This window comes from Medicago sativa, chromosome 2 (assembly GCF_051527215.1).
Source record: "Medicago sativa cultivar Bolivia chromosome 2, Bolivia_mono, whole genome shotgun sequence".
Classification (NCBI taxonomy): Eukaryota; Viridiplantae; Streptophyta; class Magnoliopsida; order Fabales; family Fabaceae; genus Medicago; species Medicago sativa.
In genome coordinates, this window is record NC_140750.1 from 6,526,812 (window position 1) to 6,597,488 (window position 70,677).

The following is a 70,677-nucleotide window of genomic DNA, read 5'->3' on the forward strand; positions in this document are numbered from 1 at the left end:
CACGAAAGTGATAAACTTTACCAACAGGGTGAATCTTTGTCATCATGACATGCAACAACCGACCCGATTGAGTAACATATGATATCCATTGCTTCTGTGGGTACACTCATTTCTTCATATGCTACCAATTCTAAACCCCATTACCACACACACATTTTATCAAACACTTGGTAGGCATTGCTATGCTAACAAGATTGAAATTCATATTGAAACTGAAAACAAAATTAAAAACCCCAACATTAGGATTAACAGAAAAAAGATTAGTAAACTTACTGCTAGCAATGTAGGGATTCGGAGCAAAGAGATTGAATTCAAATATTGTGCTTCAATCCTCTTTGAAATCACCATGTTGGTGCAATTGACTATATAAGCTTCATTGTACTCTTTAATGTAATTTAATTTCTCAAGTCACATAGCAAGTTAGTTACATTAGTTAGAAGTTAGTTGTTCTTTTTTTGGTTACATAGAAGTTAGTTGTTCTAATTGACTATATAAACTTTGTTGTACTTATTACACACTAAACACATAGATGAGAATAATAATACTTAGAACAATAACTTGCTATGCAAGTAACCTCACATACACTATTGGATTGTACTTTCTGTTAGTGTGTAGTACAACTAGATTAGTGTAGTACAATTAGTTTGCCTATATATACTGATTGTATCACTCTCTTTACACAATAATGAAGAATTATTTTGCTTTTCTATTGTTTGATAATATGGTATCAGAGCACTCTCATTGAGGGTAGTTCTGATCCTAACCGTTTTCTTTCTGATCCTAACCGTTTTTTTTTTCCTCTTTCTCTTTCCGCTGCAATTCATCATCTTCTTCCTTTTTCTGGTTGAATTTCTTGCAATTTCTGCACATTCACCATTGATTACTCTATTTTCTCCTTGGTTACATCGTTATTTCGAGTTTTTCATCTTCAACAATGGTGCGTCATCAAAATACTCAGCAAAACACTGATTCAGTGTTCTACTTTCATCCTAGCGAAGGTCCAAACTCTGTTGTTGTTACTCCACTTCTTACTGGTTCCAATTACTTAGCTTGGAGCAGATCCATGCAACGTGCACTTGGCGCGAAGAATAAGCTTGTGTTTATCAATGGATCTGTGCCCATACCTGATCTTGAAGACTTGAACCGTGATGCATGGGAACGATGCAATCATCTTATTCACTCGTGGTTGATCAATTCTGTTTCTCCACAAATTGCTCAAACTTTGGTTTTTCATGAGCACGCCATTGATGTTTGGGACGAACTCAAAGAACGCTTTGCAAAGGTTGATAGGATTCGCATAACTTCTTTACGTTCTTCTATCAACAATTTGAAGCAAGGATCCAAAACTGTTTTGGAATATTTCACTGAGATAAAAATTCTATGGGAAGAGCTTAATTCTCATCGCCCTATGCCTAATTGTACTTGTCCTTTTCCATGCCGGTGTGAAACTATGAGTTCTGCAAGAGCACATCGTATAGAGGATCAAGTAATTCAATTTTTGACTGGATTGAATGATAATTTCAATGTGATTAAATCTCAAGTTCTTCTTATGGATCCCTTGCCTTCTATCAACAAAGTGTATTCATTGGTTATACAAGAAGAGAGTCATAATGGTACAATTTCTTTTCCATCTGTTTTAGAAGATTCTAGCATTCTTGTTAATGCTTCTGATTCTAAGAAGCAATATGGACATGGTAAATCTTTTGCTGGTTCAAAGAATAACTCTAGGTTTTGTACATTCTGCAAACGTACAAACCATACTGTGGAGTTTTGCTATCAAAAGCATGGATACCCCAATTCATACAAATCCAATTCTACAACAAATGCCATAAATGCTTCTTCTTCTAGTACTGCAGATATTCAGCCTGTGAATTCTGCAATTGACAATCCTCCTTCTACTGGTTTGACTCAAGAGCATTACAATCATCTTGTATCACTTCTTCAACAATCACAGTTACTTGCTTCAGGCTCCACTCCTTATCCTCCAACTTCAAACCATATTGCTTCTGCTACAAGTTTCCCATCTTCATCTGTTCCTCCTCCATCAGGTATATCAACAATATTCTCTTGTGCTTTAACTGATTCCTCTCATGATTGGTTACTTGATTCTGGTGCTAATGAGCACATTTGTTCATCATTACAATACTTTACTTCTTATCACTCTATCAAACCTGTTCATGTTCACTTACCTAATAAAACCATTGTAACTATACATCATGCTGGCACTGTTGTCTTTTCTCCACATTTTCATATCACAAATGTTTTGTATTCTCCACATTTCAATGTTAATCTGATTTCAATTGCCAAAATTATCAGTAGTTTGAATTGTTATGTCAAGTTTTTGCCTGATAAATGCATTATACAGGATCTGATTACCCACAAGATGATTGGTTTGGCTGATCCTCATGGTGGTTTATACAAATTGTGGATTTCTCCTTCAGCTTTTGCTTTTAATTCTTCTGTTTCTACTGTTCCTCATTGTAATATTTCCATTAATAAAGATTCTCAGTCTATTGTTCCTAGTTCCTTTACTCATATTCCTGATTCAGCACTTTGGCACTTTAGGTTGGGGCATCTGTCCAATCAAAGATTGTCAAATATGCATTCTTTGTATCCTTCAATTTGTATTGATAATAAAGCCATTTGTGATGTCTGTCAATTTACTAAACATAAGAAATTGCCATTTTCCACTAGTTCATCTCATGCTAGTTCCAAATTTGAATTACTTTATTGTGATATATGGGGTCCTTTAAGTGTGCCTTCTATTCATGGTCACAAGTATTTATCACTATTGTTGATGATTATAGTAGGTTTGTTTGGATCATTTTGATCAAATCTAAAGCTGAGGTTTCCCTTCATATTCAGCAGTTCATTACTCTCATTGAGAATCAGTTTCATATCACTCCTAAAATTCTTAGAAGTGACAATGGTCCTGAATATGATTTACCTTCATTTTATAACTCTAAGGGTATTTTGCACCATAGGTCTTGTGTTGAAACTCCCCAGCAAAATGCTAGAGTAGAAAGAAAGCATCAGCATATACTCAATGTAGGGAGAGCCCTTTTGTTTCAATCAAAATTGCCAAATTGTTATTGGTCATATGCTGTGCTTCATGCTGTTTTCCTAATCAATAGAGTCACCACTCCTATTCTTCATCACAAATCTCCCTACCATGTTCTATATGATAAAGTTCCTGATTCTGCCCTTTTCAAAGTTTTTGGATGCTTGTGCTTTGCTTCTACCATTCAATCTCACAGCACTAAACTTCAATCTAGAGCAAGAAAATCTATATTTTTAGGTTATAAACCTGGTTACAAAGGTTATGTTCTTTTGGATATGCATTCTAGAACCATTTTTGTTTCTAGAAATGTTACATTTCATGAAACTGTTTTACCTTATCAAGTCTATTCTTCTTCATCTGTAACTGACAATTGGCACTATATCACTCCTTCACCCCCACCTTTCATTGATGTCCCTGATTCTTTACCTGTTCCTACTTCCCATATACCTATAACAGAGTCACCTGTTCCAACTGTTTCACCTGTCATTCTTGACCCTCCTGTCAGAGTCTCTACTAGAACTAAATCCACTCCTGCTTATTTAAAAGATTATGTTTGCCCTGTTACTAATTCCATACATACATCATCTACTCCTTATCATATTTCCAATTATTTGTCATATGCTAATATTTCTTATCCTCATTCCTGTTTTGCTATGTCTCTTCACACTCACACTGAGCCCAAAACCTTCACTGAAGCAAACAAACATGATTGTTGGAGGAAAGCTATGCAAGATGAGATTAATGCCTTGATTAAAACTGGTACTTGGAAGATTGTTGATCTTCCACCCAATGTCAAACCCATAGGCTGCAGGTGGATTTACAAAGTGAAACATCATCCTGATGGTTCCATAGAGAAATATAAGGCCAGATTGGTTGCCAAGGGATATAACCAAATTGAAGGTTTGGACTATTTTGAAACATATTCTCCTGTTGCCAAACTCATTACAGTCAGAATTGTTCTTGCTTTGACATCTATGCATAATTGGCATCTTCATCAACTTGATGTCAACAATGCATTTCTGCATGGAGAATTACAGGAAGATGTTTACATGATTATCCCTCCTGGTGTTTCACATTCAAATCCTAATCAAGTGTGTAAACTGAACAAATCACTTTATGGGTTGAAACAGGCAAGCATGAAATGGTATGAAATATTAACTTCATTGTTACTCCTCAATGGTTACAAACAGGCTTCCTCAGATCATTCACTCTTTCTTAAAACCACTTCATCTTCATTCACTATTCTGTTGGTTTATGTTGATGATGTGATTTTAGCTGGGAACTCTTTAGAGGAATTCACTTCCATCAAGCAGATTCTCCACAACACTTTCCAAATTAAAGATTTGGGCATTCTCAAATACTTTCTTGGTATTGAAGTTGCTCATTCTTCATCTGGAATTTCACTTTGTCAGAGAAAATATTGCTTAGATCTCCTTGAAGATTCATGATTTCTCAACTCTAAGCCTGTTAGTACACCTTCTGACCCTAGTGTCAAACTTCACAATGATGGTTCAGAACCTTATCCTGACATCCCTGCTTATATGAGATTGATTGGCAGACTCTTGTACCTCAATACCACTAGGCCAGACATCACATTTATCACTCAGCAGTTGAGTCAATTTCTCAGCAATCCTACTCAAACTCATTTCACTGCTGCTACAAGAGTATTAAGATACTTGAAAGGATCTCCTGGACGTGGCATCTTCTTCCCTAGAGATGCTCATCTTCAATTACAAGGCTTTTCAGATGCAGACTAGGCAGGCTGCAAAGATACAAGAAGATCCATTTCTGGTCAATGTTTCTTCTTAGGCAAATCACTCATTTCATGGAGAACAAAGAAATAATTGACTGTCAGCAAGTCTTCCTCTGAGGCTGAATATAGAGCACTGGCAGCTGCAATGGATTCTCTATGTCCTTCATGATTTGCAGATTAAATGCACCAAAACTCCAGTCATATACTGTGATAATCAAAGTGCGCTTCATATTGCTGCTAATCTTGTGTTTCATGAACGCACAAAGCATTTAGAGATTGATTGCCATATTGTGCGTGAAAAGCTTCAAGCCAACATTCTCAAATTACTGCCAATTCCCTCCAAAGAACAAATTGTTGACTTCTTCACTAAAGCTCTCCTTCCTCAACCTTTCAACAATCTATTGTCCAAGTTGGAGATGATAGACATATATCACCCTCCAACTTGTGGGGGGCTATTACACACTAAACACATAGATGAGAATAATAATACTTAGAACAATAACTTGCTATGCAAGTAACCTCACATACACTATTGGATTGTACTTTCTGTTAGTGTGTAGTACAACTAGATTAGTGTAGTACAATTAGTTTGCCTATATATACTGATTGTATCACTCTCTTTACACAATAATGAAAAATTATTTTGCTTTTCTATTGTTTGGTAATAGTACTCTTTAACATAATTATATATATATTTTTGTTAAGTAAGCCAGTGACTTGAATAAGTGGATATTGCAACGTCTCTGGCAACTGAACTATGTTCACAGGGAAAGATATTTGACCTTTAGATAAGTTCTTGTTTTTTTGTTCTTGTCTTGTACAAACTTGGTATATCCACTTAACTAGGTGTTCAATTGTCCAATTCTTCATTTTTTGTTTTGTCATGTGTTTGGTACAAAGAGTACAAGAAAATTTTATAATCAATGCATGACACTATGCTTTCTCTTTGATTATTTGATCATCCTCCTTGGTATACACATCTTTAAATAGTTTTAATTTTTGATTCAATTCAATATCAGAAAAAGTCTATTGAGTAATGGAACAACATAATAAAGTGTTTACTCTTCTGCTGCTACTTGTTTTCCAAGTTCTGCTTGTTGCATCACAGACAGACAGTGGAGATTGTAAGTTACTACGTTCGGTTCAACTTTTGTCATACTATTGTTCATCACAATATTATTATTATTTTTTTATAATCTATCATATCTTTTTTTTTTGAACAAGTATAATCTATCATGTCTTATAAAAAAAAAAAAAAACAAGGAAATATTGTGCTTTTCGACCCCTTCCCTTCTTAGTATAGTTAATAGGCCAACGTTTAGGTGGAGAAGTGTCTCATATAATCTACGGTGAACCAATGATTAAAAATGGTTTAAAACTTCAACAACAACATATACTTTTCGTAAGTAGAAATTCCTAGTATTATTCGTCTTCACGACTAAGAAGGTGATCCGATGTCTCAATCGGTGTCAATTCTCCAAAAATATAAGAAAAACAAATATTAGTGCTTCAAATTTCAACTTTTGTTCATTTTCTCTTGTTTTTGTCGAATCGACAACATTAAAGTGATCATCTCATCCCTAAGGATGTGGAGGACTCTAAAATTCTACCAAGAAGAAAAACTAATCTAACAACTAATTACTAACATTGACTATTTCAAATAAAAAAAGTGGCAAGAATGATCGTCGTAGCATGAAAGTGAAAATCTATGCGTGTGCATATTGTTTGTTTGAAAAGCTAACTACTCTATTATGAGAGATGATGATAATAGAAGGAGAATGAAAGTATAAGAATCAATAAAATTGTGTAAATTGTATTGAATTGAGAAGATGATGTGAAACACACAATGCATTAACCGGGTTATGCTAACTAACTATGGTTACTTGGCTAACAAGTAAACCCTATGATCAAAGTAATATGTAACTAACTCAATCTTATCCAACTAATTTCTAACTCAAGTAACTAATCTTAAACAAATTTGTGCTAATCATCATAACAACTATGCACTAGACTAGTGAACCAACATATCCTTGTGGCCCACCCTTTCTGGTGTATATCCTCTGGGTGATTCTCCGAGGTGACCCTCTGAATCTATAGTTTGAATTATTCAACCATTAGATATAAATTTGAAAATTGTTTGTGGATTAAAGATATATTCTACCATTAAAATTCAAAAAATAGAATTTTGTTTGCTAATAAAAATTTGACAGTTGACCTATTTATGTCATTGACTAATGGGCAATCCAGCAGTTTTTATACTAGAATCTCCTATACTGATAATAATGTTCATTATATATAATGTTCATTATATGAATTTGAATACTGAGAAGTTATGAGTAATATTGTTATGAGTAGATTATCATTATTTGAATGCTGAGTAGTTATGAGTTAAGTTTCCTAATAGATACTGTACTTGCTGCAGTTACTGCTCTATCATCTCTCATACAATCCTGGAAAAACAAACCATTAAATTGGGTGGGTTCTGATCCTTGTGGAAGTGATTGGGATGGAATTCGTTGCTCCAATACAAGAATTACCGAATTGTTAGATCTTTATTTCTTTGTTCCATTCAAGTTCATTGCGCCAATCCAAGAATTACCGAATTGAATCTGAAAATGATGCTATTTTTTTTTCTTTTTCAGGAGGCTACCTGGCTTGAAATTGGAGGGCCAGCTCTCTTCATCAATCCAGTCCTTATCTGAGCTTGAAACACTGTACATTTTCTACTTTCTCATTTGAATTAATGTGTCCATTATTAGGTTGAAGTTCTTCTTCTAACCCTAATATGATGCGTAAATGTTTCTCAACTTCTAAAGCGACCTTCACTCTAAAAATGATTAAGAGTTTATACAAGGTTTTAAAAAAATGTCTACGACAAACAATGTTCTTTTTTTTTGAACAAGCCTACTGGACTGCGATATCAAAGTTTTTGATGTCTCTGAGACCACGATTGAGGCTCAGTCAGCTTTCTAGGACTCTTCGCAATGTTAAGGATCAAAACGTGGCCGCTACTATTATTTAAAACTTTGGCTGCATGTGCATGTAATTTAATCTGAATTGGACTAAAATTTTAATCCAATTGATGATTTAGTACATACCTTCTTATTGACAAGTGAAAGTTGCTAAATCATTTCCTTTGAATGAATTCATCCTTAGGTAGGACATTTTATTTTCACTACTAGGTTATTTGTGATTGCAGTATTTCGTTGTAGCTAAACTAATAACATGTTGTTTTTGTTCATATAGGGATCTTTCATACAATGCGGGCATGACAGGACCAATTCCACAAGAAATCGGAAACCTCAATTCCCTGTAAGTAAGGAAATTTAGTTCCTAATAAATAAATTTTAATACAAACTGAATTTCTTTATTGAATTACTGCTATCTAAAATTTAGCATGCTTTTTGATATGTTTCCTTGTAACTGTTTTCCAGGGCATTGAGTGGTTGTGGATTCTCTGGCCCTATTCCAGATTCAATAGGCTCATTAAAGAATCTGACCTTTCTGTAAGGATTCCAACTTAATAATTCTGCTACTACATTGCACACACAAAAACTATTAACAGTCCAAGTTATTTCAATGTGACAAAGTGTGAAATTATCTTACTTAATCTTGAAGCTCAATGCTTTATCTTTGGACTAATATATGATATATTATATTATGCCACTTGTCATATTAAGAAGATAACACGTGTTTAAGCAAGCGTTTTCTAAAGTTCATTTAGATAACACGTGGATGAATTATGAATGAGAAATGATGTTTGTACAACCATTTTGTGACAATCTCATCATGTTTTACGCATCACCTTATTGCTTTTAACGCAGAGCACTGAATTCGAATAAGCTCACTGGAAATATTCCACGCTCTCTTGGAAATCTAGCCAACCTTGATTGGTTAGATCTTGATAAAAACCAGCTGGCAGGGCCTATTCCTGTCTCTAATGATCAAGGACAACCAGGTCTTGACATGCTCCTGAATGCCCAGCACTTGTATGTCTACTCTCATTTTCAATTTCTACTTGATATTTCTAAACTAACATCTCATTTCATTTCATTTCATTTCATTGAATGATCTAATATTATATCTACTTCTCGCAGTCATTTGGGGAACAATAAACTCTCAGGTCAAATACCAACAAAACTTTTTAACTCTAGCATGCATCTAAAACATGTGTAAGTTTCATAACATTATATTTGACCTTTTTGTTAAACACCTATAAACCTATAAGGACTGTTAACAACCATTAACTTATCTAATGAACTGCCCTTTAATTTGCCCGTATATTATTTTTGGCAGGCTTTTCGACCACAATCAATTAACAGGCAGTATTCCTAGCACCCTTATCCTTGTGAGCACCGTGGAAGTGGTGTAAGTATATTGTGGCCAGCGGAAAAGTGACTTCACTTACACTCACCATTTATCTCATCTTTGAATTTCAATGGCTGAATTGAATATGTTCTCTTGTATACAGGCGCTTTGACAAGAACCAATTAAGCGGGAGAGTGCCTTCCAACTTGAACAACCTCGAAAAACTTTGAGAGATGTAATAAAATCAAAGAAACGTGACTTGTTAAGCTTCATATTTATCACTAAATGTTTTCATAAAGAATCAATTTTGCTGAATGAAGGCATTGAATATGTTTTTACAGCTTCTTATCACACAATGAACTGAATGGCTCTCTGCCGGATTTTACTGGAATGAATAGTCTCATCTCTGTGTAAGTAAAATGATAGGGACATTCTGTTATACTTTATTTATTGCATTGAGATTTTAGTAGATCAAATATTCAATTACTGTCATATAATCTAGTTACAATGATTTTAATTTGCATATTTTTATGACATAACTATCTGCAGGGATCTGAGCGAGAATAACTTCGATTCTTCTCTTGTTCCTTCATGGGTTTTTAATTCTAGTCTGCCAAATCTGAACACAGTGTATGTTGCTCCATCCTTCTCACATTAGACCTGTTTCTAGTAATGTACTATGAACACTCTTTTTTAAGACACCTTCATTTTTATTAAGTAAAGTCCATGCAAATCCTATTAAGAGAGTATTTGGAAAACTTAATTAGAGCTTATTTGAATTTATCTTAGCATATAAGCAGTTAAGTAGTTTCATATTTTGAACTTATTTTCATAAACATCAGCTTATGCATAAAGATAAGCTCTCATTATATACCTCCTCATTAAATAATCTTAAACAAGAAGAAATACCGGATAAGTTTTATAAGACATGAATAAATGATGGTTATGAATATGATGTGAATTTACTGAAATGTGCCAACAGAATACTGAAGGACAACAAGCTCAGTGGCACATTAGATCTCAGCAGTGGCTACAGAAGTAGTCTGCAACTCATTGATTTGCAGAATAATGGTATTACCGACCTCGTGTTAGGAAACCAAAAATTGAATTTTGACTTGAGGTAAGCTTCATTATATATGATATCATTTATTTATTTATTTCTACAGATATTTGCATGGACTCAAACTACTGGACACTAGATTTTCTTATGAGAAAGTTATCTAATGATTTTGCAGACTGGCTCAAAACAGAATTTGTCTTGAAAATGGAGTTTCTGACGAGAGTTACTGCAAAGTGCCCCAAAGCATTCCCTCATATTCTACACCACCAAATGGTTGCTCACCTCCTTCATGCAGACGCAGTAACGATCAGATTGCAAGCCCAAACTGTAAATGTGCATTTCCCTATAGTGGAAATCTATCATCCAGAGCTTTTTTTAGTTTCTCAAACTACAGTAACACAAGTTACTACAAGGAAATTGAGCAGACTCTGATGGATGCTTTTCGGAAACAAAACATTCCGGTGGATTCAGTCTCTCTTAGTAACCCTATCAACGTTTCATCTACCGATAATTTCCAGTTGACTCTTAATGTCTTCCCATCTCAAACCGATCGTTTCAATACAACTGGGATTTCAACTGCTGCTTTTGTGCTGAGTAACCAACTTTACAAGCCTCCAAAAAATTTCTCCCCTTACGTCTTCATTGGTTTTATGGTTATTATTGAGGTGATTTTCAGTGTTTAATTGTGAACTACAAATGCTGAATATTTGTTCGTCAAGAAACACCTGAATTGTTAACTCGGTGTTTTGTAACCTCAAGATACATAGTTTAAATTCACAATAATAAAATGATACTCTCGCCTTAATTAAAAAAAATTAATATACATTCCACCTTTGCAATTTTTTCTTCTAAAAAAAATGGTAAAAACCCTTTGATCACCTCACATCTCCAACTACTTTATTCTCATTTAGATACTTTAGAATTAGAACGCAAACTACAAGTATAACTAATTAACACCAAAAGAATGTGTATGCACTTACTGATCTGATTTAATGGCGATACATTCTGTGCTTTTGGATTTTATTATTATGTTACTTTTCTTTGATAAAAAATTATGTTCCATAACGAAATGAGTATATACACAAGACAGTTGCAAGGCAGGTAGACCACCTATCCACCATACAAGTTACAAGAGAGCCTGTACTCCATTTGAATTCCTTATGCTGATATTTGTATACCGGATAACTTATTTTTTTGTTATCCTTTTGTTATTACAGTGAAATCTTAGCTGCCAATTTTCTAAAGTTGAGTTTTGATATGAGAAAGATTATGACGAAACCACTTCTTGAAGTGTGGAGGGAAAAATGCACGGGATATAGACCCCATAAATTTCATGGATTTATTGGGTTCAAGCAATTCATACCATTTGAGCTTTTAACTTTGCAAGTGTATCACATTCTTGTGGTCTCAGACTGTTTGCATAGCCTTGATTCATTTTTATCAACCATGGTTGCCAATATCTTTCATGATGCAATGTATCCATGGTTTACATTAGGACATCTTACCTCATACCTTCATATATCCCACAAACTTGTTGAGCATGGCCACAAGATTTCATTTCTTATGCCCAGAAATACTATATCCAAATTGGAGCATTTCAATCTCCACACAGATCTCATCTCATTCATTCCAATCAACATACCACACATCGATGGCCTCCCCCTTGGCTCTGAAACAACTGCAGACCTTCCTTTCTCACAGCATTCCCTTCTCATGACTGCAATGGACCTCACTGAGCCTATCATTGAAGATACTCTAAGAGAACTTAGACCCCATATGGTCTTCTTTGATTTCACATATTGGTTACCTGCATTAGCATGCCAGTTGGGCATTAAGGCTTTACATTACTGCCAATTAGACCTACCCCTGTGGGGTATCTGATAAGCCCCGAAAGAAAACTCAATGATAAGTCATTGACAGAAGATGATCAGATTGACCCTCCACCAAGTTTTCCACCATCAGCCATCAGGCTACAACCTCATGAAGCAAGAGGGTTAGCCCCTGCACTTTGAAGGGTTATGGCAAAGTCATTTCATTTATGGAGTGTAAATTGATATCTTTCACCAGCTGTGATGCTATTGTTTTCTAAACATGCCGAGAAATGGAAGGCTCTTACTGTGATTATCTAGAAAGGCATATGAGAAATCAGGTGTTTTTGGCAGGACCAGTTTTGCCAGATCCACCAAACTCTATTTAGAAGAAAAATGGGTGACTTGGCTAAGAGGTTTTAAACCCAAAACAGTGATTTTCTGTGCCTTTGGAAGTGAATGCATTTTGAAGAGTAATCAATTTAAGGAACTGTTATTGGGTTTTAAACTTACAGGAATGCCTTTCCTAGCTGCCTTGAAACCACCTATAGGAGCTGAAACAAAGAAATTAGCTCTGCCAGAAGAAGAATTTATTGAGAGAACAAAGGGAAGAGGGATAGTTGAAGGTGATTGGATCAAGCAGCAATTGATCCTGAGCCACCCATCTGTGGGTTGCTTTGTGACTCATTGTGGTTCTGGATCATTGACATTGGCCATGGTAAATGATTTCCAATTGGTACTGCTGCCACATGCAGGAGATCAATTTATTAATGCAAGAATAATGAGCGGATATTTGAAAGAGTAGGAGTAGAGGTCGAGGAAAGTGAAGAAGATATACTATTTACCAAGGAAGGTGTGTACAAGGCAGTGAGAACCGTAATGGACAATGAGAGTAAATTGGGTCAAATGGTGAGAACCAATCATGCTAAATGGAGAAAGTTCTTGCTCAGTCATGGGCTAGAAAACTCATATGTGGATGATTTAGTAAAGAAGCTGGACAGTCTACTAAAGTCTTGATTCAGAAAGTATTACGTAAGATGAGAGAACACATATTGATGTAATCACATGAATGAATGTGACATTTTACTTTTTTGGTTTGGTGTATAAGCTGAATGTTTCTGGGTAGTATAGAAAAATTAGATATTATGATGTTGGATATTCTATCATGAACTATAATTGACATGTAAAATTTCATTTCATATCTATATTGTAGGACATATAGTCACTATATTATAGTGTTTCCACATAAAATAAACGAATACAAAGGCTGAAAGAAGAGTTGTAGCACAATCACAATCTTAAACTTCTTAAAAACACATCAAGAGACCAAATAATGTATACAACAGATAACTAAATAATCACACCGTTTGTGGTCATTGAATTGAAAGCGTTAATTTGCTCCATCAACAAAAATATCAGTGTATCCTGGTTCATAACACCAAATATTATTTATCTGTAATTTCAGAAAGTGTTGACAAGAATCCCAACATCAAACAGTACTAAGAATACTAACAAAAATTAAACTGCTAAGCATATCCGTTAGTATGAATCAAAACAGAAAACATATCTGCAGTTTAACTAGACATACCAAATACAAGAAATGAACAGAAACCACTTCAGAGCATGACCATTTTCGTTGAATATTTCCAAAAACTTGCATGAAATTAAAAACCAAACTTCCATTTGAGGTAGGAAAAATCATTTTTTCTCAACTGGAACGGCATTGGCATTGACACTGGCACTGGCACTGGCCTCTGGATTTTCTAGCCCGAAACGACGTTTGAACTTGGCAATCTGTCCCAAACTCTCAGCCATTTGACGCTTAGCACGAAAGTGATAGACTTTACCAACAGGGTGAATCTTTGTCATCATGACATGCAATAACCGACCCGATTGAGTAACATATGATATCCATTGCTTCTGTGGGTGCACTCCTTTCTTCATTTCCTACCAATTTTAAACCCAATTACCACACAAACATTTCATCAAACACTTGGTAGGCAAAGCTAAAAATATTGAAATTCATATCGAAATTGAAAACCCAAAATTAAAAAACCCAAATTTATGATTAACAGAAGAAAAATTTGTAAACTTACTGGGAGCAATGTAGGGATTCAGAGCAAAGAGATTCAGTTCAATCACTGAGCTTCAAGGACTCACGCTGCTTCTGAGGCTTTTCGTTCAGATTAAACGGCACCGTTAAGTCGTTTGGGCTTTGTTGATTATTGACACTTATATTTTCGATTGCTATTTGCACACCACTTGTTCTATTATCTAATTATAAAACTTAATGTCTACCAAAAATACAATCTTACCCCTTCTTAATTTTTTGACACGTCATCAAAATTATATCCTTTTGTGTCTTTTGCTTCAACTTCCCCCTATTTTTTCTCTTTTAAAAACAAATTAAACAAACTCACTCGATAAGACACTAATTAAATCTTTTTTAAGGAAAAAACAAACTTAATCTTAATCCCAATCAAAACCAATTTTCGTATAATTCAACTTTTAAATATCTAAAGAGTCAAAAAAATTATCTAATTATAAAATTTAATGTCTACCAAAAATACAATCTTACCCCTTCTTAATTTTTTGACACGTCATCAAAATTATATCCTTTTGTGTCTTTTGCTTCAACTTCCTCCTATTTTTTCTCTTTTAAAAACAAATTAAACAAACTCACTCGATAAAACACTAATTAAATCTTTTTTAAGGAAAAAACAAACTTAATCTTAATCCCAATCAAAACCAATTTTCGTATAATTCAACTTTTAAATATCTAAAGAGTCAAAAAAATTACAATCTTCTATTGTTTATTCTCTAATCTCTCTAATCATGAAACTTAATGTCTACCAAAAATATAATCTTACCCCTTCTTAATCTTTTGACACATCATCAAAATTATAACCTTTTGTGTGTTTTGTTTCAACTTCCCCCTATTTTTTCTCTTTTAAAAACAAATTAAAACAAATTCATTCAATAAAACACACTAACTTAATCTACAAACAAACTTAACCTTAATCCCAATCAAAACAAATTTTCTTATAATTCAACTTTTAAATATCTAAAGAGTAAAAAAAAAAAACAAATACAATCTATTATCTTTCTTTAATTATGGAAGTTAATGATCAGTAAAAACACAACTTTGCCACATCTTAATATTTTGACACCTCAACTTAATTTATCTTTTTATGTCTTTGGTAACAAAAGAACCTATTTGGCTGAGAGAGAACATAAATTTCAAAAGATTGATGTGATTTTGCAACAAAAAGTTTCTTTTATAATGATGTATCTTTTTTTTTTTTTTGTAGTGGCCGAGGTTTGAACCCCAGAACTTGCATATATTATGCACTATCCCTACCAATTGAGTTAAAATGATTATTATTTTTTAAAATGATTTTACTACCATAAACAAACAAAATAGATTATGATATTTTTATAAAAATTTTAAAAAATCACTAAATTATTGAATGTCAATATTATTTTTATTTTAATTCGTAACAAATAAGCTCTACGAGGTTTGCTATAACTTAAAAAAAAAAAACTTTAAACAAGAAGATAATTTTGTAACACAAAATCTATTTTATATAGTTGTATTCAAACCATTTTTTTTTTCTTTTAAAGAAGTGATTGTTATTACAATAAACAAACACAAAACTAATTATGATTTTTCAAAAATAATCTCTAAATGATTGAATATCAAAATATATATATTAATTTTATTCAATATCAAAATATATTTTTATTTTATTAAAAGTGAACCATATATTCAATTTACATTTATTAAAAATAAGTTTTGTGCTTGTACTTTAAAAATTTTATGATGTTTTATCTGATACTAAGTCTATTTCATGCAACATAACTAACTTCCTATGATTTTTTAGTTTTTAGGATGCAATAGAACTACCTTTCTATGAGTTTTTCATTTGTTGGTAATCCAATAAAAAATGACAATTACTTACATATTCAGTCTAAGAAAAAAATTCATAAATATATATTTTAATAAAAAAACATTAATAAATACATTTCACTTATCAATAAAATAACAAAATATGATTAAGACAGTTATCTTCGATAATAACAAAACACTGAAAAATATTTTCATTAAGAAAATAAAAAAAAACATTCAATTATATCTGATTGATAATCACAAAATAACAAAACTTCATTCTAAAAAAAAAAGTAACATAACTTCAAGAAAGTTACAGAATATTTATTACAAGGCATATATCTATTTTTCAAAATATTAGACATTTTCAAGATTTTTTTTTTCTAAAAATAATTTGCCTTTGTTTTTTATTTATTTTTTTCTTAGTCAAATGAAAAATTATATTAAATAAAAAGAAATAGATAAAGAGTCTGAGGGAATTAGACCTGACTCAGGTACAACCCAAAATAGGGATACAACATAATAAATCAGACCAAGTGGATCGACTCAAATCTAACCTAACAAAAATACACTAATCACGTGCGCAACCTAGCAAACCCATATACGGGCGTGAAACCAAGTTACAAAAAAATAAATGAAAAGTGAACCTCTGCGAAAAACAATTAATGGATCAATTGCCAACACAGTAAATAATACATTTGTACAATTTATATACGGGACTCATAATGACATCTTTATCAATAACAAAATATTTAATATTTTAAATATTTTTACATATAATTAAACTAACCTCCCTTAAGATATTCTTAAATAACACAAACACCAGCTCTATTTTTTAACTAAATACTAATCTTCCTTTTTTTTTTATTAAACTGACAAGCACTTCTCTTATAATATAACATGGTTTAAACTTTGTTAATTCCATTTATTTTGAGCGATTAACTTCTTCATACAAGTATGAAAATCATTTAATTTTTGATCATTTTTCTTTCCATTTTTCATGTAGGTAATTTTTCCCAACTTAATGTCCCTGGGTCAAGGTGGTTTAATTTTTAAATTCTAATGTAATAAAATGGATATATCGAAGATTATTTCCTTTTCATTGATCAACCACAATGTCCATCCACCAAAAAAATTCTCGTTTCTATATTCTCTTTTGATCTCTTCTGTAATTGTCGAAGTTATATTCTATTTAGTGGTAAAAACAAATGTTATTGTTTCTCCATTGTGAGAAAAACACTTCATTTAACTTATTTGTGAAAAGAGAAAGCTGATACAAACAAACCAAAATGACAAATTAAATTGTATATTTACAAAGTTATTGAAATGGATAAAATGAAGGGAGATTCATGTGTTTGGAAAATAGAAGGGGTGTCTGTGTTATTTAAGAAAATCTCAAAGGAAGTCAAAATAATTTTCCCTTTTATCACTAACGTTGACTTTATCATTAGTGTTTTCATATCTTCTCAATTCATATAACATTGCAATGTGCTTCAATGCACAACCCCCGCTTCGAATTAGCCCGTGCGGAGCACGGGTCCGTGCTTAGCACGGGTTAGTTGCTAGTTTTTTTTTAGAAATATACTTTCAGACTTCAATATTTGGTCGGATTATGTATGTAGTATTTTAGAAATTAACTTTTAAAATGTAAAAATTACCTTTTTGGATTTCATTTTTATAATTTTTATTTATTTTTTACATCACACAACTTGTTTTAGTAGTCATGTTATTAGTATGAAGTATCCACTAACTCATCTGGATGCCTAATCTTTGTTTGAGAGTCTCCTTAACTACTTTTAGAAAGTGTCTACCATCCTAAGTCACAATCACTATTTTTCATCTACATCCCAAAACTTAATTTCTTTAGTCTTTAAGTTGAATGTAGAAAAAAAAGTTGAATGTAGAAAAAGATACGACACTTTGAAAGATGATTATGACATGATGAAGTAGAATCTTAAAATCAAATATTTTTTAAAAATCAAATATGAAAAATAATGATCAAACAATACTATACTTTTTTTTTGGTACACATCATAACACCTTAATATTCTCATTTAAGTCATAACCTTATGTTACCAAACTCAACTAATATATTTCTGTGTATATATCATTGTGTATTTTTTGGTGCTAAGTGTTAAGCCCACATTTTCACTTCTAATATATCAGAAGATCAAGTCATTCTTGTAGCATTTTGACTCACCTCTTGGTGAATCTTTATGTGATATATTTGTCAATTCATCTATTCGAGAAAAGAATAACATTAAAAAATTGTTTTTAGTGAATACTTGTATGACATTATAGATCGATAATTTTTTATTGAATGCGGTGGCGGAGCATGGTTTGGGCTAAGGTAGGCCATGACCCACCCCCAAAAAAAATTAGTTTGTTTTTCTCTACTAGGAAAGTTACAAAAATACTCAGAGTTTAAAGAATTTTCCCAAGCGGCCCACCCAACGATCCAACCCCTTCACCTGCCTGCCTCTGATACACAAACTCAATCCTCTTTTCACTCTTATTCTCTCAACCCACATACCACTCAACTCTCTGTTTTTGTTTAGATGCAGAAATAATTGATATAACATTGGACCCATGATGTATGCCTATTGATAAACAAATAGAAGGTTGAGAAACAAATAGAAGGTGGGTTTTTAAACGATAACATGATAGTTTATATCAAAAGGGAAATTAATGCAAATATTAGCTTTTTTTTATTTTTAGAAAAGTGCAAGTATTGGTTATAAGTAAGTTATTGATAATTTCAAGTTGGTTGGATTGTATCCTTTAAAAAAAATCGGTTAGATCACATAAAGAATTATTTTAATTTTTTAAGTTATGTAGTTTAATTTTTTTATAAATAATTTTGTGCTTAGTTTATTACAAGAGTTTGTTTTTATGGCCCACCCTGAATTTTTTTTCTCGCTCCGCCACTTATTGAATGGCTTTCAAATTACATATTTTTTTTTTGTCTTAGATGAAGTGGTGATCCATTGAAAATAAACTCACACACAAAGGTGAGGTCCCGAATTCGAATCCGGGTCACGACGTCCGACCTTGCAATTTCGGCATTTGCCAGTTGAGATAGAACTTTTAGACAAAATTACAAAATTTAATATATTACAAAACATTTATTTCTTTTTTTTGGATATTTAAATGAAATGAGATAGTTATTGAAAACTTACACACGCGTAATTGGATTAATATTAAATATTTGTTTATTGTGAATATATATTTGTATGAATATTGTAACCAAAAAGAATAATTGTATGAATATACTTGCATGGTTACTACGCTATTATCAACTTTTGTTGTTGTGAAAACGTAGACTTGAATAGAAGGAACCAAAATTTGATTCGAAGATCGTTCTTGTGTAATTGAATTGTTGATTGGAAATGGGAAGAGGAAAATTCAAGAGCAAGCCCACTGGTCGCCGCCAGTTTTCTACTCAGGAAGACATTCGTAAGCCCTTCTCCATTTTTTGCTTTCTGGGTTTTCATTCTTTCATGCTAAATCATTCACTTTTTGTTTCAAAATTTGATTTTTAGTTAAATGTCATGTTTTTCACTTATTTGTTGTAGTTGTAGTATAATAGAATATTGTGCCTTGTGGATGAAGGTTTTTCATGTGAAGATTAAACTCTGTTTTGATAAAAGAAAAACAAATATAATTTAATTTGCAGTTTGTATTATAAGTGCTTATATATAAGCTATTCATGATAACTTATGAAAATAACCAAAAAACAGTTTATGAACATGTCATAAGCCGTCTTATTAAGTTCTCCCAAATAGTCTCACAAGTGCTTATGTCAGTAGAGAAGCTCAAATAAGCCAATCCAAACAAACCCTAAACTTTGTTGGAATTTTATAGCTCTAGGAGACTGCCAGCTTGGAAACTTTCTGAATTGTTTTTGTTTGAATTTAGTTCAAATTACTGTTCATCTTATGTGGAGTTAATTTGTTGAGTTCTGTACCTTTTTCTCTGAAGCTACAAAAGTTAGACAAAAGTGAATAATCCTTAAACATCTTGTTTTTGTGATGAAACTTATTTAGAGCTGTTAATCATTTCAAAAATGAATTATATTGGGAAGAAGTGGCTTGGCTGGTCCAAGTGGCACTGAGAAATCAGACAGGGACTGAACATCAGTTATTTAACCAGTTCTAGGAAGTGATCGTTAGAGTTGTCAATCACATATTGCGAAGAACAGCGGTTTATTCAAATTCTACTACTCTACAATGGTATAGTGCCGCTATAGCCACTATTTGACAACACGTTATACTAATAATGTATCGCGGAACAATAGCGATTTGTTCCAATTCTGCTACGACATAGCGTTATACTACCACCACTATAGCCGCTATTTGACGACACTGGTGATAGTAGATCGATCCTCTACACATCTTAGTAAGTTTGGCAAAGGGAAATGTAGGGAAATTATCACAGCTTAGTATAATGCATGTATTTTTTCAACCCTGTGATTGATTTTATTAAGACTATTTCAGTTCAGTGCCTCAATGCTGAGGAAGTTACATATTGGCAATTCAATATTTGTTATTCTTATTAATGTAAGAGGATTAATTAAATTATAATCCAATTCTCTAATTTTGAACTTAGCGGACGTAATATTTCTTATTAATGCCACAACCCTTTTGGGCTCTTTTCTTCTCTAAATAAAACAAACAGAAAAGCGACATTTCTTAATCATAGAAAGAACCTCTGGAAACTTATTGTTTCTTTTTGACTACTGCAGTTGCTGGAACCACTAGCCGTCCTCGAACTTTTAGACAGGTTTCCTTCTGCATCCTTTCCTCTTCCCCCTTTTACTCCTCTCCTCAAACATGCATGTGATCACTTACACACATGATGCTTTTGTTTACATTATCATCTACAGTGACGATTAATTTTTATATGGATATGGTACATATTAAGTTGTTTTCCATTTTCTTTCCACGTTTAACTGTATTTTACATGGTCATTCTCTTCACAACCTTATTAGAAAGAAGCTGAGAATGAAGTGGAGCCCGAGGAAGTATCTGGGGATGAATCTGGAGAAGAATCTGATAAAGAAACTAAAGTTAGCATCTCACAATCTTTGCATTTTTTGAGGAAAAGAAAACTATTTATTTGTTTCTATGGTCTGCTTCTATCAATATGAAATTGACTGTCTTGCTGCTACTTAATTTATACAGAAGAAAAAAGGAACTCAAGGGATTATTGAGATTGAAAATCCTAACTTGGTAAAACCAAAGAACTTGAAAGCTAGAGATGTTAATGTGAGTTCAACTTACCATGTTTGGTCATTACATAGTCATTTTCAGAGGAGTTTGGAAGAATAATGTTATTTTCGTGTGGATGCAGGTTGAAAAGACAACCGAACTTTCAAGGCGTGAAAGGTTTGCTACTTTTAATTTGCTTCTTTAAAAGTGGTTTAACAAACACAATCATGCTCTAAAAGAGGACATTTTTTTATTTTTTCAAGTGGAAAAGAGCAGAAAGTTCTTTGTCATCTTAATTCCTTATGTTCTCATATTGGGCTATTATTGAAACTGGAACTTTTATATCAACATGTTTTCTGAATATCTTCAAATTCCTTCTTGTTTGCAGAGAGGAGATAGAGAAACAGAGAGCTCATGAAAGCTATATGAGGCTTCAAGAGCAAGGAAAAACAGATCAATCAAAGAAAGATTTAGGTACTAATTGTCTATTTAAATTTGCTTCTTCTACATCTTTTTATTTATTTTTTCCCGTACGTTTGACATTATCACATACGTAAACTATTGATTGAATGTCACAAAGCATAAGCTGCATGAGTTAAACCAAAATTAACATGCTTTGCTTGGAAAAGTTTTCCTTCAATTATTAATGTTTAATTTCTTTGTTGATGTTGTGCAGAACGATTGGCTCTTATACGTCAGCAAAGGGCAGAAGCTGCTAAAAAGCGAAATGAAGAGAAAGCTGGTAAGTCTAAAATACTGTCTGTTCTGCTTGTTCTATTCAGACATCCAAAAGCATGAAACTGATTGTTAAATAAATATATTTCAGCCAAAGAGCAGAAGAAGGCTGAAATGGCTGAAACACGCAAGTGAATGTTGTGTGGCCTAATCTTACTCCAATTAGTAGGATGAAAATATATACTTTCACTACTCTTAAATATTTTGTCCATTATCTTCATAATGGATCTTATGGTGTTACCATACCAAGTTGGTAATATGTAATGCAATTATTCCACCATAACGTGGCTTGAAATCTTGATTAAATAAACACTTTTCTTCACATCGATGCTGGGAACAGCTTATTGTTTTCTCCCCTGGATACCCTCTATCTAGCACTGCAATTCTTTTAGGAAAGTAGGGGTATTCTAATTTCTAAAATTGCATTTCCATATTCTTTTTTCAGCACTAATAATTTTGGCCCTATTGGGATTTGGGAGTAGTATATCCGCCTAACTTTTCCATGTGCTTGTTGCTATTTGTTATTTGCTGTCTTTACAAGTAGCTTCCCTATGGTCATTTTCTGCTTTTTCCCTTCTTGTGTAACCAGTGATGAACACATAATATTACAGGTCTTGCATTGCATTCGAAGTGTTTTTTTTAATGGTCAATGTTAGCAATTAATTGTTAGATTAGTTTTTTCTCCTTCAGCCTGGTTTAAACCTAGGACCTCTAACTCCTTATCCCTTATCTCAGACCAGTTGAACTACCCAACCCCCCACAAGTGTTTCTGATTTACCTTACAAAATGACAGCGAGATAGAGTTGTCAAATATAAGATGGAGGCAAAGTGCATGAAATGAATAAATGTTAGGGTGGGATGTGCTATAGAAAATTACATCTCAAGAGTAAATGAACAGCTATAAGATTTGTATTGTTGTATGGAATCAAAGATGGACGATAAGCTAACGACAAAGTAAATCTAGTGTTGCTGAGATTGTAATATTACATGGAATGAATGATTATACAAGATAAGATTAGAAATAGAATCATAAGAACATATTAAGATATTTTTTGTTGTAGCATGTGCAAAGAATATAGGTGTAGAAGCATTAGTAAGGAAAATCGATTACATGAGAATAGTTTAAAAGTTTGATTACATTGTCATCTGAACACTCTCATACCCTAAACGTTTGTTGGATATAGTATCCAACATCTAATCAATGTTTTTTTTTATAAGCAGTCATCAAATGATTGTAAATCAACTTAAGTGGCATCTATCTATATAGCCCCTAATCTAGTGCCTTGGTGGTTAAGGTATAGAGTGCATAAGCTGTGCTCAAGCTACAACTCACACTCTATGGATGCTAACCCTGCTCTTAAGTTTTCAGTGACAGTAATCATATGCTTCATGCCTGCACTGCACAAAGTGCATGGAGTTGGATCACTTCTTCATGTGTGAAACAGGTGCTAAATGAACAACTCATAATTTGTCCATGTTCCCCTCATAGTTAACCATGCCTCTAGCACCAATCAAATATATTTATCTCAAAAACAAGCTCAATGTGCTAAGATAGCTGATAGCTCTCTTCATTTCCTCACCCACCTTGAGCTTGTGGGGGTGTACAAACTACAAAAGTATGCTTCTTATGATTTAGTTATATGTTAGATGTTAGTTACTGCAAACTATTGTAGCAGTCTATGTAACTGCTTTGGTTATTTTGGTTTTTCTCTTCTATATATCTAGTGTCACATATATTCTGTTTACCGTGATTCATATTAGGATTAGAGAAAGCTGCTTCAGAAGTATTCCAATTATTTCCATTAACTGTATCCTCGATACTATTCCGTAAAAATCAAATATATGATTTTTTTTTTTTTTTTTTTAAATAGGAGGGGAAGCCTATTATTAATTAGTGACATTTTTCAAATGTCACTAAAAGGATTTGTACTTTGTCCCTCGAAGTTACAAAACATTTATGTTTTGACTCATTGAGGTTACAAAGCTAAAATCTTATTATTGTGCTGTCACCTAATGGACAATAAAACATTTAACATGATCAAAACCAAAAATCACTTATTTTTTATGGATCAAACACATATTTAATCCTTTTTATAAATATCAAGTATTAATAATCCTATTATATATCTTCATTTCTGCTCAAACAAGGTGCAAAGATCTTTTGCAACAAAAAAAAAAATACATTGTAACCAAAAAATGTTAAAATTAATTTTAAGAAATTTCATGAAATGGTTCTTTCACAATAAAAATATATTTATCACAAAAGTCTTTAGACTATTCTCAATCAACACGGAAAGTGTGTGATTGATATCTTTAATCGCAACTTACACACACTTGTAAAGGTTTGGGATTTTTAAGAAATACTAGTAGGTTTGAGTTTGACCCCATCGTTTTGCCGTCATTTTTTGAACAAGAATTGGTACCACCACATATAACAAAGTTTAAAAATGGCCACTTGGATTAGTGTTCACATAAGAACTAAAAATACATCCAACCTGCTCCATCTTAACGGCTTTCGTTTTCTTTTAGTATAGTACAATGTCTTTGTCCACATAGCCATCCAATATGGACATTACATAAAGTCAATGTAACCATTTTCTTTCGTTAAGTACCAACTCTGTTGTTATTGGCAGATTTTCATGTACTACTATAGTTTAATTAAATATGGCATACAAGACATTTTCTTGTTTGGACCACAAAATTTTATCCATTCAACAAAATAAAAATAGTAGAAGTATAGAGAAATGAACTCCTAAAACATATAAATTTTACACCACACCAATAATAAAAGGTAACATATTTCAACGTCAAAAGTGGACATCAAATACGTGTTTTTCTTTCTTCTTTTTCTATGTATTTCGAAATATGTGTACGGTGTATAAATAAAAAGGATAGAAAGATAGAGATAAAAGTATACGGTGTCATGCATCGTGTCCCAAGCATTATATTTAAATAACAATAGTATAATATTTGATATATAAGTCAAATATTTCTAGGAAAACACTAGTTCTGCTAACAAAAACGATGTGTCCTGCATAAATTAATCTTACTCGGCTATTTATGTAGGTAGTACGTGAATCTTCTCTTATTATGGGGTATGTGTTTACCCGGTACATTTGAGAAAGATTCTATTAACTTATATTCGGTTGCCTTTGAGTTCTCCTAATCTATCATCGACTTAGAAGAACATGTATAAGCCTAAATCACATGTTTGTCGATTTTGATTAGCATGTACTTTATTTTTAGGTGTAAGCATGTAATAAAATAGTGTGTGAAATTGCAAATTGCAAACCAAGTCTGTCCTCTATTGATATCCGACTAAAATGTATAAAATTAGTAATGTCAAAATGTATTTCAAGTTTCAACCCAAGTGATATTAGTGATGCATTTGATAACACATGATGTAGACATGAAGACGAATCTGATTAATGTTTTGCAATTTTAGTGATCAATAGAGAATTGTGATAATGTGGAGTTATGACCCTTCAATTTTAAGAACTAAATAGAACATTTACTCATAATACACTAAAGAATTTATAATCCTTAGCAACTTGAGTATTCCTAAGGATTACAATCTCTTCCCCCTCTACCTGGAGTACTCATCCCACATCTTTTCTTCGAAACATCCATACATTGGATCGATTGATAACGAATGGGGTGTAAGAGCTATTATTAGGGACTTATAAGGTTTTGTCTTAGAAGTTGCTACATGAAACTTTGATGCGCTTCGTGGTACTAATATTGTTGAAGCTCTTGAATTTCGGTTAGCAATTCAATTTGCTCACGATGAGTTTTCCCAATATTGTGGTAGAGGGTGATTCTCTTAACCTGGTCAAAGCTTTGTAGTTGTCTATTGATGATAATTCTTACTTCGACTTGGTGATTAATGATTGTGAAACCCTAGTGTTTTTTTTTAGACAAAAAGGAGCCCTAGTTGTTTATTTTCTTCAATTTTAGTGTCTCATGTGAGAAGAGCCGTAATATTGTTACTCATTCTCTAGCTATGTTTGCTTTAGTTTCATTTAATTACGTTTGAATCAAGAAAATCCATCTTTAGATCGTTCATGTTGTCGCAGCCGATTTGGTTCACATGTGATGTGAAAATAAATAAATAAATTGTGATCCTTTGCTCCTAGAAAAGGGAATTCGTTGTTTCTTTGTGTTTTGTCTTACAATTTATGTCTTGTTTCTTTGTGTTTTGTCTTGTACAAAACTTGATGTCTCATTGGCATCTACTTCGGTTGCCGCTCCAACTTGTTCTAAAGCAAAAGCCTGTCTAAACAACTATGCAATTGTTGAAGCTTTGAATTTCACAAATTTAATTCCAACAATTTTTTTATTAATTAGGTGCCTTCCTCGTTGACAGTTGTGCATAATACGAACATTTGATACCAACTAACTTATTCTTAATTTTTTACACCAACTTATTGTACGTATTAGGATATGTATGATGTTGATCATAGTGTCAATAATAAGAATTGCGCATACAAAAGTTTTACACATGCAATTAATCATGTGTTACCGAATCAATTAATAAGATATGACAAGTATTATGTGTTTTAACTCATTAAACGATGTGATAAGTATTTGTAAAACTTTTGTACATTGACAATGTATATAAATTAAACTTATAAGAATTATAATATAATCATTGGTTTAATTACTTTATTATCACCAGCATCATTTGGGACGGCAAAGCTATACGTAGTCAACTGTCCAATTCTACATTTTTTATTTTGTCGTGTGGTACAAAGAGGACAAGAAAATTTTATAATCAATGCATGACACTATTCATATCATATATTCCCCCCCTAGAAAATGAGAGTGAAATTAATGTCTCTTGTTAATTTCACCATGTGTGAAACTATCTCTTTGTAATACTGAAAAGGGTACTATATGCTGATGCAAACTAAAACAAATCATTGTTTAAGTAGTCGTTGATTGCTTCCAAGTTCCAACACTTAAAAAGTCTTTTATCTTATAGCTTTTTTCTTTTGAATGTTTTATAAAAAAAAATGTATGAGGGAAGAAATCAGAATTAAAAATGTTAAGAGGCATTTCTAGTTGGAATATATAAATTATCATTGAAATTGAATGATTATGTTAGTGGACATATAGTTGCAATATTTATTTATTTTTGGAGTTATAACCCATTCTAATTCTAATAGTTGAAAATTGATTGTAAAAGGCATTGACTTAGTAAAATGCATTAGTTATAGCATACCATATCTTAAACGCGTCTGCTCTAAAATTTTCATACCAAGGTTGCTTTGTTTCTTTCCTTGTTAAAAGATTATACACTATGGTTTCTCTTTAATTATTTCATGATCCTCCTTGTTATACGTGTAACAATTCAATTCAATTCAATATTAGAAAAGTCTTTTGATTCTTGTTTTAATTCAATATCAATATCAATTCAATACACTTTGAGTCTTGATTCAATTCAATATCAGAAAAAGTGTTTTGAGTAATGGAAGAACAACATAAAGTGTTTCCTCTTCTGCTGCTGCTTCTTTTCCAAGTTATGCATGTTGCATCACAGACAGACAATAGAGATTGTAAGCTACTATGTTCAATTCAACTTTTGTCATATTTTTCTGTGTTTGGAGAATTGATATATTCATAATGTTTATATGTTATCATATCTCAACAAAAAATAAAGGAAATATTGTGCTTTTCCACCCCCTGCCATTCTTAGTATAGTAGTGGGACGACATCAAGGATGGAGAAGTGTCTCATATGATCTACGGGGGACCAAAGCTTGAAAACCGTTTGAAACTTTAACAACAACTTATACCGCTCCTCGTAAGTAAAAAGTTGATAGTCTTATTCCTCCTCGTGACCGAGATGGTGATCCAATTAATGTTTTAATCGGCGCTGATTCACCAAAAAACAAGAAAAAGAAGTATTGCTGCATCAAAAGTCAACTGAAGTCGTCTGAATTTTAAGCGATTTTCTAGCATCAGTCCACCATAGATCACACGAGACACTCCTGCACCCTAAGTTTGGGAAGTGGTTGTGGATTGAAGATATATTCTTCCATTAAAATTCAAAAATAGAACTTTGTTTGCTAGCAAAGTTTTGGAAGTTAATTTATTTATATCATTGGCTCTGTACAAACCTTTAGTTTTTATACTAGAATCTTCTATGTTGCTAATAATGTTCATTAGGAAATGTTCAGGGGTGAGAGAAATGGATTGTTAGTTTGTTTATTGTGTTTCGTGTAGCAGTTCATTAGGAGGTTTGACATGGCTGAATTAATCATTCATATTCACCTTATCTCTAAAATTAAAATCAGGTTTTACAAAAAAAAAAAGCTGAACATCATATCTAGTAATAGGTTTTGTTTTTGTTACTTGTATATTTATTTTCTTGAAATATCATCATGAATTGGAGAGTTTAGTCTCTTACAACAAAAAAAGTTTTCTGATAGAAACTGTATTTCTGCAGATACTGCTCTTTCTTCTCTCGTACAATCCTGGAACAACAAACCATCAAATTGGGTGGGGTTTGATCCTTGTGGCAGTGAGTGGGCCGGAATTGGTTGCGACGATTCAAGAATTACCGATTTGTTAGATCTTCGTTTCATTGTTCCATTCAATTCGCTTCTTACTTTCCTTTTTTTTTTCTTTCAAAAAATGAATGAATATGAAAAGAGTGCTATTTTTTTCTTCAGGAAACTAGCTGGCTTGAGTTTGGAGGGTCAGCTATCTTCAGCAATCCAGTCCTTATCTGAACTTGAAACATTGTACATTTTCTACTTCTCATTTGAATTAATGTGTCCATTATTAGGCTGAAATTCTTCTAACCCTGACATGTTTAAATGTTTCTCAACTAAATATTTGTTAAAAAAATATTCTAAAATGAATAAATGTATGTACATGGTTTTTAAAAAATGTATGCGACAATGTTATTTTTTTTAACTGGATTCATCCTTAGGTAGGACATTTTATTTTCACTACTGGTCTAATAACATGTTGTTTTTGTTCATACAGGGATCTTTCATTCAACACGGGCATGACAGGAACAATTCCACGTGAAATTGGAAATTTGAAAAACCTCAATTCCCTGTAAGTAAGGAAATTTATTTCCTAATAAATAAATTTTAAAACAAACTGAATTTCTACTGCATTACTGATATCTAAATTTAGCATGCTTTTTGATATGTTTCCTTGTAACTCGTTTTCCAGGGCATTGGCTGGTTGTGGTTTCTCTGGCCCTATTCCAGATTCAATAGGATCATTAAAGAAGCTGACCTTTTTGTAAGGATTCCAACTTACTAATAATCTTGATGTTATCATACTTAATCTTGAAGCTCAATGTTTATTTTTATCTTTGGACTAATATATAATACATGATATATTAAGCAAGCATTTTCTAAAGTTCATTTAGATAACACATTGATGATTATGAATCACTTGTTAAATTATTGCTTTTAACGCAGAGCGCTGAATTCGAATAATCTCACTGGAAATATTCCGCACTCTCTTGGCAATCTATCCAACATTGATTGGTTAGATCTTGATCAAAACCAGCTGGAAGGGCCTATTCCTGTCTCTAATGATCAAGGACAACCAGGTCTTGACATGCTCCTTAAGGCCCAGCACTTGTATGTCTACTCCCATTTTCAATTTCTACACTAACATTTCATTTCGTTTCATTTCATTGAATGATCTAATATTATGTCTACTTGTTGCAGTCATTTGGGGAACAATAAACTCTCAGGTCCAATACCACAGAAACTTTTTAGCTCCAGCATGCATCTAAAACATGTGTAAGTTTCATATATCTTGGACTATTTCTTTTCTGAAGTTAAGAGACCTGTTCTCATCTGACCGAAGTCAAAAAGACTAAGTTTTTCTAAAAACATCTAAGCTTACTCCCTTATATTACTTTTGGCAGGCTTTTCGACCACAATCAACTAACAGGCAGTATTCCTAGCACCCTAAGTAGCCTTGTGAGCACAGTGGAAGTTATGTAAGTATATGGTGGCTAGTGGCAAAGTGACTTCACTTACACTCACAGTTTATGTTATCTATGAATTTCAATGGCTGAATTGAATATTTTCTCTTGTATACAGACGCTTTGACAAGAATCAATTAAGCGGGAGAGTGCCTTCCAGCTTGAACAATCTCAAAAAACTTACCGAGATGTAAGAGAATCAAAGAAATGTGACTTGTTAAGCTTCATATTTATCACTGTTTCCATAAAGAATAAGTTTTGCTTAAAGAAGTCATTGAATATGTTTTTGCAGCTCTTTATCTCACAATGAACTGAATGGCTCTCTGCCGGATTTTACCGGAATGAATAGTCTCATTTCTGTGTAAGTAGAATGATAGGCATATTCTGCTATACTTTATATATTGCATTGAGATTATAGGAGATCAAATACTCAGTTACAATCATATAATCTAGTTACAATGATTTTAATTTGTATATTTTTATGACATAACTATCTGCAGGGATCTGAGCGACAATAAATTTGATTCTTCTCTTGTTCCTTCATGGGTTTTTAATTCTAGTCTGCCAAATCTGAACACAGTGTATGTTGCTCCATCCTTCTCACATTAGACCTGTTTCTAGTTACTTTTTTGTTATCTTTAAATAATTTGTGTTTTTTCGTTTCAAGAAATCAAGTACTATATATATGTATAAGATTATAGTACACCACAAATGCAGAATAGCGATGCCCTATGAACACTCTTTTTAAGACACCTTCACTGTCAAGTAAAATCCATGAAAATCCTATTAAGAGCTCGTTTGAATTTATCTTATTGTATATGCAGTTAAGTAGTTTTATATTTTGAACTTATTTTGATGAAAATCTGCTTATGCAAAAAGATAACCTCTCGTTTTATACTTTTTTTTTAAAGACCTCTCAGTCTATACTACCTCTTTAAATAATCTTAAACAAGAAGAAATACCGGAAAAAATTTATGAGACATGGAATAAACGATGGTTATGATGTGATGTGAATTTACTGAAATGTGCTACAGAATTATGAAGGACAACAAGCTCAATGGCACATTAGATCTCAGCAGTGGCTATAGAACTAGTCTGCAACTCATTGATTTGCAGAATAATGGTATTACCGAACTTGTGATGGGAAACCAAAAGTTGAATTTTGACTTGAGGTAAGCTTCATTATATATGATATCATTTATTTATTTATTTATTTCTACAGATATTTGCATGGACTCAAACTACTGGAAACTAGATTTTCTTCTAAGAAAGTTATCTAATGGTTTTGCAGATTGGGTCAAAACAGAATTTGTCTTGAAAATGGAGCTTCTGAAAATAGTTACTGCAAAGTTCCACAAACCATTCCCTCATATTCAACACCATCAAATGGTTGCTCACCTCCTTCATGCAGTAACGATCAGATTGCCAGCCCAAACTGTGAATGTGCATTTCCCTATAGTGGAAATCTAACATCCAGAGCTTCTAGTTTCTCAAACTTTGGTAACACAAGTTACTACAAGGAAATTGAACAGACTATGATGGATTTTTTTCGGAAACAAAACATTCCAGTAGATTCAGTTTCTCTTAGTAATCCTTTCAAGGATTCATCTACCGATAATTTTCAGTTGACTCTTAATGTCTTCCCATCTCAAACTGATCGTTTCAATACAACCGGGGTTTCAACTGTTGCTTTTGCGCTTAGCAACCAACTTTACAAGCCTCCAGAATATTTCACCCCCTACGCCTTCATTGGTGCTAACTATAAAAATTTAGGAGGTGATTTACACCATTTCATTATGAACTACAAATGCTGAATTATTTGTTTGATATGCCTTCTTTCTCTTCTCTGACTCTGTCATTTTTATGTCACTTAGGAGAATCTAAAGGATCAAAGTCATCACATACTGGGGTTATAGTTGGTGCAGTAGTTGCTGTATTGGTCCTTCTTGTACTGGCAATCTTTATAGGGTTATACGCCATTCGCCAAAAAAGAGCAAGGTCTTCCGAGTCAAACCCTTTTGGTAAGAAATAATTACCCCAAGATTGGCCTAATTTGTACTATCAGCAAAGAACTTTTCTACTAGTTTTTTTTTATTGATTCAATTGTCATTTTAAATGCAGTAAACTGGGAACAGAACAATAATAGTGGAGCTGCTCCTCAGTTGAAAGGAGCGCGATGGTTTTCGTTTGATGAGATGAGGAAATACACCAACAATTTCGCAGAAGCCAACACTATTGGATCAGGCGGCTATGGACAGGTTTTTATTAATTTAATCATATGACTACCCTTCTCCTTTTTCTATTTCATAACACCGTATTTCCTTAACGTTCCTAAGGGCATGTTTGGACCGGTGGAATGAGATGAAAAGAGCTTATCTTTAAATTGGTGGCATCTTATCCGTCAAATTCCACCACTTACCTTCGCTTTTATCCATTCTTATGTCTTATCATATTTAAAGAATTTCATTGCTAGCATTTATGCTAGAATCATCCACCACACGTATTTTCCCCAAATTATTCTCTTTTTATTTAGTGCAAAATCTTATTCGCCCTCCTCATTTACAAGGTTTACCAAGGTGCTCTTCCCACTGGGGAAATGGTTGCAATCAAAAGGGCTGGAAAAGAATCTATGCAGGGTGCTGTTGAGTTTAAAACTGAGATTGAACTTCTATCAAGGGTCCATCATAAGAATCTCGTTAGTCTTGTTGGCTTTTGTTACGAGAAAGGTGAACAAATGCTGGTCTATGAGTACGTTCCAAATGGCACTTTATTGGATAGTCTTTCAGGTACTTCAATTCCTTCAACACTCTCTGCATGCACCATATCGTATCATAAGACTCAAACATATAGCCATTTTATTGAATATCACAGCACGATTGGTCTTAGTATTTAAAAATGCGTTGGACTTTGTCACCGCAGGAAAATCTGGCATATGGATGGATTGGATAAGGAGGCTCAAAGTTACATTGGGCGCCGCCAGGGGTCTGACCTATCTACATGAACTTGCTGACCCACCAATCATACACAGAGACATTAAATCAAGCAACATCCTACTTGATAATCACCTCATTGCAAAAGTTGCTGATTTTGGTCTCTCCAAACTTCTTGTTGATAGTGAAAGGGGCCATGTTACTACTCAAGTCAAAGGAACAATGGTTTGTATCATATGCTTTTCACTTCACCTTTAAAACTTTAAACACATGAAATCAGATTTTGCTGATGCAGCTATAAAAATTGTTTGGTGAACTACTTATAGATTATAAATACTCTTAAAATTGTTGAAGAAAGTTTCTCTTTTATGAATCTGAAATTGAATCATAAAATTTTGTTATTTTTGCTAGTGGTAGCTAATGAAAACATGTTTCCTTTTTAATCTATGAAGGGATACTTGGATCCAGAATATTACATGACCCAGCAATTGACTGAAAAGAGTGATGTATATAGCTTTGGAGTGCTAATGCTGGAACTAGCAACTTCAAGAAAACCAATAGATCAAGGAAAATATATTGTAAGAGAGGTAATGAGGGTAATGGATACATCTAAAGAGTTATACAACCTTCATTCCATTCTAGATCAAAGTCTACTCAAAGGGACAAGACCAAAAGGTTTAGAAAGGTATGTGGAGTTGGCATTGAGGTGCGTCAAAGAGTATGCAGCTGAGAGGCCTTCAATGGCCGAGGTTGCAAAAGAGATCGAGAGTATAATCGAGCTTGTTGGAGTAAATCCGAATTCTGAATCAGCTTCAACAACAGAAAATTACGAGGAAGCGGGTGCGGGGGATGGTAAACATCCTTATGCTAATGAAGAAGAATTTGAATATAGTGGAATCTTTCCAACAATAAGGGTAGAACCTCAATGAGTTTTGGCATTTTTCTTTTGTATTTCTTTTTTCTCTTCTGATGAATTCATTGAGGTCAAGGTGTGTCAATTTTGGATTCATTCAGTGTAAAAAATGATGAGGTTTCAACCAAAATATTGATTGGTTTTCATAGCATGGAAAGTGTATTGTTAACATTAGCAATAGCTTTGCCTGAAGGGAAAAGGGAAAATGGATTCCAGATTGTAATTTGTACTCTAGTCATGAACATATTCTTGTGAATTTTTTAATTGTTTGTAATATAGTTGAATTTGAAGATTGAATTTTCAAAAGACAGCATGTCTATTCCCTTTCTTTTCTTTTCTTTCTTTACAAGAAACTTTTGCTAGTTTATTCGAGTTAATTGAGTGAGTAACCTATTTAACGGTAAACCGAGTAATATCAATAGTTGAAAAACAAATCAATAAATAATTTGACATTCATAAAAAATCATGAGCATCATGATATATTATATATTATTAAATTTTTAACTTTACAAACTAGAGCCAAAACTATTTAAAAGAGGTTGCTTAAATATAAAAAAAATTAATTAATAGAAAACCAATAAATAAAGAATGCAGCAAAAAATCTTGTCATTGTTCAAGTAGCCGAAACCAAGGACATTGTACTACAAACATAAATCATAAAACATGATTGTTAGTAAAAAAAAATTATCTAATAAAATGATTGTTGCATTTTAAATGCAGGCGACAAGAATTCTGTTAAATGTTGTTGATGATATTTATGAACTTGCCTCAATCTCCATTTATTTTTATTAATCTAGAAGGACCAAATTTAAACTTCAGTCACGGTGTCCGGCCTATCAATTTCAGTAATTTTGTCAGTTCAACTAAGACATGTCTAGCCAAAATTTGGTTTCATTTTTTATAAGCTTGTGATCCTATTTTGAAAATGAACCCAATATAATTTGGTTTCATTTTTTTGGAACCAAGATTAATTCTAGATGAGCTGAATTGATTTTGAATATGTTTGGTGCTTCTAAAATTAGTTTTGCCTCAAAAATTGATTTTATTTGAAATTAGAATTTGCAGCTTATGAATCTCAAATTGACTTTTACATTTAAATTTATTGTTCAACTCATTTTTACGCGAGTGTATTCAAATATACTTGAACTTAATTTTAGTTAGAACTACTCTTACATGATCAATTCATTTAAAATCAATTTTTCTCATAACATAACCAAATATAAATCACTTTACCTTGTCCTCAAGTATAACCAAAATCAATTTTTCTCATCAACCGAAACAGTGAAAAAAATTGATTATATACTCCCTCCGTCTCAAAATAATTGTCACTTTAGCATTTTTTTATTTTTCTCAAAATAATTGTCACTTTAGAATATCAATGCAACATTTATTATCTTTTTCCATTATTATACATTTATTTATTAAATTTCATCCAACTTAATTGCTCACTAACCACAATTAATAAAGGTATTTTAGTAAACGACACTAATTTTACCGTTGAAATCAACACAATTAATGATTTCTTTAATAATCGTGTACATATCTTAAACGAGTTAAAATTGATAATTTTAACTTAGAGGCAAAATCAATTTTAATCAAATATTTTAAAATATTAATTGTACACTTTTTTAATAAATTTTGGCTGCTCGAAACGTGACACAATTATAAATCACTTTACCCAAAATGAATTATCTTCACTGTAAAATCAAACACAGGATCAGCTCATAGAGAAAGCAAAGAATTTGTCTGTGGGTAAGGTGCAGTGCAATCAATCAATTGCTTCCATCTCCCTATCCAACATCATGAGTAATAATGATGAGATTAACCCTAAAACTAAAACCCCTCCTCAACCTTCAAGTGCAGATCATGGTTCAACCAAATTTTCAGGTCACAAAGCTCATATCAACCCAGCAGAAACAACCATTCCTGATTCCGCAACTCTGAGAGATCAATGGAAATACGCTACCAGACAGTATGGTAAATGGTATTCTCACGCTTGGGGTACTGCCATTCTTGCTGGTGGTGCTTTCTTTGCTCTTGGTTGGTTCATCAAGGGTGAAAATCCAATTCCCTCTTTCAATTCCAAACCTAATTCCTCTCATGATGATGCTGATAACAAGGATAAACCTACTCAATCCAAATAAAGTTTCAACCTTTCTACTTTTCTCTTCCTGCTGCTTCATTCCCTTCTTTTGGGTCAGTTTCATTCTTCTTCTTTTTTACAATTTTTGTTGTTGCATATTTTGGGGCTTTTTTGTTTTAATTTTGAGAATTTTGTTTTTAGTTATCTGTAATTATATACATGACTTGAATTGGGTTGTTGGGTATTATAAAAACTGTTAAAGTTTGTATTTTGATATGTTTGGGTCATTCAATTTTATGTTTAGATAGATAGATCACTAGAGTAATAAAACAGCTTTTTGTATATGTTAGAGAAATTGAGATTGTGAAGTAGGTTGTTTGTTGGTACTATAGAATATGAACAAGCTGAAGATGATAAATGGTAGCAGAGAATAATGGTGCAGAAGAAGAGAACCATTATTCCCGTTTATGTACTATTGTTGTCTGCTTCTTCCATTGGTTTTATTATCTATTGTTGATAGGTTTTTTATGTCTGGAACTCCTCACATGGCTTGTGAGTTATGTACACTTATGTGGTTTCTGTTGTTGATTATCCAATTCAATTATATAAGTTGGCTTTTGTTAACGAATACTTTGTATGTAAAATAGGGCAACCTCCCGCCATAGACTTTGACACTATTTTCTGGTGATACTACTGAAGACACGGTGACCTATGGTTTATGGATTGATGCACCAGTCATCATAACTTCATTATATACAAATACCCTTGAAGAATTTCATGCTTAAGCATGCTTGGTTGGAAACTAAGTGGGCTGATAAAAACTTATTATGTTTTGGGACATATCATAATAAAGCTGAAACCATTCCATTCTATCCATTCCACTCCAGCCCAGCATAGCCATGATTGTTATTTTGCTAACTGTATCATCGTTATTCAATTTGGTGCCTTAACTAAATGTCTGTTGAGTATGCTATGTGTTTGCCCATTGCCTTTAAATTTTCTCAATTTCCTGTCTTGAGTTTTTTGCATACATGTAGTTTTGGTTCTTTCCTTTTCTTGTGGTATAAGAAGGTTAATCAATCTCCAAGTTTAGTCTTTCACACACAGTTATTTTGGTGTTTGATATTATGTGAGCTGATTGAATTTTGGAGTCACATTTTAAAAGGTGGAGTTTAAGTTACTAAATTAAATTTGTCTGCTGGGAGCCTAGGCTGCATATTGTTTGTTTTGTTGTATTTGTATGTTAGGTGGAATTGGAACATTTTTAGGCATAGCTCTTGTTTTGTTGGTTATTTTTTTAATCTCATATAACAAGAGGCATCAGTTTTGATCAATACATCATATGGGTATTTCAAGTCATTTAGCATATCTGCATGATTGACTCTTATGCCGTTGAAGTTGTAGGGTTTTAGATAAAGAGGGACGAGAAAATATATATACTTTGAATTGTGAATAGGATTTGATATGATTGATATTCTAATTTGAATACAGAAAGACTAAACACTAATACAATACTTCAAATTATAATAGAGATGCAAATCATGATGATAAAAACTGATTGTTGAATTCAGGCAAGAAGCCTGAACTATAGTGAATAAGCTTAGATTGATAAGACGGTGATACCTAAGAGGGGGAAATCACCTTAAGAATTGGTTTGTTTTCATATTATTATAACATTCATGTTTGTTTGGTTAACTTACATCCTTTATTTTTTATTCATGTGCTTAAACTGCAGGTGCCATTCCCAGGAATGAAGTCACATAAGAGCTGGTTTTGGTTTATGTTGACAGTGCCCTGAAGGCTCACCTTGATTGTGAAAGTTTAAGTTTTTCTTGCTCTGAGAAAACAGAATATGTTATTATGTTTTTCTTTTTCTTTTTTCACTTCTAATTACAAGATGTCACTTCTTTTGTTTATTTTTTTTTAAAGTCTTGTACATAAAACTGTAGTTACAATAAAACTGTAACAAAAAAAAAAACTGTAGTTACAATAAAAGTTTGTTTTTCAGTGTTATTTATGAAAAAACAATTGAAAACAGAAAATAAAGTGAAAAGTGTATTTTGTAAACAAAAGTCTCACTAATTATTTATGAAAAAACTGTAGTGAGACTTTTAATAATAATTGCTTCATTGATTGACAATCTAATCTCATGTGAAAAAATCCAACGTTCTGCTGCTATAGATTCAGAGATTAATCTTATAGTGGGTCTTTTCTCCCTTGCCCAAACCTCCTCTACTCCTTTGTTCAAACCTGTCATATTGAGCCACTTTTCGAACATACGACAATCACCGAAATACACATTATTTAAAACTTTCCTGAGTTTCTCTACATTCCTAACATTCATGAACCTAGCAAAACCAAACACTTGACTACTAACATTGCGAAATCTAGAAACAAAAACATCCGACAACATACCACGCACCTTCAGACCCTTTCTTAAATCAACATACTGAAGTTTCTCTAGAATATTTGAAAAATAAAATGAAACCCTAAAAGATGATGATTGCCGAAGTATTTCTTGGTAAATGAAGATGTGGAATGGGCTTGTAAGGGGGTCACAGCAAGAATACACACTGGTGTGTGTCGGTTTTTCAACGAATTGTTTTAGATTTTGTTCAAAAAAAACAAATTGTTTTAGATGATTTGTTCGATGATTTTATGGTTGTACCTATGGGTGGTGATAAATTATTTATGTATCATAAGGGTAAGGATGAGATTATGAGTTATGACGGTATTTTAAGAAGTGGCTGATTTTTTTTCCCGTAATTTTGTGTATGATTGATGTGCTTGATCGAATGATAGTGACATAGATTATGAAAGAGGAGCTTGGGTGTGTTGTTATGGTATACGTTGCATGCATGGAATGTTAATTATTTTTGCGAAACTAGCATCAGTAAAAGGAAGATTGTGTAAAGGTCGATGATTGTACTCTTAATAGAGTGCGGCTAGATTATGCTCATTTGATGATTACTGCAAAGATTTTGGGAGAAATTAATGAGGTAGAAGTGTTTCTGGTTGATTGGAAAAATTATCCTATTAGAATTGCGGAGGACTTGAAGTTTGGTTTAGCAGATGATGCGTGTTTAGTGGAGTATGAGGAAGATAAAGAATCTGTGTTCCAAACCAGCTTGTTTATCGGATGATGTTCCTCTTGTAGATTCTCTTGTGAATCATTTACAAGAGGAATGGTCACAAGAAGTGACAGTTAGAAGGATCCAGATTTTGGTAAAGGTTCGATCGGTTCAGTCACAGGGTATGACATCGAAAACTGACCAGTGTTTGCAGGATGAGGTTCTTCCAAGTTAATAGGTCAATCAGAGGATTTAATCAACAAAAAGAAGTTAGTATGGACTCGGTAGCTACTCGGACAAAGCAAGGTTTTAATCTAGAAGTTCAAATGGGTCAAGGACCAGGACCATGGGTGTATGAGAGGCTCGTGGTTGATAATGAGAATAATGATAAGTCTCTTTGTGAGGATGGAGGGGATATTTCAAACAATCAGGAAGGTCATAGGCAGGTTAAGAAACCAAGGTTTAAGAAGCATGTACCATCTTTGTTAGATCTAAAGCGTCTTGCAAGGTTATCTTCTAAGGATAGGTATGATTTGATCAAAACAAGAAAAGTTAAAATGGCCTTAAATTAAGGATGAGTCTTTTAATTTCAATGTAAGTCAAAATGGACTTTTGTACCTGAAACTCCTTTGATTCTCGAACCAAATACTTATCTCAGCAAAAAATTCTGATCTACCAAAAAGTACAGACTAATCCAAACAAGCAGCCGTAAATATTCAATAAAGCCTGAAATTAGATAAATGAATACCTTCAAAAGAAACACGAACCAAGCGAAATGAAAGTGCACGTTTCCTAAACATCTAACTAATATTGAACAGATTTTGCTACAGACCAATGCCGAAAGTTAGGAGTGATGCTCTCTAGAGTCTAGACAATCAATTTCATCAATTTCATGCAGAAAGAATGATCTCTCTATAAGAATATAGACATCGCATAGGTTTACTGTAAAAATACATAAACTTTTACTGTAAGCTCACGCAGAGCAACATCCTGATTTCTTCACAGCCGATACATCATCCCGAGATCCAACATCGATTGTCTGTCCTTTCGGTAGTGCCGTTGGATCATCACCAATCTCAAGGGCTTTCTTGCTCACAACACGGTAGATCTGTGTCAGCACTTCAGTGAAGGCATTCTCAACGTTCATGGACTCGAGGGCAGAGGTTTCCATGAAAAATGTGTTCTCTCTTTCTGCAAAAGCTGTCGAATCTTCAGTTGAAACCGCTCGCAAATGACGCAAGTCTGCTTTGTTCCCAACAAGCATCACCACAATGTTGGCATCTGTGTGGTCTCTCAGCTCCTTCAACCATCTCTCCACGTTTTCAAATGTAACATGGCGTGTAACATCATACACTAGCAAAGCACCAACAGCTCCTCTATAATATGCACTTGTAATTGCTCGGTACCTTTAGAAAGGGAAAAGTAGGCTAAGATATCTTACATGTCATGTCAATAAAATACAAAATTGAAAATAATTATTCATCCAGACGACAAAACTCGGCAATGTTACTCAACAAGAGTACTAAGTTCCATTGCAGGAGGATTTCGGTATTAGTGACATTCAATTATGGGCCTTGTTAAGAAACTAAATTATGCATGGAATGATTAATATAATTTGCAGAAAAAGGAGGATTAAAGATGTTTGGTTTACAAAACTCCACTTTAGCACATAAAGGAATGTAGCCACATTACCTTAAGTATAAGTATAAGACTCTTCGGCTAACAAGTTTTTACCAACATTACCATAATAATTTCTTTTTAAGCTACCATCACACAACAAAGTTAAGACATTAGTGGTAAGTAATCAATCATAATAACTCCCACCTAGCGAGGGAGGTTTTGTTATAGTAATCAGATCGATACTAGCTCCAACATGATTTAACCTTTTCTATTTCTTAGTATGTAGTGACTTATAATATGATCGAACAATTATAGAGGACACCTAAATTTCCATCATGCTGTTACAATGTGATAATTAAATGAAAGATCTTAATACATCAACCTTCAAACACGGGGGGGGAATCTTCACATTTTAGCAACACAAGAATTCAAATTATTAGTTATTACAACTATATCCTTCAAGGCAAGTCATTTTAGTAACAGCTAACAGGTCAAATTCCAGCTTGAGACAGATAACAGTATAGCATACAACCAAAATGATTTGAAGTTACTTAGCTTAGAGCATCTTAATTTTACATATTAAAAACTGAAGACATTGGTAATTGTTAAGAGTCTCACATTGGATGAGATATGGCATGACAGTGTGTTTATAAGTGGAGGCAGTCCTCACCTTTCAAGGCAGATTTGAAAGGTCAAGTTAAACCCAACCCAAATATTAAGATTTCTTTTTTGTTCTAAAGAGCCTAGCGGCAAACTCACACCAGGGGCAGATACGTTATATGGCTTGGTGTGGCTCAAAAAATTTCTAAAAACTATTTATATATGAAGGATGTCTATAAAAATGAAATGTTAGAAGAAGCTGGTGACTCATTTTGTTCCAATTAGCAATTGTTAAGGTCATAAATGGACTTGGATTAACAAAACTAGCACAGACAAAACTACTCTAATTGTTATTTTTGGAGAAATAGTACATAGTTTTTTATTTTATTGGGCAAATTTTTATGACACTATTATTTTATCCATACCAAAAGTTTAGTCCTGGATCCGCCTCTGACTCACAAACACACTAAGTGCTAAGAAGTGGGGAATTTCGGGTTCGAACGCACTCCCCGTGATACCATATGCCCCGTGTACAACTCAAATGGTAAAAGACAGTCCTTAAAACCAAAAAAATTGTGATGTTGAGAGTCCAACGTTGGATGAGATATGGTTTGATATCGTGTTTATAATTGGGGACAGCTCTCACTTTACATAGTGGTTTTGTAGAGTTAAGTAAGGCTCAACCCAAATTCTAAAATGATATCAAAGTCTATCCAAAATTTGTTGGACCGCATGTTATAAGGTTTCCACTATTAGGCGTGAGGGTATGTGTTATGAGCCCCACGTATGATGAGATATGATCTAACAATATGTTTATAAGTGGTGGGGAGGGGGGGCGGGTCCTCACCACCTTACAAGTTGATTTTGTAAGGTTGATAAGAGTAATGTTTGCAAGCAAGACTAGCCAAGTGATAACTTTATAAGATTGTTAACAGGGAACTTCAACGCAAATAGAACACGACAAAAGAACAATCTATTTATGTGAATGCCATATTCAAACAAGACATAAATGCATAAAAGCTAGGACATATTAATCCAATTGAAACAATAAGTGCATTGAGGTCCACTAATAATATTGCAACACAAATGGCCACATAAAACACAATCCAAATTTCTGTCACAAAAACAATAATGATCAAATCCCTAATTAGCCTAACATTTTCCTTTTATCAAACACAAGGGGTGCCAAACAATTATGCATAAAGCCTCATACCTATCACAATGAAAACAAGAAGAAAAAACCTAAAAAGAAACAAATTGGGCCATGGTTTAACCTAATCAAAATGCAATAACCAAAATGTAGAACAAGGAAAGGAATGTTAACCTTTCTTGGCCAGCAGTATCCCAAATCTGAGCCTTAACAACCTTATCATCAACCCTAATACTTCTGGTTGCAAATTCAACCCCAATGGTGGATTTAGATTCAAGGCTAAATTCATTTTTTGTAAATCTCGACAAAAGGTTGGATTTTCCAACACCAGAATCACCAATCAACACAACCTTAAACAGATAATCATAATCATCATCAGCTCTATACGCCCCCATTTGCTAAACACACCCCCTTTTTCTCTACAGAGAGAGAATCAATCAGGGATGAAGGAAAAAAAAATGATTTTGATGAGTTGGGTATGTTTGAGATTCCAAAGGGTGTCTGTGATTTGAATGTATTAATAATCAAATAAACATACTATGAAATCCAGATTTGGAATAACGTCGAAGGAAACATAACAACACAACAAGGACAAACTAATAATGAAACAGCAATGTGTGTGTTGTGTTGGGGGTTTTTAGTTGGCAAATTTTATTTGTTTTGGGGAATGTTGTTGGCAATGGTGACCTAAGCAGCGGCGTTGCCAGGACCTTGTGTCAGGGGGTTCAAACCTCTGAACTTTAATTAATAATTTTAATAATACGCAATAAAAATAATGTTTATTCTAAAAATTACATTGCCTATATATATATATATATATATATATATGGATTTGCTAGAACACACCCACTAGTTTTTATGTGGGAGTGTTTTAACAAGCTACACCTTAAAGTGTATTTAACTACTTTTTAGTTATAACTTGCTAAAACGCACCTTCTAAAAAATAAGTGGGTGTATCCTAGCAAATGCCTATAGGAGTTGCTAACATACACCCACTTATTTTTTAGAAGTGTGTTTTAGCAACATTCACCTTAAGGTGTATTTAACAATTTTTTAGTTATATCTTTGCTAAAACACACCTTAATAAAAACTAGTAGGTGTATCCTAGCAAACCCCATATATATATATATATATATATATATATATATATATATATATATTCTACAAATGTTTCATCTCCTATTTGATTACACAACTCAATCATCACAGTCTTTATAGCAGAAAAAACAGTTTAAGTGAGTTGAGTACCAAAGCTCGTCATGATCAAGAGAGCGAGGACCAATGTACTTACAAATTATCCACCAATAAGGTTCTTACATTGACAATAAAAGTTAAACTTACGTTCATACGAGATGTGAATCAACTTCTAGACCAATCGACAATTTTTTTATCGTTTAGAATCATATCAATTTAATTTTATTAGTAAAAATAAATAATTTTAAGTATTAGTAAAAATAAATAATTTTAAGTATAAACAATCGCAAATTATTATTTAAATTTTAAAGCATGCTTACCAGATAAATATAAAATCTTTAACGAATCATGCATATATGTAATAACTTTCCAAAGATACAATCAAATGATGTGCTAGTCAATTGGATATATTGCATTTAGGGCTGGACAAGGACCCGCGACCCGGACCAACCCGAAAAAAACCGGAAAAAAACCCGATCTGAGTGGGTTCAAGCGGGTCCGCGAGTCGTACGGGTCATAAATGCGGGTTCAGAGGGGTATATATGGGCGGATGCGGGTAACTGACCTTCACCCGCGGGTACCCGAACCCGCCCGTATTGAATTAATAAAACGACGTCGTTTTACCTTTGTATCTCACTAACCTCACTAACCTAGATCTGAAGACTCATTCATTTCATTTTCTCACTCGCCTCACCTCACCTTTTCTCACGTTTCACCTTCCTCTCCAAACCCTAGTGCCGCCGCCGCTTCTAACCACCACCACCTCACCATCAAATCCTCCTACCAACATGAATCACCACTTTCCAACACGATTCCCTTTGATTTACGCCTTTCTCTATCACTCTCAGTCAGATCCTGAGAACCCTAAATCGCTAACACCACCGTAGATCCTGAAACTCTCTCACTCTCAGTCACTAACACCACCGTAGAACCCTAAATTGCCGTCGTTTACTACGCTCAAATCAAAGGTTAGATTTTCTCTTTTTAAGGTTTGTCATTTTTTTTTATTTTTGTTCGATTTAGGAGTGTGAATGACTGTTTTTATTTTTTGTTTCATGAATCACGTCTCTGCCCTGCATATGCTTCAGATCTAAAGGTTAGATATTAATGTTTTTAATCTTTGTAATTTTTTATTTTTATTTAGGGTTTATGAGTTTCTGACCAAATACTTTTTGTTTTTGTTTCATGATTCACATCCATGCTCTGCATATGCTTCAAATTTAAAGGTAAGATCTGCTATATTTTATGTTTGTATTTTTATTGTTTCTACGGCCTGGTGATTATTAAGTTTAAGGAGCTGATGCAATTGGCGTATTTATAATGAAAAAAAAACTAAAAGTTCCATTTTTGTTACTATTTGAATACGGTGATGTGCATAATATGCTAAGTTCCATTTTTAATTCCATTTCTCTTGGGTAGCTAATTTTCCATATTTGAATTTAAACCCTCTACTGAACTGTTTTTCTCTATCTTGTTACTATTTGAATTTTTTATCTCGATTTATTGTTTCTGACTATTTGCTTTTGTTTTTGTTTCATGATTCACATCTCTGGTCTGGTCCGCGTATGCTTCAAATCTGAAGGTTGGTTTTTGTTCTTTCAATTATGTTATATAAAAAGTAAATATACTATTGTTATGAAAACTCTTAATATCCTGTCTAAAATAATAATAATAATAATAGGTTGTAATAACATTATAGGCTAAATTCGCAGGTTGTATTTCTTTTAACTGAGTCAACCTTTTATTAAAGATACCTTCATTTAACCTTTGATAATAATTATTAAAGATATTTCTATGTATCTTCTATTTGTAGTTATTATTATGAAAAGAGCTCCAAATCATTTACCTATCTTGCTTGAACTGAGATGCTGAATGTATCAGCTAGTTTTTTAAATTTATGGCAATGTTTTTATAAGACCTGCAACTAGGATGATCTTGTTGCAAGATCTTTGAGTTTGTTGTAGTTATATGCCCTTTTCAGGTCACCATCTGTGAATATTCTAGGTTATTTATCCGTTTGGTTTGCATTTGTGATATATTGTTCTCAAGTTAAATGAGCAATGTACTTTTGCTTCTGTAATTTTAAATAACTTCTGGATGAGTCAATCATACGGTGCAATACTTGTTCCTGCACTCAACTTTGTCATATTTAGTAACTCCTGCTTCACCGCTAACTTATCTTTTGATATTATGTCTAGAAAAGATGAATCAAGAGGCTAATAGCATTCAAAGTCCAGGTGCAAGGACTGCAGCAAGTGGAGGAGTTAATGAGCAAGGAGAGCATTGTAAGTATATTTTGTTGCCTTGTCATTTGTGTATATTGTATGACTGCTGAATTGTTGACGCTCATGCTTGTTGAGTTTATTCATGACTTTGATGCACACTTTGTTAAATTTATGCATGATTTTTAATGCCTATGGCTGCTGAGTCGTTTATGCTCATGTTTGTTGACTTTATCCATGTCTCTATGCACACTTAGTTGAATTTATTCATGACTTTTAAATCCTATGTCTGCTGAGTTTTTTATGCTCATGTTTGCTTTGTTTATTAATGTCTTTGATCGACACTTTGTTGAATTTATGACTGATTTTTAGTGCCTATGCTGTTGAGTGTTTTATGCTCATGTTTGCTGATTTTATCCATGTCTTTATGCACACTTTGTTGAATTTATGCATGACTTTTAATGCCTATGGCTGCTGACTTTTACAGTCCTAAAGTTGGGGTAAATGATTAATAAACACACTTTAAATCTAATAAACACACTTTATATCTATTAATACACACCATTAAATATTTAATACTCACCTAATAAATTTTTAAATAATGAAGCTGGTGCAGCAGCATCAACTCAAACTACTAATAATGAAGCTGGTGCAGCACCATCAACTCAGGTTGCTGGACCTGAACTAACTAATACTCAACCATCAAAAAAGAGAAAGGCTAATGCAAATGGGACTAGAAAAAGAGCGGCTTGTTGGGAACACTTTATAATGTTACCTGATAGTGAGGTTGACGAACCAACTGCTGCTTGTAAACATTGTCACCAAAGATACCTGTGTAACCCTAAGACTCATGGTACCACCAACTTGAACAAACATATGGATAAATGTCATATCCTTCAATGTCTTCTAAAAAATGGTCCCAACCAAACCATTCTTTCATATCCAGCTGTTGAGGGTTCTAGTTTGGTTCCGGTTAGCTCTAGATTTAACCAGCTTGCTTGTAGGAAGGCTTTGGCAGTTTATATAGTTTTAGATGAGAAGCCATTTAGGACAGTTGAGGGAGAAGGATTTAAACACTACAGTAATACAATGCAGCCTTTGTTTATTATTCCTTCTAGGAGGACAATTGCCAGGGATTGTTTTCAGTTGTACTTGGATGAAAAACTAAAATTAAAAGCTTTCTTTAAATCTGACTGCAATAGGGTAGCACTTACTACCGACTGTTGGTCCTCTCTTCAAAACCTTAACTACTTGACCCTTACGGCACATTTTGTGGATAATGATTGGAAGTATCAAAAAAGAATAATCAGCTTCGCTGTAATCCCAAACCACAAGGGTGAGACTGTAGGTAGGAAGATTGAAGAGGTGTTAAGGGATTGGGGGATTAGATGTGTGTCCTCTATAACTGTTGATAATGCATCAGCTAATGATGTAGCCGTGACATATTTGAAAAAAAAGATTAAAACAATGAATGGGCTGATGGGGGATGGGTCTTATTTCCATATGAGGTGTTGTTCACACATCTTGAACTTGGTGGTTTTGGATGGTTTGAAAGAAAAACATACTTCCGTTACTAGTGTCAGAGATGCTGTTAGGTTTGTAAAATCTTCTCCTCAAAGGGCTGCCAAGTTCAAAGAGTGTATCGAATTTGCTGGAATAACATCTAAAAAACTAGTGTCTCTTGATGTTTCAACTCGTTGGAACGCAACATTGTTTATGCTAGGTAGTGCTGTACCTTTTCAAGTAGCTTTTGAAAAGCTTGAAGACGAAGATCCTAGTTATAGGGAATACTTTGGACCTGCTGGTCCACCAACGAGTGATGATTGGGAGAATGCAAGGGCTTTTTGTGTTTTTTTGGAGTTGTTTTATGAGGCAACAAAATTGTTTTCAACCTCCCAACATGTGAGTATACATACAGCCTTTCACCAAATTTCCTCAATTTATGCTGAGCTGAAGCGTGCCACTATGGACTTAAACTCAATTTTTGCAAGTGTGGGTATGGAAATGATGGCTAAGTACAACAAATATTGGGAGAACATTGCTAACATGAACAATCTTTTGTATTTTGGCACCATCTTTGACCCGCGATACAAGTTGAGATATATTGAGTGGGTTTTTAATAATGACATGTATTATGATAGACCTGTGTTTGCCAAAGAGTTGGTTAAATCTATTAGGGAGAATCTAGATAAACTCTATTTTTGGTATAAGAAAGCCCATAACCAAACTGTCAACAATGCACAACCACTTGCTAGTGGTGGAGAAACAATTACCCATGTTGAAACCAATACAACTGTTGCTGCCCGGCACCCTTCGGCTTTGGCAAGGGCCAGTGCTTTTGACCAACATTTGGAGGAGCAAAACTCAATTGACCTACAGAATGAGCTTGATGGGTATATTAATAGCAAGTGTGTCAAGCGTACTGAAGATTTTGACATTCTTGTGTGGTGGAAAAATAATTCAAGTCAATATCCCATTTTATCTACCATGGCAAAGGATATTTTGGCCATACCGGTGTCTACGGTTGCTTCAGAAAGTGCTTTCAGCACAGGGGGGAGAGTCATAGAAACCTACAGGACCTCTCTAAAGGAAGAAATGGCAGAGGCATTAATCTGTACCCAAAATTGGTTGAAACCGTCGTTCACTTACTTTAAAGACTTGCAACTTATGGAGGAAACTGAGCTTTCTGAAGACATTATAGCAGGTGAAATATTTTTTATTATTGCTAAACAACAACCATATAATAAATTTAAGGGAACCCCTAATATGGACCCTAAAAATAAAGGTCCACCAATGGACCCCTTCAAATGACCTCCTATAACCAGTTACCAAATTTAGTTTTTAATTTTAACTTTTTTTATCAAGTGGCCTCCACTGTTGGTTCTTCAACTATGCACCTCTCATTGCAGCCTCACCTAAAATCGCCATGGTCACAATGATAAGCACACCTTGAGAAGCTTGTGGATCCAACAGGAGAGAATATTTCCAATGCAAGGGCTGCAATTCGATTCGATGTGCGAGGTTGTGTTTGAGTGTGTATTTAATTTCAAGTTTATCAGGGTGGTTCTAATGGAGTAAATTAAAATAACAAAATACTGTTTTGTTGGGTAAATTTTTTTTGTTTGTCATGAAGCCAAGAGATGGTGGAAAAAAAAATACTAGGCCTGGCATATACGATGTAAACGTTGCAAAAATCTCAACATCCATAGCAAATTTATGTACAAAATGATGAGCCCAGTAGATCTGTATAAAGAGACTTCGATGGTTATTTCCACTACTTGATTCAACCAAAACTCACAAACTTAGGGGAGGTTTAACAACAGTCACAGAAGCTTGAACATGAAAACCGCAAATCCAGGATATAGAATGAACATATGATAAGATTGGTACCATTTAGTATTCACACAGAAAACTATTAACCAAGTTTGAGGGCAACCGGTAATGGGAGGTCATTTACATAGGTCCACCAATGGACCCTTGTTTTTGAGGTGCATACTAGGGGCTCCCATAATGATTCTGAAAAATTTTATTCTTGAATATGTGCAGAGTTTCAAAAAATGTCTGTTGGAGAAGGATCTCAAAATGCAGCTGCTGCTGGTAGCTCATCATCACAGCCACCTGGCTGTGTATGATGAATTTGGATGTAAGTTTACATATTTTTATGTTAATCTTTTTTATGGTTTGAAGCAATTTAGTTTTTGTTCAATATTGTCTAATACTCTGTTTTTCTTGTAGCTTTTGATTTTTTGGGGTGGCATAACAACTTTTTGTCATAGGTATGTTATTAACCTTCTTTTAATCTGATAATATTTACTCATGTTGAAATCCTAACATATCTATTTTATTATGCAGTGTTGTTGCCTTATGAATATATTTAGAAGTGGGATAGGAATGTATTTTTTGGACGACACCAACCTTGTTATCACATAATGTTGTGACTTTTTGAGCATTAGTAGCAGCATAACTTTTGTGATTATGAGCAGCTTTGGAGGTATAAAATCTCAATTTATTGTTTTTTTTTTATTACGCAGCTGTGCTTGATTTTGTTTACTATAAAATCTTAATTATATTTTTCTATTTTGTTATCACAAGGACTATTTTGTAGCTGTTTTTACTATTACAGCATCACTATTCCCTTGCTTCTATGCTATTGGACTCACTTGACCTGCATCACGACTGGAATTCTCAGAAACTTCAGCAACACTGTGAAGGGGTGTATCTCTTCCAATAACGGGGAAAATGACCAGGAGGCATATTTGCTCGAATGGAATCTCAGCAGCCGGTGAGTGACTATTTGATACATTTGTTTGCTCTCCTGTCCCTGAATCTTGTACCTGGCTGGATTCAACATTACCATGACAACCTGCTTCTGCTACGTCCTAATTCTGTGGGAGTTTTTATCTGCTTAGTGGGTCTGTTTGTGGCTGGTAGCAGCACGAGTATTGTGTTGGTTTTGAGGCCAGTATGTGTCTTTTTGAAACAAGGGGCCTTTGGCTTTTCTCTTCTTTTGGTTGAATACTGATATCATCTAATTTTGATTATGCAGAACCAGAAGATTAATTTGAGTAAAATTGAGCAGCTTGTGATTTTCATTTGTTGATAATATGTAGGTATTTTTGCTCAAAGTCTTGTGGTTTGAATTGGTATGAATATTTTCATCATTTTTATGCGTTTGGCTTACTATTTTTGTATCTGCAGCTTTTGTTAAGCCTGCCATTGCTCTCTATTGATGTGCAAATTTGCTTTGAATCTCAAAGCATCAAGATCCACTTTACTCTGGATGATGTAAGTATTTTATCTAATGTCTTATTTTTTATTGTGTAGATGGTGTTCCATTTGAATTAACTCGATATTGAACAATGGCAGATTAGCAGATTTGAACTTGAGAGCTATATCATTTACTTCTATACAAGTGTCTAACTGCTCTGTACTCCACCGGATCAATATCACTTGAAATTCACTTCAAGTATGTCCTGTAATCATGTCTTTTTTAACTCCACATTCTCATATTGTATAGTATAGCCCTCAATGATGACCTTTGTGGTTATGCAGAAATTAGCACTGCAAAAGCAGGATAGCTTAACTACATTAGCACTGCAATGCCAATCTTTACAAAAAGTGGAACTCTCTGAGTGTGAATCATTGACAAACACTGTGTGAATCATTGACAAACACTGCATTATATAATGCATAATGCTGCTACAGCTGATACTACAGACTTTTCTTTTCCATCTGGATGACTGTACTAATTTAAATCTTTACAATGGTCTGCAATGTTATTTATGCATCTCCTATCCTGCATTATATGTATTGTGTGTTGTATTGATAATTTTAACTTGTTAGTTTTATTCTAAGTACAAATTTTAATGTCATTGTTGTGTTTGATAACTTGAAATATGGTCAACAATTGATCCTATCTGTTTTAAAAATCCAACAAATCTATGTAAACTAGGCAGACAGACCTCATTTTTATAAATAAACAAAACAGCAATTTTAAAAAAAAAATCAAAAAAATTCAATTGGGCTTTCAAAATCATGTTGGGCCAGATAAGGTCCAACCTGTATGTACCCGCCCGATAACCCGTGCAACCCGATAAACCGAACCCGAACTACCCGCTTACTAGTTTTGGGCCCAATTGGGCTAGTGGTTTGAACCCTTCGGGTTGGGCTGGGCTGCCACTTTGGGCCCGAACCCGCCCGTACCCGCCCGATGTCCACCCATTTGCATTTAACAAGCAACAAATTAACCTGACATGGGATCCCTTTCATAATAATATGTTATGATAGCACAAAAAACAAAAACAAAGTAACATTGCACCACGTTTTGACGGTCCAGAGTGACAAAACAGGTTCAAAGAGAAATATTGAGGGGGTTCAACATGTGAAAAAGTAGATTTATAGGTGTAAAGATTGAAATCCATGGGATTCACTTGAACCCCCTCACATAGGAGTGGCTCCGCCACTGCCTAAATGCAAACAAATTAACTCATTTCAGATGTTTGTTTTTTTCAACCGAGTGCATGCAACTACTTTACTTGTGTTTGGTTGTGCCGTTGAAATAATTGATTTTTGATCGAATTAAGAGTAAATTATATTCTCCTCCTCCTCAGAGATGTGTTTGAATTACACTTCTCTTTCTCTTCTATTTATGGGCATTTGTTAAGGAATTATAAAAGGAAATATTCTTTTAAAAATTGTGTATTCTACTTTTTCAAAGTTGAAAAAGTGTTATTTTTAATGCAAAAGTTGACATTTCTTTCTACTTTTAGTTTGTTAACTACTGCCCGGGGCACTAATTAATAAGGCCCATTTTTGTTTAAGATCAATTGCAGATTCACAATCTACAAATCTTAACTTCATTTATAATCAATTATACTTGACAACTCGACAACAATCAAACATGTCAGAATCAATTCTAGACTTTTAAAGTCAATTTTGATGTCTAGAAGTGGAATCAAACATGCAACTAGACTAATCACTCGAAATGTCATCGTGAGTTTAACTCAGTTGGTAAGAGCAATGCATAATATATACAAGGTTCGGGGTTCAAACCCTGGCCACCACCAAAAAAGACTAATCACTCGAACCTAATAAAATCGTGACAAAACTATCTAGAAGTGGATCTCTATTTAAATTGGAAAAAAAGTCTCTTATTATCTCATATAAGTTATTTTGAGTTTTCTCATTGTAAGTTATTTTTTTATAAAGACGAAATGACAATAATCACTTGAAACTTAGACACACAAATGAAAGATCATCAATTTGATGTTCTAACAATTTCAGCATTTGTTAGGTTAGTTTTTTTTGTTGTTACAATTTATCAGGTTAGTTAGGACTTTAAGACGATCTCATTGTTCTTATATCCCTCTTTTATTATTTTTCAAAAATATTAAAAACACACCGTAACTAATTATATAATTTGTGTTGTGCAAATTAATGCATATAATGTTATGTATGATTATTACAGAGTTATTTTGTTTTTCAATTAATCTAGTGGTTGCGGGCTAGACCTACACACTATAAGTGTGAAGAAGCAAAGAATTTAGATCTCAAACTTCAGCTCTGCGGATCAATGCCCACAAAATTAATTAAAAAATAAATAAATACAAACATTGTGATCGGCATAAATGTATTCATGTTGTTTTTTGTTTATATTTTAAGGTTGATAGTATTACCATGAGATTTTTTATTTTTTTTAAGAATAATAGGAGAATATTTTAAAAAACAACTCTAAATTTTTGGTTTTGTGGTAAGCCGGAAAGTTTTCATTGCATTAGATTGGGGCCATATCATCGCTTCACCTTAATGGTTTCCTATATAAAAAAAAAAAATTAAAAAAAGTAATGATAAATAGTATATAAGAAATCGCTTGTATTTAAGGGAAAAATATTTAAAATGGTCTTATAATTAAGACTGATAGAGTAATAACTACATCGTAACTTTGTAAGTGGGGGTGGTTTCTAAATTTGCTTGTATGAAAAAGATTCAGATTACATAATCTAAAACATATTTTTAACATTCGGATGATATATTATGAAAATATTGGAGGAAGCGTGAGAAATCGGGAGGGTGGGTAAAGAAATTCTCTTATTCTTGTTGTTTGATTGAAGTTGGGTTTGAAATTGGACCCAAAACTAAGAAGACAAGGGCCAGATGCCTCACATTTACTTTTTACTGTTTCTTTTCAGACCTCATGAGTTTCTCGTGCGTCATATGCAGTTTGGATTATAGAATTCGAACGATATAAACATCCCATAAAAACCTCTAAAAACACGTTGAAATTTTTTTAATTTTAAAATCCGAGCAGGGCGTGCGAGAAACTAATAGGATGGCAAAAGTAATGACCTTTATTTTTTTCTTCCTTCCTTCTCTTCTCACTCCCAAAAGGCTTCGCTCCCGACTAGAGGGAGAGGGGCAAGGCATTAGGGATAGCTGCTATAACTAGGAAGATAATTAATTAATCGAAGCCATGGCTTAAACCTAGATAGAAGAAACAAAGAAGCCCTGAACCCAAACAAAAAAAACGAATTTGTTGAAGGTTCGAATCAAACCCTTCGAAGGAAGAGTTTTGTCATTTACTGTGGTCTTACCCGTAATGATAAATTAGTCTTTGCAACTGCGCGTAGATGATACTCGAATAAAAAAAAATACGTAATTAAATGGTGATATATCGGTTGGGCCCATTGGGCTTTGTAATTAAGCCTTTGTGGTAGTTACTTATGTTAGAGTATTACTTTTCCCACCCTATGGCTTTCCTCGCGCGCCCTATTTTTTTTCCAATTTTACCCCTTGTCCGGATTATGTTTTCCGGATTTCATTGTTAGAAATTTGCAGATGTTTCCGGATTATATAATCCGGAATAGTGTTTTATTAGAACTTTTGCAATTGTAAGGTCTACAATTCGTAAAAGAAAATGGAAATAAACTAAAAAACATAAATAAAAAGACAAAAACATAAAAAAAATCATTTTATTAATATATGAACAATACATTACAATAATTTTCAAGCTTTCAAGCTTTTTAAGCTTATTACATAATATCCTAAAACTATTTCTAATCCTATCCTATTACATAAGCTATACCAGTGGCTCCAGCTCCAGCCACTGGTGGAGAGGAAAGAGGGTGGGAGGAAAGAAGATGGCAGGGAAGAAGAAATGTTGTTGGTGGGGAGACAGAGGGGGCACAGGTGCCTCTAGGGAACAAGAGACCATGATGGTCAACATGACACCCAGACAAACCCACCTCAGATTCAGACTCACCCCTACCCTATTGACCGATCATATGACCCCTGATGGATTTCCAAAGAGGCCTCTTTCTATGAAAGGCCAACGATGGAAACACATCGTTGTAGAAGAGTAGAAGAGAAGAATGGAGAAGGTGTGAAAATTTTTGAGAAAATGAACCATATTTATAGGGGAGGGGGTTAAAAAACGTGTGGGAGGCCATCAATGCCGGTCAAAAAACGTGTTTTTACACTTGACCACCGCCCAAAACGTTTGAAAAACGTTTTCTTTGTGGTGCAGACCACCGGCCTAAAGCTTCTGCTGCAGTCCGGAAGATATAATCCGGATTAGACATGCATTCCGGATAACGTATTCCGGAAAAAGACGATAATGGGGTGTCCCAAAGTGAAACTTGGGACGTTGTGTATGGTGAGGGTTGGTTCGGATTGTATAATCCGGATTGCTTCAGCATTGGATTCTTCTGTGTGGCCTGCATTGAACCGACAATTTTTGTGGTCCACAACGCCCAAATGCCTCTATAATTAGGGGTCCCTGATTTCATTACAAGTAAACTACACCAGGAAAAAAAATTCATGGAATTCCCTGGCTTTGATCCGAACACCAAGGTAGCGGCAGTCTACTACAACGGTGGAACACCACCCCATCTGTTTAGGATTCGCGACGATGTCACCCTCTCTGGGCTGAAGGATGAGCTGGATCAAATCAACCGTCAACTCAACCGCATAGACACAAGGAGGGTGGTCGGTGTCGAATATCGATGTCCATTGTCCGACTCAGCCGGATCTCTTCGCTTCAGCCGGATGAAACTCACAAACGACGACGACGTGAGAACCATGTTCTCTGTCTTTGGTCAACACAGCGCTAGAGGACCGATCAAGTTGGACGCTTCTTTGGTTAGATCTACTGAACAAATTCTGAAAAGTTTGCACCGGCCCAGGAACTACGAAGAGATCAGGGCTCTGCTGGAGGGACCAGAGGAGGAAGAAGTTAGTTTGAATGATCCATGATAATGTGTTATGTTTTAATTAATCGCGTGTTTTATGTTGTTTTAATTGCGTGTTAGTAATGTGTTGTTGAATTAAGTTGTTGCATTATGTTTTAATTGCGTGTTAGTTATCTGTTGTTGAATTTAATTGCGTGCGGCGTTATTATGTTTTAATTTACGGCAAAGATGAGATAAAAATAACCAAATATATGCTTTTCGGATTACTAAATCCGGAAACCACAGGGCGCAAGTGTATTCCGGAATACGTAATCCGGAATTCCTCAGCATAGGATTCTTTTGTATGGACCACATTGGCCGGTGATGTTTCACCAAAGGTTAGGCCGGTCAGTGGAGTTTGAATGCATTTTTTTACGGTTTTGAATGTGTAACACGTTTTATTTGACTGTAATTAAGACCTATGACTTATATAAGACTATAAAAAGGCATGGATCTTCAACATTTTCCTTCATTCTTCTTCACCTCCTTTCTTACATTTTCTTCAATTTTTTTAAAGTTTTTTAGGTAGCTTTTAGGAGTGTTTGTGGTGTCATGGTCATTGTTGATCGGTCATACGACCCCTGCAATTGCTTTGCAGCTTATGCGGGGGTCGTATAACGGTCAACAGAGACCCTTGACATCATAGAAAGACACAAAATGTGCATATCGAATTGGTCCGGATTTTATAATCCGGAAACACTAACAATCTGGTTCGGAAAATGTAATCCGGACCAGGGGTATTTTTGGAATTTTTACAGGGCGCGCGAGGAGGCCATAGGGTGGGAAAAGTAATACTGCTTATGTTATTGATTTGTTATTTTGTGAGCTAGGTGATTGTAAGATGTACTATAATATATAACACTTTATGCTAAACTTTGTTGATTCTAAACTTTGATTCCTAGCAAAATAGTTCGGCAAATAAATGTGTGAATAAATAAATCCAAAGTTAAAATTACTTGTATACTGTTATACCCAAATTTTGGACCTAAAAATACTTGTTCAAAATTTTCTTTCATCTTTGATATATGTCTATTACTTTTGAAAAATTGCCAATTTGCTATTGTTTACACTGACATTTCACTCTGCTTTATCTCTCAATTTAGCTTTACAATTCCTTTCAACTGTGTATTTGTCCATGTTTTCTTGCATTTAAAGTCATCCAAAAACATCTTTCTTGCATTCTAAGTCATTTGATATGTCTTTGATCAATTGCATCTTTCTCTGCATCTTATTTCAATGTTATCTGCAAAATTCATGAAAAAAGGGCATTTTAGTCATTTCCTATGTTAAAATTTCTTTCAATCTTTGAAAAATTGTTTGAGTCTTTCCAATTGGTTTGAATAAGTCTTTATTTCAATTCTATGTCAAAATCCATTTTAAGAATTGCATTTGAAGTCATTTTTAAGTCAGTTTAGCCCCTAGGGGCATTTTAGTCTTTTCATGTGTTAAATTTCTGTTTAAATTCTAAAATTTGTCTCTGAGTCTTTTAATTTGCTTGTATAAAGCTCTTGCTTTAATTCCTTGTTAAAAAATCATTTCAAAATTGCATCTGAGTCATTTTGAGTCGTTTTAGTCCCCAGGGGCATTTTGGTCATTTCACATAAAATTTCTGATTCATTTTAATCTGCTTTGTTTCTTTTAATCGTCTCGCTTTACGTTAATTTTAAATTTAATTTTTCAATTCAATTTTAGTTTTAATTTTCATTTTGGTCCTTGTACTTTTGTTATTTGCATTTTAACCCTTTTTCAAGTTTGTTAGAGTCAAAGTCAAGGTTTGTTAAGTCCAAGTGCCACATGGCATCACGTCATTGGGCAAGCATCCCTTTCATCACCTATAAAAGTCAAGGTCATGGTCAAGGTCAACCTCACCAATTATTTTTCAATCATTTTCACAAAAAATCACAAAGTTTTTTCCCTCATTTTTTTTTTCTTTTCCACTTTCTCTCTCCTCTAACCAACTTCATCTTCAACCTCTAATAACCACCATAACAACCTTCCTCCACCACCTATAACCACAATCTTCATCCATAACCACCATAACAACCTCCATAACTTCCCAAAAACCAACACAAACCTCACAAATTCCAAATCGGTGCGGAAGAACAACGTTCACCGTTCATTGTTCACACGAATTCACTGTTCACGCAAGGTCACTGTTCACGCGAATTCACTGTTCACGCGAATTCACTGTTCACGCAGAAGAAGAAAAATCACGGAAAAAATACCGGAACCGCGTGAGGGAAGGGCATTACGGCTAGAAACGCGGCGGTTTGAAGCAAATCGGACCGGAATCACAAGGTAACCATCTTCTCTTTTCCTCTTTTCAAATTGTGTTCAAATTGTTCCTCAAACTTCAAAGTTAGATCTACTCCGATTGGTACCTCATTTCGAAAAACTAAGCTCGGATCCGTAACAAGCATGAAAATGGATGTTTGAAACTATAAAAAAAAATTCGAATCCGAGCGGAAAAAATTTCCGACGCGGTGGTGCCGCCACCTCGCGGTGGTCGGCCACCGCGCCGGAGAAGAGGGACTTATCGGAGAAGAAAGAGTGGAGAAGAGAGCTTCTCACTCTAGAAACTCTTAGAGAGAGAAGGATTGGGGGGAAAATGGATAAAAACCGGTTCAGGCCTATGTATATGGCCATGAACCGGGTCGACCCGCCCCAGGACCGGCCCGTTCTCTCCCTAAGCCTTTCTGCACGTTTTTGCTGTACGCACCCCCCCTTTTCTGCATGTTTTACTAATTTCTTGCTAATTGCACCCCTGCATGTTCAAAAATCCTTTAAAAATTCCTATGTGTTCTTGATCATTTTCTTGATATTTTTGTGATGTTATCATGTGTTAAATCTTGATTAAAAAATGTGTGGTATTTTCTTGTCAATTGTTTACTATTTTTGTTAAAAATTATGAAGTTTTTATATGTTTTTGTGTCTAAAAATTCTTTAAAAATTCTAAAAAATTTCATACACATTTCTTGATAGTTTTGTGGTATTTTTGTGATAATTTTTTGCATATTAAAACTTGGAAGTAATAATGTGATGATTTTCTTGCTATTTTGTGTTAAAAAATTTGTGAAAATTTGCTTGATTCTAGTTCCAATTTCTTGATAAATGTTTGTGACCTATACCATATGATTTTGTGAGGTTTTAGTTACTGTTTAAATGTGTATGCTACTGCATGTGAATATTTTCGTGCTTTATTACTTGTTTTACAAGTTTTGTGTGTGAATAAATAATGTGAAATAAGCCTAACTTTTGTCCTAAATGCTTGACATGCTACACTCCTTTAATCCTCCTTGAGAAAACTGATTTGGCACTCTTTGGGAACTTGTTAAAATATGAGGATTATAGGTCTTGTTCAAGCCTTGCATTGTTGATGAATCTTTAGGCCTATTTTGCACTATTTTTGCCATGTTTTGTAGTATTTTTCTTACTTTTGCTATAGTGATGTCTCCTTGCTTTTATTTCTTGATGTTATCATGTGCTACTAATCCTTTTTGTTTCATGCTTCATACACCATAAGCATTCCATATCTCATCTCCTCCTTCACTTTAATTTCTTGCACTTTAAATTTTTTTTTTTACCAAGGCTTAGAATGTAAAGACTTAGGAATTTTGTATTTTACTTCATGCAATTTTAAATTCTTGCAAGACCATAGAATGTAAATTAGGGCATGATGTAAAAAGGACAATGGACTCTAAAGATGTACACCGACACAAGCACCGACACATGCACACACCTCACTTTAGATGTATGGCTAGGATATGCATGTTTAGATGTATGTTTAGGATTGAATGTTTAGATGAATGCTTAGGCCTTACACTTAGAAAAACCTCTTTTCTCAAAAATATGAACAATATCACTCAAACCATTTTCTTAATAAACCTTGGGGTCCAAAACCCCATTGATTTTCTCTTTTATCTTCTTAATCAAAATTTCAATGAATCTTAATCATACTTGACTTCTTTCCAAAATCACTAATCAAACCTCACTTTTTCTTAAAGTCTCATGCCTTTAAGGCCTCTCAATCTCCATTCTTCAAAACTCCAATTTTCAAACTCAAAATCAACCAACAAAAACAAAAACATTTTTTGGAAGAGAACTACGGTGGATTTGATCCCTTAAACGGGTACGTAGGCAAGGACAAAATTCCTTCAATTCAAATAAAATAAAAAATTCAAACACTTTCTTCTCCCTCCAATTCTTCACTTAGAAAACTCTTAGGCTTAAATAAACATTTCCAAATAGCATTTAAAAATAAAGCGCGCGCGTAGAAAGTAAAGACGGTTCCTATAGGTTACTATAGTCGTTATGGGTGCCTAACACCTTCCCGTAGCGAAAACAACTCCCGGACCTCGATTCTTAAGGGTTTTGCTTATTTTTTCCCTTCCCAAGAAAAAATGAGATATCACCGGTTAAAAAGGTTCAAACGTAATCAATGTTTGACACCCGAAAACCAAGATAAAACAGCTGGCGACTTCACTGGGGATATTCGAGAGTTACGCCTAGTCTTTATTTCCACGCTTACGCTCTTTTTACTTGTTTCTTTTATTTGCTTTCCTATGTGAATAAATGTTTAAATTCTTGCAAACGTGTGGGGTGAGAATATCAAAAGTCCTGCACCCGGGCTGAGTGAACTTAGGATTTAGGAGGGATATAATCGACAATTCATTCCGGGGGTTGCCTCGTGTTTTGTATTATGCGATCAATCCCACATAGCTAAGGCATTTTGGGGGTGATGTTGTCGGCGCGTGTTGTCGCGTTTAGGCACTTTACTTCTAATTGTTCTATGACGCTATGAACCGTAGATAACCGAACCCATCCATGGCCATTTTCTAGGATGTAGTGCGGAGGCTAAACCGAGTGTTGTCTCGAATTTTAGTCGTCACGCGATGCTACACTCAAGTTAGACCTTCTTACGGATAATCATGGAGCGAGTGTTGTCTCGTGACACCATGATATACGTCAGAGAGGTTGCAACTTGGGAACCTTTTTAGAACCCGGTTACTATCATCCTAAAGCCTTAGATTCACCGGACACCGTGTCCACCCAAGACTCCTCGACTTTGAACTTCAACCCACCATGTTTTCTCCGAACTTGAACATAATCATGCATACATGCATACATGCATAAACTTTTTCCATGCATTGTTATCAAAGGGCTTAGACAAATTGAATTTGTAAACATTGTAGGAATGGGGAAGACTAAGTCCTACAAGTTCAAGGAAGTGGATTTGGCTAGTTTGAGAGATTTGGCACTCAAGGTTGAGGATCCGACTGGTTTCCGACACCGTTACGGGGTTTTACTTACTATTCTCCAGACTAATGTGGATGAGAAGCTCGTGCACACTCTAGTGCAATTCTATGATCGGGACTATCAGTGCTTCACTTTTCCGGACTTTCAGTTGGTGTCTACTCTAGAGGCTTATTCCTCCTTGATGGGTCTATCTATTGCTAAGGGGGTGCCCTTCGCGGGACTCGAGAATCCTCCTACTCCATTGGTTATTGCTAAAGATCTCTATCTCAAGACCATTGATGTCTCCAAGAATCTTGTCACTAAGGCTCGCATCCGAGGGTTCACTTCAGAGTATCTTCTTGAGAAAGCCAACCTCAATACCACTTGTCAAGACACTCTCGAGGCTATTCTTGCACTACTCACCTATGGGCTTATTCTCTTTCCAAATCTTGATGACTTCGTGGACATGAATGCTATTATGATCTTCCACTCCAAGAATCCGGTTCCTACCTTGCTAGCTGACACATACCATGCTATTCACGATCGTTCCGGCAAAGGTCGTGGATACATTCTTTGTTGTGTGCCTCTCCTCTATAGGTGGTTTATTTCGCACCTTCCGAAGTCTTTCCACGACAATCCGAAGAATTGGTCTATTTCACAGAGGATTATGGCTCTCACTTCTAATGAAGTGGTTTGGCTCACTCCCGCTTCTAGAGTCAAGGAAATTATCTTTGGTGGTGGAAAGTTTCTTAATGTACCTCTTCTTGGTACCCGGGGTGGAATCAACTATAACCCGGAGCTCGCCTTGCAACAATTTGGTTTCCCGATGAAAGAAAAGCCCATCAATCTTGCTACAGCTCCTTACTTCTTTCACTACTCCAATGCTCCCACAGGGATAAGGGAAGATTTCATGGAAGCTTGGTCTAAGCTTCGAAAGAAAGAGGTGAAGCATATGGGTGTAAGGTCCGGTGTTGCTCATGAGGCCTATACACAGTGGGTGATAAACCAAGCTGAGGAGATTGGCATGCCTTACCCTTTCATGAGATATGTGTCTGCATCTATTCCTACCATGTCATTGCCTCTACTCCCACCTACTCAGGAGATGTATCAGGAGCATCTAGCTATGGAGAGTCGAGAGAAGCATCAGTGGAAGACTAGATACTATGAGGCTGAGAACTTGATCATGACTTTGGATGGAAAGGATGAGCAGAAGACTCATGAAGTCTTGACACTGAAGAAAGAGTTGGCTAAAGCTAGGAAGGAAATTGAAGAAAAGGATAGGTTGCTTATGAGGGACTCCAAGAGGGCTAGGGGTGCCCGTAACTTCTATGCCCGATACTGCATTTATGAGTCTGGGTCTGAGTCTGAGGATGATGCTTCCACTTCCTATGCTTGAGGATCTCCATTTCCTGTTGTTATTTCCATTTGTTTATGTTGTTTTACATTTCAAAGTCTATCCCTTGGCTTAGCATTTCAAAGGGAATCATCTTGTAAAACTATATGTTGGTTGTTTGTTTCCCGTTTATGTTAATTGTTGTTTAGTAATGTTTACAAGAGCTCCAATTTGTCTAAAACCCTTCGATAACATAAAAAGAATCTTTTTGCATATGCATTTACACATTTCATGCATCATATGCATTCATTGGTCACAAAAGACTTCTCTCGTGCTCATTGCCTCCTGGTTTTGTCCGCCGCAGTCTGAAAAGTGGCTCGTGCTCGCAAAGTTTACCAACCAGATAGAATTCATCAAACAAGATTTTACAAGAGAAGAATCATGGCTAACTTTGAAGAAGAAAATGCTCAGCTCCGTGCCGAATTGGCTGCTATGAAAGAAGACTTGGCTAAGGCTCATGACACTATGTCTACTCTGATGGCTGCACAAGAACAACCAGCCACATCTGTTCCAGTTTCTACTGAAGGGATCCCGACTATCCCACTATCTACTGTGGCTACTGATGCTCGTTTTGTTATGCCCAATGGGCGTCCTTATGGACTCTCGGCTTTCTATTCTCCTAATACTGCTGCTGGTGTCTCTGGTTTTGCTGGTCAAGGACAGATTCCTATGACAACTTTTGCTGGTGCAAGTACTTCTATGCCTCAAGTGACTACTGTTGTTACCGACCCTGTTGTGCACACTGTGCAACAGGTGATTGATGTTGACACTCCGCGTGGACAAGACCCTATAATGGAAGCTATGAAAAAACAGTTAAGAGAATTGGCTGGAGAACTCCGTGAGGTCAAAGCTAGCCGTGGGAACGGCGTTTCCGCTAAGGCTCGTGATCTATGTCTGGTATCCCGATTTGAGGTTCCTAAGAAATTCAAAGTGCCAGATTTTGACAAATACAATGGAACTTCTTGTCCGCATAGCCATGTCATTCGGTACGTCCGAAAGATGGCCAGCTACGCCGATAATGATGCTCTGATGATCCACTGCTTCCAGGATAGCTTGATGGAAGATGCGGCAGATTGGTATACGGGTTTGAGCAAAGAAAATATCCATACTTTTGAGGAACTCGCTGCTGCTTTTGAAAGTCATTATGAGTTCAATACCCGCTTGAAGCCAAATAGGGACTCTCTTAAGTCTTTGTCTCAGAAGTCAGATGAAACCTTCCGTGAATATGCTCAGAGGTGGAGAGGGGCAGCTGCCCGTGTTTCTCCTCGGCTTGATGAGGAAGAGTTAACACAGACGTTTCTGAAGACTTTGAAGAAGGAATATGTTGAAAGAATGATAGTCTCTGCCCCAAATATTTTCTCCGACATGGTTACTATGGGAACTCATCTAGAGGAGGCTGTCAGAGAGGGTATTATTGTTCTTGAGAAGGGTGAATCCTCAACTAGCGCACCTAAGAAGTATGGTAATGGCCACCATAAGAAGAAAGAATCCGAAGTAGGGATGGTATCTGGTAATCAGTCTACACCTGCTAATGCTACTCAGTTACCTTTACCCTATCAATACATGCAGTACTCTCAACATCCCTTCTTCACACCATTCTACCAGCAATATCCTTTGCCACCGGGTCAATCACCAGTACCCGTTAATGCCATTGCTCAACAAGTACAACAACAGCCTCCTGCTCAATAACAGCAGCAGCAACAGGGTCCTCGGTCCAGGACTTATTTTCCACCAATACCAATGCGGTATGCTGATCTGCTCCCAACTCTACTTGCTAAGGGACATTGTGTCACCAGACCAGGCAGGCCCCCGCCTAATCCTTTGCCTCCTAGGTTCCGACAGGATCTTACATGTGAATTCCATCAGGGCGCTCAAGGCCATGATGTTGAAGGTTGTTATGCTTTGAAATATGTTGTGAAGGATCTGATAGACAGAGGAAGGCTGACTTTTGAAAATAGTGTTCCTCATGTTCTTGACAATCCGCTTCCAAACCATATTGCTGTTAACATGATCGAGGCTTTCGAGAGAATTCCTGTTCCTCAAGAGGATCCCATGTTGGATGTCCGTAATGTTGTTACTCCCTTGGTGCCGCTACATGTCAAACTTTGTCAGGCTTCTTTGTTCAATCACGATCATGCTTCTTGTTCAGAATGTCTTCAAAATCCTATGGGTTGTGGTGTGGTGAAAGATGATATACAGAGCCTGATGGATGACAAGCACTTGATTGCCAGTGATGTTTGCGTGATTGTGCCAGTGTTTCATGATTCTCCCGCTGAAAATGCATCTAAGACAAGGAATGTTGAACCTTTGGTGATCAGGTTACCTGGTCCGGTATCTTATGCCTCTACAAAAGCAATTCCTTACAAGTACAATGCAACCATGATTGAGAATGGAGTGGAAGTGCCTCTGGTATCCCCAGCTACGGTCGATAATGTTGCCGGGGAAATTACAGCTCTGAGAAGCAGAAAAGTCCGTCCACCCTTGTTCCAAAAGAAGGTGGTTACACCTGTTGCCACAATAATTCCACCAGTTGCTCCTCCTATTGACAAGAACCCCGGCCCATCAGGCCAATCTATTAAAGAGTCTAATCTGGACGAAATTCTGAGGCTTATTAAAAAGAGTGACTATAAGATTGTTGACCAGCTGCTGCAAACTCCATCAAAAATCTCTATCTTGTCTCTGCTCCTGAGCTCAGAAGCTCACAGGAAAGTGTTAACGAAGGTACTGGAACAAGCATATGTTGATCATGAAGTCTCCGTGGATCAGTTTAATGGGATAGTGGGTAATATTACTGCTTGCAATAACTTGGGGTTTGGTGATGATGAGCTCCCCGAAGCCGGAAAACACCACAACTTGGCTTTGTATATCTCGGTGCACTGTAAGTCTGACATGATATCCAACGTGCTGGTGGACACTGAATCATCTTTAAACGTAATGCCTGAGTCTACGCTGAGACAATTGAGTCATCATGGACTCTCCCTAAGGGGAAGTAGCTATCTGGTTAAGGCTTTCGACGGATCTCGCAAGGATGTTCTTGGGGAAGTAGACTTGCCAATTACCATTGGTCCTGAGACATTTCAGATCACTTTCCAGGTCATGGACATCAATGTTTCTTACAGTTGTCTCCTCGGAAGACCGTGGATTCACGATGCTGGGCAGTCACTTCTACTTTGCATCAAAAGCTCAAGTTCATGAGGAACGGTAAGATTGTCACTGTACATGGTGAAGAAGCGTATCTGGTTAGCCAAGTGTCATCTTTCTCTTGTGTTGAAGCAGGGTCCGCTGAAGGGACGTCATTTCAAGGCTTGACTGTTGAAGGTGCAGAACCCCGGAGGGCTAGTGCTAGCATGGCTTCACTGAAAGACGCCCAGAAGGCTGTTCAAGAAGGGCAGGTTGCCGGCTGGGGCAAAGTGATACAGATTTTGGAAAACAAGCGTAAAGAGGGCCTTGGATTTTCCCCGACCTCAGGCGTTTCAACAGGAACTTTCTACAGTGCTGGGTTTATCAATGCTATTGCTGAAGATGCTGCTGAAAGTAGATATGTGCCTACATTTGTTGTACCAGGAGGCACTGTGAGAAATTGGGAGGCCATTGATTTTCCTTTAATCATGCATGCTTCCATGTAATGCGTCTTGTTGCTCATGTTTTCTTTGTTTTCAAAATAATAATCCTTTCGCTCTGCCCAAGGCGAAAGTGATATCATTGTAAGGGCATTGCCGTTATTAATAAAAATTGTCGTCTTTCTCGCTACTCTTTGTTTTTTACTTTTTAGTGCCTTTTTCTTGGAAATAATGGTAATGCCAGAAAAAACCAAAACATCTGTATTTTCTTATTAATTTCAAAAATCTGCATGAAAAAACATTTTTCTAAAATCATCCCGATCATATTATGCAGATTGAACCACAATAAACCCGTTGAACACAGTGACCCTATGGTTCCTCCAAATTTTGAATTCCCTGTATATGAAGCTGAGGATGAGGAAGATGATGAAGAGATACCGTATGAGATCACCCGACTGCTTGAGCAAGAAAGAAGAGCCATTCAGCCTCACCAGGAAGAGATTGAGCTCATCAACCTGGGTACTGAAGAAAACAAGCGAGAGATCAAGATTGGTGCCGCACTCGAGCCAGAAGTGAAAAAGAAGATCACTCAGCTTCTCCATGATTATCCAGATGTCTTTGCATGGTCCTATGAAGATATGCCGGGTCTAGATCCCAAGATTGTGGAACATCAGATACCGAAGAGGCCTGAATGTCCTCCTGTCAAACAGAAATTGAGAAGGTCTCGTCCAGACATGGCTCTTAAGATCAAGGCTGAGGTGCAAAAGCAAATTGATGCGGGTTTCCTCATGACAGCTGAATATCCTGAGTGGATCGCCAACATTGTACCAGTACCAAAGAAAGATGGGAAAGTTCGAATGTGTGTTGATTACAGGGATCTGAACAAAGCCAGTCCGAAAGATAACTTCCCATTGCCTCATATTGATGTGCTTGTTGACAGTACATCTCAATCTAAAGTGTTCTCTTTTATGGATGGCTTCTCCGGTTATAACCAGATACGAATGTCTCCTGAAGATAGAGAAAAGACGTCCTTCATTACTCCATGGGGAACATTCTGTTATAAAGTGATGTCGTTCGGCTTAATATGTTGGAACAAAATGTGTTTAACAATGAACCTTAAAGAGTTTTGATGATAACAAGGTATTAAAAATTGTAAATTGGACTAGCTAATATTTGTTCAAGTGTACAGGACCATAATTATAAAGTTACATCATCATTGGTTCTGAACGAGCAAATAAAGAGCAAAGGAAACAACAAAAATTTGAAGCTTGGAAGCTCCTGAAGGCAACTTGTTACTGAAGAAAAAAAGCGCTCCTGAAGTTAAGTCGCTTCTGAAGTAAGGATAGTGCTCCTGAAGACAAGAAGTCCAGAAGTCATATCATCAGAAGCTGCATCATCAGAAGCTCCAGAAGTCATATCATCAGAAGCTGCATCATCAGAAGCTGCAGAAGTCATATCATCAGAAGCTGCATCATCAGAAGCTGCCTCATCAGAAGCTATTTTCACCAGAAGCTGAATCTCAACTGGATTTGCAAAAGATTCAAGAATTGAAGAATTATCAATGCAAAAGCTGTCTATTGGATTCGAAAACACAAACAAAGGATTAGTGGAATTTTGCAACGGTCATTTCAAAGGTGTTTGAAGGCTTGTGCTTGCAATTTGGACGAAAGCGTTGACATTGTACTTTGTACGAATTGTACAACCACGTTCTCCACTACTCTGTTTTGTGTCCACGCTACAAGACAAGAAAACAGCTCCAGAATACGGTTACGCCTGCATAGATGTTCCTTTGGATAAGGAATGGATTTCAAATTTGTTCTTCATAGGACAACAACCAAATCAGGCAAAAGATCATTGGTGAAAGATCAAGCTTCAACAATGACTCTTTGGTGTGCTGGCAATTTCACAACGTCTCTTTCACACCTCTATATAAAGGAGTGAAGACCTAGAGATTTGGTAATGCATGAACGCTGAACGAAAGACTCATAACATTTTTACAAGTACCAAACCTCTGCTGAAATTGTTCTGCATTCACTTAGAATTTCTTTGTCTTATAGTCATATCTTAGAAATTCTTAAGTCCATTGAGTCTGTATCTGATTTGTATTGTGAGCACCTCTGATTGTATATCAAGTGTTCAACCTTAAACAATTTTCTGTGTAATTTTGTTTAGTTAGGAAGTCTCTTGCTTGTGTGCTTGAGCTAAGGAAGTCTCTTGCTTGTGTGCTTGAGCAAAGGAAGTCTCTTGCTTGTGTGCTTGAGCAATTGTAATCAGATATTACTCTTAGTGAAATCTCCTTGGAAGTGCAAGGGGGACTGGACTACTTCCGGATTATGGAAGGAACCAGTATAATTGCTTTGTGTCGTTCTTCTTCTCTCTCTCTGTTTTTTCCGCTGCATTTAGATTCTGATCATCACTTCAGAAGCTGTCTCAATTAGCTTCTGATCAGTGTATTCAGTTGTTTAGGAGAAACGAAGAATTTTTCAAAACACAATTCAACCCCCCCTTCTTGTGTTTTTCTCACCTTCAATTGGTATCTAGAGCCTTGGTCTGTTGTGTAACACTTAACCGTGCAACAGTCAAAGATCTGAGAAAAACATGACTACTCCTCCTCCTAATGGTTCTGGTTCTAGTGATACTAGCTATAAAAATGTCTCACATGATTATAGTGATAGTAAGAAAACCAGTGTTGGAAAAGTTCCAAAGTTCAATGGAGATGCTGAAGAGTTCTCTTGGTGGAAGACCAATTTTTACAGTTACATCATGAGCCTAGATGAAGAATTATGGGATATTCTGGAAGATGGTGTTGGTGATTTAGTCCTTGATGAAGAAGGAGCTGCTGTGGATAGAAAGAAACATACTCCAGAACTGAGGAAACTCTACAAGAAGCATCATATTATCAGAGGAGCTCTTGTCACTGCCATACCCAAAGCGGAGTACATGAAAATGAGTGACAAATCCACTGCTAAAGCTATGTTTGCTTCTCTCTGTTCAAATTATGAAGGGAGCAAGAAGGTCAAAGAAGCAAAGGCTCTTCTGCTTGTACATCAGTATGAGTTATTCAAGATGAAGGATGATGAAACTATTGAGGAGATGTACTCAAGGTTTCAAACCTTAGTTTCTGGGCTACAGATTCTAAAGAAGAGCTATGTTGCTTCTGATCATGTAAGCAAGATTCTCAGAAGCTTACCTGCCAGATGGAGACCGAAGGTGACTGCCATTGAGGAAGCTAAAGATTTAAACACTTTAAGTGTCGAAGATCTTGTTAGTTCTCTCAAAGTTCATGAGTTAAGTCTTAATGAACATGAGTCTACTAAGAAGAGTAAATCAATAGCTCTTCCATCCAAAGGCAAGTCATCAAAAGCTCTCAGAGTGGTTGAATCTGAAGAGGAAGAACAGTCAAGTTCAGATTCTGAACCAGATGCTGCTGAAATGGCCATGCTCTCAAACAGACTTCAATATCTGGCCAAGAAGAACAGAAAGTTTCTCGCCAAAAGGGGTAACTCCAGAAGCTCAAGGAAAGAAGATCAGAAGGGATGCTTCAACTGTAAGAAGCCTGGACACTTCATTGCTGAATGCCCTGATCTTCAAAGAGAAAAGTCAAAGGACAAATCAAAGAGGTCTACATTCAAACCAAGCAAATTCAAGAAGCAGATTAAGCAGAGTTTAATGGCAACCTGGGATGATTTGGATAGTGAATCTGGATCTGATAAAGAGGAAGCTGATGAAGATGCAAAGGTAGCTGTTGGGTTGGTAGCAACAGCAACTTCAGAAGCTGGATCAGATTCAGACTCAGAAGATGAAAACGAGGTATATTCCAAAATTCCCAGAGATGAACTTGTTGAGTCACTTAAAGAACTTCTTACACATTTTGAAGTAAGAACCAATGAGTTGAAGGATTTAAAAGAAAAATATGCTGATTTGGTACAACAGCAAAAATCAACTCTATTGGATCTGAAAGCTTCTGAACAAGGACTTAGGGGTTTTGACTTCATGTGTAAAACATATGAAGATCAGCTCAGGTTCTTATGTCAGAAGCTACAAGAAAAGTGTAATGAAAAACCTTTAAGTAATCATGAAATTGCTCTTGAAGATTTCATTATATCTGGCATTGACAGAAGCAGAGTAGCTTCTATGATTTATAGCATTTACAAGAACAATGGCAGAGGAATTGGTTTTCCAGAGGTGAAACTTGAGAAAACCAATCTAAAGTCTTGTTGTGAATGCATCAAGGAAGGTCTGAAAACATTCTTTGTACCAGAAGGGGCTGAGTTGGAAACTGTTGTTCAATCAGAACCTGAAGCTTCTAGTTCTAAGGCTAAGGTTATTTCAATGCCAAAGAACTCTAAGTCAAAGGCTATGGTCAAATCTGATTCCAAGACTTCAAAGGTTAGGATCCTCAAAAGATCAGAACCTATTCCTCAGAGTCTGGTGAAACCAAAATCTGGGGTTCTGAAGTCTAAGTTTCAGAAGAAGACAGTTACTGCTTCTGAAGTACCAAAACCTAAGGTGATGGTTAATCAGAAGCAACCCAACTCACAGCACAAGGTACAAGAAGTGAAGAGTAAAGCCTTAAGTACTAACCTTCCAGGACCCATAGAACAATGGGTACCTAAAACTAAAAATGTCAATGATGCAGGTATGTCTAAGAGCAGTGCCAAAGCAAAGATCATGGTACCTAGACAGCGGTTGCTCAAGACACATGACAGGAGACAAGTCCATGTTCCTCAGCCTAACAATGAAAGAGGGAGGAAATGTGAAATTTGGAGGCAACCAGTCAGGCAAGATCATAGGTACAGGAACTATTGGTAATTCCTCTACCTCAATTAATAATGTATGGTTGGTAGATGGTCTTGAACATAACCTTTTGAGCATTAGTCAATTTTGTGATAATGGTTATGATGTGCTTTTTGAAAAACCCAACTGTACAGTAATCAACAAGGAAGACAAATCCATTGTGTTCAAGGGAAAGAGAGTTGACAATGTCTATAAAATCAATTTTTCTAAACTGGCTGATCAGAAGGTGATTTGCCTACTATCAGTGAATGATAAGAAATGGATGTGGCACAGAAGGTTGGGACATGCTAACTGGAGGTTAATCTCTAAGCTTAGTAAGTTACAACTTGTGAAAGGGCTACCAGACATTGACTATCATTCAGATGCACTCTGTGGTGCATGTCAGAGAGGGAAAATTG

General features: G+C 35.1%; 7 protein-coding genes and 3 pseudogenes across 14 annotated transcripts; 7 read left to right on the forward strand and 3 right to left on the reverse strand.

Moving 5' to 3' along the window:
• Positions 1-118, reverse strand: part of LOC146943999 (uncharacterized) — a 608-nt pseudogene extending 490 nt beyond the window's left edge.
• Positions 119-5,813: 5,695 nt separating this feature from the next.
• LOC146944000 (leucine-rich repeat receptor protein kinase HPCA1-like) lies at positions 5,814-33,935 on the forward strand. 2 transcript variants are annotated; one of them, XM_085742373.1, is made up of 18 exons: positions 5,814-5,938; positions 28,275-28,395; positions 28,501-28,572; positions 28,820-28,894; positions 29,015-29,086; positions 29,269-29,433; positions 29,524-29,598; positions 29,727-29,801; positions 29,905-29,976; positions 30,079-30,147; positions 30,287-30,367; positions 30,821-30,958; positions 31,078-31,562; positions 31,661-31,807; positions 31,908-32,044; positions 32,353-32,572; positions 32,706-32,941; positions 33,169-33,935. In XM_085742373.1, the coding sequence occupies exons 1-18, from the start codon at positions 5,851-5,853 to the stop codon at positions 33,643-33,645; spliced, it is 2,805 nt and encodes a 934-aa protein (XP_085598499.1). In that variant the 5' UTR covers positions 5,814-5,850; the 3' UTR covers positions 33,646-33,935. The 2 variants fall into 2 exon arrangements, with proteins under 2 accessions (XP_085598499.1, XP_085598498.1); XM_085742372.1 differs by lacking the exon at positions 5,814-5,938 and adding an exon at positions 27,081-27,382.
• On the forward strand, positions 6,996-10,997 carry LOC146944001 (leucine-rich repeat receptor protein kinase HPCA1-like; annotated as a pseudogene). Its single transcript, XR_015025795.1, has 12 exons — positions 6,996-7,357; positions 7,457-7,528; positions 8,061-8,126; positions 8,249-8,320; positions 8,639-8,803; positions 8,912-8,986; positions 9,111-9,182; positions 9,286-9,357; positions 9,464-9,532; positions 9,672-9,752; positions 10,105-10,242; positions 10,358-10,997. The product of XR_015025795.1 is annotated as a leucine-rich repeat receptor protein kinase HPCA1-like (transcript).
• LOC146944002 (cyanidin 3-O-galactoside 2''-O-xylosyltransferase FGGT1 pseudogene) lies at positions 11,535-13,191 on the forward strand (annotated as a pseudogene).
• Positions 13,338-14,194, reverse strand: LOC146944003 (uncharacterized). Its single transcript, XM_085742375.1, has 2 exons — positions 14,087-14,194; positions 13,338-13,937 (listed from the first exon to the last, which is right to left on the reverse strand). The coding sequence occupies exon 2, from the start codon at positions 13,932-13,934 to the stop codon at positions 13,689-13,691; it is 246 nt and encodes an 81-aa protein (XP_085598501.1). The 5' UTR covers positions 13,935-13,937; positions 14,087-14,194; the 3' UTR covers positions 13,338-13,688.
• LOC146944004 (uncharacterized) lies at positions 19,250-22,146 on the forward strand. Its single transcript, XM_085742374.1, has 8 exons — positions 19,250-19,335; positions 20,624-20,661; positions 20,870-20,947; positions 21,063-21,146; positions 21,232-21,266; positions 21,478-21,563; positions 21,766-21,831; positions 21,916-22,146. Exons 1-8 carry the CDS (start codon positions 19,269-19,271, stop codon positions 21,957-21,959), a joined length of 498 nt encoding a protein of 165 aa, XP_085598500.1. The 5' UTR covers positions 19,250-19,268; the 3' UTR covers positions 21,960-22,146.
• A 1,384-nt stretch (positions 33,936-35,319) lies between the features above and the next one.
• Positions 35,320-37,623, forward strand: LOC146944005 (uncharacterized). Its single transcript, XM_085742383.1, has 2 exons — positions 35,320-35,825; positions 37,448-37,623. The coding sequence occupies exon 1, from the start codon at positions 35,432-35,434 to the stop codon at positions 35,771-35,773; it is 342 nt and encodes a 113-aa protein (XP_085598509.1). The 5' UTR covers positions 35,320-35,431; the 3' UTR covers positions 35,774-35,825; positions 37,448-37,623.
• A 1,948-nt stretch (positions 37,624-39,571) lies between these two features.
• Positions 39,572-51,662, reverse strand: LOC146944006 (ras-related protein RABA1f-like). The gene is made up of 3 exons (XM_085742382.1): positions 51,536-51,662; positions 42,328-42,840; positions 39,572-40,189 (listed from the first exon to the last, which is right to left on the reverse strand). Exons 2-3 carry the CDS (start codon positions 42,546-42,548, stop codon positions 39,757-39,759), a joined length of 654 nt encoding a protein of 217 aa, XP_085598508.1. The 5' UTR covers positions 42,549-42,840; positions 51,536-51,662; the 3' UTR covers positions 39,572-39,756.
• Positions 44,494-50,957, forward strand: LOC146944007 (zinc finger BED domain-containing protein RICESLEEPER 2-like). 6 transcript variants are annotated; one of them, XM_085742381.1, is made up of 11 exons: positions 44,494-44,573; positions 45,546-45,632; positions 46,177-48,273; positions 49,116-49,212; positions 49,305-49,345; positions 49,422-49,560; positions 49,662-49,851; positions 50,116-50,175; positions 50,268-50,354; positions 50,394-50,535; positions 50,622-50,957. In XM_085742381.1, exons 1-4 carry the CDS (start codon positions 44,546-44,548, stop codon positions 49,199-49,201), a joined length of 2,298 nt encoding a protein of 765 aa, XP_085598507.1. In that variant the 5' UTR covers positions 44,494-44,545; the 3' UTR covers positions 49,202-49,212; positions 49,305-49,345; positions 49,422-49,560; positions 49,662-49,851; positions 50,116-50,175; positions 50,268-50,354; positions 50,394-50,535; positions 50,622-50,957. The 6 variants fall into 6 exon arrangements, with proteins under 6 accessions (XP_085598507.1, XP_085598504.1, XP_085598505.1 ...); XM_085742378.1 differs by lacking the exon at positions 44,494-44,573 and adding an exon at positions 44,640-44,929 and having other exon boundaries at positions 50,116-50,179; XM_085742379.1 differs by lacking the exon at positions 44,494-44,573 and adding an exon at positions 44,640-44,929 and having other exon boundaries at positions 50,116-50,179; positions 50,436-50,535.
• A 3,222-nt stretch (positions 51,663-54,884) lies between the features above and the next one.
• LOC146944008 (uncharacterized) lies at positions 54,885-55,319 on the forward strand. Its single transcript, XM_085747906.1, has one exon. The coding sequence runs from the start codon at positions 54,885-54,887 to the stop codon at positions 55,317-55,319; it is 435 nt and encodes a 144-aa protein (XP_085604032.1).
• The last annotated feature ends 15,358 nt before the right edge of the window (positions 55,320-70,677 follow it).

Bases quoted from the DNA above. Each gene is read 5' to 3' on its own strand.
- LOC146944000 (XM_085742373.1), top strand. From the start codon at position 5,851: ATGGAACAACATAATAAAGTGTTTACTCTTCTGCTGCTACTTGTTTTC. The intron at 5,939-28,274 runs GTAAGTTACTAC...GTATTTCTGCAG, and splicing joins ACAGACAGACAGTGGAGATT to ATACTGCTCTTTCTTCTCTC. The intron at 30,959-31,077 runs GTAAGCTTCATT...ATGGTTTTGCAG, and splicing joins AAGTTGAATTTTGACTTGAG to ATTGGGTCAAAACAGAATTT.
- LOC146944003 (XM_085742375.1), bottom strand. From the start codon at position 13,934: ATGAAGAAAGGAGTGCACCCACAGAAGCAATGGATATCATATGTTACT.
- LOC146944004 (XM_085742374.1), top strand. From the start codon at position 19,269: ATGGGAAGAGGAAAATTCAAGAGCAAGCCCACTGGTCGCCGCCAGTTT. The intron at 21,147-21,231 runs GTGAGTTCAACT...GTGTGGATGCAG, and splicing joins TGAAAGCTAGAGATGTTAAT to GTTGAAAAGACAACCGAACT. The intron at 21,832-21,915 runs GTAAGTCTAAAA...AATATATTTCAG, and splicing joins GCGAAATGAAGAGAAAGCTG to CCAAAGAGCAGAAGAAGGCT.
- LOC146944005 (XM_085742383.1), top strand. From the start codon at position 35,432: ATGAGTAATAATGATGAGATTAACCCTAAAACTAAAACCCCTCCTCAA.
- LOC146944006 (XM_085742382.1), bottom strand. From the start codon at position 42,548: ATGGGGGCGTATAGAGCTGATGATGATTATGATTATCTGTTTAAGGTT. The intron at 40,190-42,327 runs GTTAACATTCCT...CCCTTTCTAAAG, and splicing joins GATACTGCTGGCCAAGAAAG to GTACCGAGCAATTACAAGTG.
- LOC146944007 (XM_085742378.1), top strand. From the start codon at position 44,884: ATGATTCACATCTCTGGTCTGGTCCGCGTATGCTTCAAATCTGAAG. The intron at 44,930-45,545 runs GTTGGTTTTTGT...TATTATGTCTAG, and splicing joins CGTATGCTTCAAATCTGAAG to AAAAGATGAATCAAGAGGCT. The intron at 48,274-49,115 runs GTGAAATATTTT...GAATATGTGCAG, and splicing joins TTCTGAAGACATTATAGCAG to AGTTTCAAAAAATGTCTGTT.
- LOC146944008 (XM_085747906.1), top strand. From the start codon at position 54,885: ATGGAATTCCCTGGCTTTGATCCGAACACCAAGGTAGCGGCAGTCTAC.